Here is a 71,116-nt window from a genome sequence, read left to right on the forward strand (position 1 = left end):
ATTTTTAAGAAGGCCAATGCCATGCAAAATTTTTAAGGAAACCCTTACAAGATTCTTAATGGATAAATATTTAAATGATGGATAAAACTTTAGATATACGCCGTTTTAGATCTGTGACATTTGTATTTCTTATTTTAGCTTTTAATACTTTTTATTTTTACGGAGGACCTCTCTGAAAACCACGTATTTACGTGACGGGCGCTTCCTCCTTAAAGATTGTTTATTATTATTATTATTATTATTATTAGATGTAGTAATTCGTGCCAGTAGCACACAGGAAGTAGGTTTACAGACATTAGTCTTTCTTTGTAAGAGATATTTGTTGAAAAAGGCAAGCAAAGAATGGATTTGGTAGCACGTCTTTGGATACTTTCCAGTTTAGAAATTAGTTCAATGCTTTGGGGCGCCCAGACCTGGGTCGCATAGCCAAGATGAGCACGAACTAGCCCGAGGTATAATGTGCGCCTTACGGAGGTACTGCGAATAAACCTAGAGTTACTCCTAATGAAACCTAACAACTTGTTTGCGTGTGCAGCTTGGTGAGAGACTTGGATGTGCCAAGTCAAGTCACAATCCAAGGAGACGCCAAGGTCACGCTCTACTTCACAGGACTTGATGGTACTGCCATTAACCTCAAGATTATTTTTCAACGGAGTAAAAAGTTAAATTTTTATGCGTTGCAGACTCTATTCTAATTACCTTCGAATTGGAGAGATTTTCTCGCAGAGAGCAACCCCTCGAGTGGGTGAAGATTGATTGAGAAGGAAATCACTGAAACTTCACTTTTGTCCTCAGACTTGTTCACTAAGCTTTGCGTCACCACTAATTTTGCTCCTTCTACCTGTTTCAATCATGCGTTAACAATTATTCAATGGTGAAACAGGCAAAGTCCCTTTATTTAGCCCTATTACGAAAAAAACTGTTAATAATTTTCATCTTATCAATAGAAGAGGGAAAGACAGAGAAAAATAAGCAAGAAGAAAATTTGAAATGGGAAATGAGAACATCGGAGAAAATCCTTCGGAGATCAAAAAGGACTACACTTTGCCTTCCAAAATCCAGATCTTCAGTCGATTATTTTGTTTAGTGTATAGTTAAATAACGGGTTACTTTTTACCTATTTTTAACCTAGCGAGAAGATAAAAGGTAAAGTCTGTTTACGAGTCCGTGGCCCATCGGTGTCCGGTGCTTAACTCCGGTTTCCATAGCATGAAACGACTAGGAGTATTTCTACTCCCCCCTGGATGGGATGCTAGTCCATCGCAGGGTTACCCCCAGCATTAATTGCCGGTACCCATTTAAACACCTGGGTGAAGAGAGGCACTGTGAGAGTAAAGTGTCTTGCCTAAGAACACAACACAATGTCTCTATCGAGAAGATGGTCGGATAAATTCAAATAGATTGTGTATACAAAACAATCAACGATTGCTCAAATTGCTGTCAACATATGTTTTGATGTTGTTTTTCAAGATTTGATACTTTTCATCGGTCCAAGTGTTTTAAATTCGTGGCGCGACGCTCCGAGATTCGTCGACAAAATTTTAAGCTTCAAAAGCCGCACTTTGGCGGAATTCTTAAGGGAAGAGTTAAGATCTCAAGAGCAAAGTTCTGAGGATTTAAAGAGTCAGTTGGACACAAAAGATCAGCAACTGAAACAGTGGCAAGCCCGGATTACTTCTTTGGAGAAAGAATTACGTGCTCGCAAAGAAGGTAAAAGAGATCTGAAATGTCAATGAAGATAAAAGATCAGCAATTGCAACAGAGGCGTGCTGAGCTCATTGAATTAAGAAAACAGTCAGAATTAAACCACTCCGCTTTAGAAGAAGAGTTGACCACTCGAGAACAAAGTATTTCACATCTGCGAAGTGAGCGCGAAAGATCATGAACTGGAACAGACGCACGTTCAACTCACCGAATTGCAGGGTCGTTTGCAACAAAATGAAACACGCACGGAAATTTTACAACAACGCTTAAGTGATCGAGAGCAAGAGATTACAGATCTGCGAGAAAGAGTGGATGAATTGAGAGAGAGCCATCAAATCAAACCGAAAGACACCGAAGTTTTCGCCATTCAAATAAAACTGACATGCGTCCCTGGTTAATAAATCGAAGTGAAATTCAAATGATGGACAATGAGCTAGGAAAGGGTGTGTGGGGAAGGGTAGTGCAGGTGAAATTTTGCCGAACTAATGTTGCGGTGAAAGAAACTCACCAGTTACTTCTGAGTGACGAGAACAGCTATATCAAGGAGTCATTTGAGGTAAAAGTAGGAATAGCTTCAAGGTGTCGCCACCCTTGTTTACTTCAGTTTATTGGAGCAATAATTGATGATAAGGGTCTTTTATTAATCACGGAGCTTATGGACCGTAGTTTGCGATCGCTTTACGAAGAGCAGCCACTTTACAAGAGAGAAGTCTGCATTATTTCGTTGGATGTTACACAAGCTCTTAACTACCTACACAATAGTTTGCCCCATCCTAATATTCACCGCGACATCAGCAGTGCTAATGTGCTGTTGTGGCGATAAAATGACCGATGGAGAGCCGAGGTGTCAGATTATGGAAATGCTAACGATGTTCGTCAGAGTCGAAAAGAAGGTCCTGGATCGGCAGTTTACAGCGCACCGGAGGCCATAGATGATGCAACTAAACAAAATATCAGTTGTAAGGTTAGCAATTCAGCGAGTCTCACATAAATCAGTACTAACACAATATATGAGGTGGATCTTATATCTTCCCAAAATTGAGTTGAATAGTATTTAACTCAATTTCGGGAAGATATAATTTTAAAATAAGTGAGCTCAAGTTAGACATTCACGCCAAGGACGTCGGGAAGAAACGAACATTCCTTTCATTCTCGTAATCTTGAAATCAAAATTTCGTTGAATTGAAAATTTCCAAACATTCGCTTGCACACAGTTTGTGCAAATATGTGAATCTAAGTATAAACCGGCTGAAAGCAGACTGCAGGAACTTCAATTTTGCTACTTCCCGCTTTCATCGTCATGCTTTAACCTCTCTCAAATCATGGCTTGAAAAATTCAGTAATTGTGTCGGCCATTAGCAGCCTTCCCCACATTCAGGGGATTTTTTTTTTTGACCGCGCAAGTTTCTGCTCTTTGTCGCGTTTAATAATCTGGATAGGCAATACGTGCGTATTGTGAGCCCCAAATTTGTTTCTCAGATTTCTCATCGGGTGACCCAAAACGATTTGTCTCGAGCAAAGCTAAACCTTTAAAGATTATGTCAGCCGGAGTTGTATAAAATCATAGTAGAATTCCATCCGTTTTGGAAGACTTAGCTTTTACTACAAGTCTTTAAGTCACTGGGAGAGGCTCTGTGATCTCTCTCCAATCCCTCTAGCATCGCCTGGTTTTGAGTGTACGGACTCAACTGGAAGCCTGTATGCAATTGTTTCAGTCTTATACAGGAGCGGATAAGCAGTTTGTGAACGCAGTTTCGAGTTTAACAATTTGTGCGCCTTTTCCGTTAACGATGAGAGCGGCTGAAGATGTTGTAGTTTGTTTTGTTGGTTTTTAGGTTGACGTCTGCAGTTTTGGTGTGCTCCTCTGCGAAATCTGTATTAGCGAATTTCCTGATCCTGAAAGGCGACAAGAGCAAGTGACCAGGGTTGTAAATAGCAAATTTCAAGATCTTGGTGAACTCCTTATACCGAATTGTCACATAGAAGAATCTGAAGACAGACCGGATATGAAAGAGATAATTAACAGACTGGAGGGATTCCTACGTAATCATAAAATATGATGACATTAACTTTCTTCAACGTCCATGGTATGCTACATGACGATTCACTATGATTTTTTTTTTGAAACTCTATAACCAGTCTTTTAAAGGTCACTTATATCGTGATTTATTATTTATGATTATTATTTGCCATTTTTTAAATGGCAAATCGATTACAGTTATCTCATCTTCGGTTGATCCGTATGGTTTCATTTTGCCATATTTTTGTGCAGGCATTGATCATTCTGATCACGGAATTAGCTACCAAACTGTTTTGTCCTCTTTTGTGTTTAATTGAACAAAGATTTGGGAAAAAAATTACATCCAACTTTTTCCTTTAATAAATTGAAAATTCCATTTAGTCGCAGATCTTTTCGGTAATTCACTAAAAGCATTCTCCTCAGGTGCAGCAAGTTTTTTCTCGTGAGCCAATCCAACTTGACCTGCCTTACCCTGTTCATTCCTAAGTCTCAGAAGACAATAATGTTCCTTGAACATTAGAAACACACTCACCTACCGTTCGTGTGTTAATTTTTGTTGTCTCTACCTTTTGGCTTGATATGTGATCTATAACTGAACAGACACGGGGCAAGATGGAACTATGAGGTAATTGAGTTCATTTTATGTAGAAAAGACAGAAAAAAATAACGCGAACTCCAATGAACGTTTTTTCCGGGAATAATGTATTACTAGTTATTTCTATGCAGACTACAATTCATGAATGGGCAATGAATATGACGCTGGCGACGCGAAAAAAAATTCGTGATATGCAGCCGGCGTTCGCACACCTTGCACAGAAGTGTTTTTATTTTTCCTGATACAAATCGTCATTTTAAGTAAGTAAGTAAGTAAGTATAATTTTATTTATACACGAAACATTGATGAGCAAAAAGATGCTCATTACAAAAATGTACGTGTATACTAACTAATATAGTTAGAAACTATAATATGATAGATGAATTAATAATTTGAGAAAATATATATCAAAAAAAAAAAATACATGCTATATGCCCGAAATATACAAGCTAAAAATATTGCAGATTAAGGGCTAATAAAATCTATTATTGAAATAACGCAGAAGGCGTGAATCAAGCGCAGAAGGTGCATTTGCAATTAACTTCGGTATCTAAATTTAACTTAGTTAACTGATTTTTAAGGATAGTAATGCTTTTGGCATCCCTGGCATCTTGAGGAAGGCTGTTCCACAGCCGACAACCAATATAAGAGAAGGACTGATGCCCAAAACGAGATTTGGGAGCCGGCTGATCCATACGGGATCCACTACCCCTAAGGTTATATCTACACTGTTTGATTTTATAAGAGTTGTTGATATAAATTGGTTCTTCATTATGATATCCCTTGAATATAAAAACTAGGGATTGAGACAATCGTCTCTGGTTGATAGATTCAAGATTAAGCTGACTTAATAACTCAGCATACTCAATTGATTTAGGAAATTTAAATAATTTTCTAATTATATAAAAATGTGTACGTTCAATTTTATCAGATAAGGTGCTTGACAGCCCAACAAAAAGACGAGAACAATAATCAAAATGAGGAAGTAAATAGGCCTTATATATTCTCATAGCAGTTTTACTATCGATAAAGTTGCGTATTCTTCTAAGAGCACAAGCTTTGGCATGTATTTTACTAAGGATATTCTTAATATGAGTAGTATATGATAATTTACTGTCAATTGTCACACCAAACAATTTGAGTTCATCCTTTATTTCGATATTGCTCATTGTCCACTGATAGGTCAAAGTTGTAATTTGACGATCCAAGGACCATGGCTTGTGTCTTGGTTGAGTTGACTTTCAAGTAGTTGCAATTTAGCCATTTAGCAAGTAGAGACAAGTCCTCATTTGTGTATAACTGTAGGACAGTAAGGCAGTTGCTTGGACAGTAGGAGGTGGTGTCATCAGGTGGAGTCTTAGTTGCATGTTTTTGTGATGAAGGTAATATCATTAATACAAATATTAAAGAAGCGGTGTCCAAGCAGGGACCCCTGCGGTACTCCACTTTGTACTGTACGCCATTCAGAGAAGATGTTTTCCACTTTGACACGTTGACGTCGGCCGATGAGATAAGAGCAGATTAACTTGAGAGATGGAGTAGAAACGCCATATTCTTTCAGTTTTCTTAGTAATAGGCGATGGCAGATCGTATCAAAAGCCTTGCTAAGATCGATTGATACTACAGATACGATTTGATTCTCATCCAAAGCTGTTCTCCAATCTTCAGTAATCTTTAATAGGGCTGAACAGGTTGAATCACTTTAAAGGAATCCTGACAGACTATCAGAGAGTAAATGTGGTAGAAAGTAATTATACAGCTGATTATACACAACTCTTTCAAAAGAGTTTCGAAATACTAGGTAAAATTGAGACTGGACGGTGGTTAGATTTATTAGCCTCACTATCCTTCTTAAAAACAGGAGTGATGTTACTTTCTTTCCATTTATCGATCCAGCACGATTGTTCAATGCAGTAGTTTAACAGTCGGGTTAGTGGGGTTGCTAAGGAAGGCGCGGATACTTTTAACAATCTTGGTGGAATATTGTCTGTTCCTAAGGCTTTTGAACTATTTAGATCAATTAACAGTTCTAGGACATACTTGGTAGACACTGGCTGAAAACTAAATAATGTGCTTTCAAGTTTGTTTTCCATCATCATTTTTTTGATTTGATCAATACTATAGTGGTGATCAAAATCACTTTCTATGAGATCAGTTGAGTGGTTGAGACCAGATTCAACAAAATAATTGTTGAAGATCTCAGCAACGTCACTTTGATTGTTGTAAATCTGACCATCGTCCATTAATGTAATCTTGCTCGAGATACACCCATGTGAATTTGGCAAAAGCGGTTTAAGTCTTTTCTAGAATTCGCTGGGACCAGACGATTTGGATTTCTCACTGGCAAAATAGTGACGAAGGGCTTTACGTTTTGGAGATGTTACTCTGTTTCTCTGCTTTTTAAATGCGGTCCAGTTTTCTTCTGTACGATTCTTTAGAGAGATGCGATATAAGCGACCACGAAATGATGTTTCTCGCCTGATTTCGGGGGTTATCCACGGAAGCTGGTCGTCTCGTACACGTTTTCTTTTAACAGGCGCATATAAATCCAATACTTGTTTGTATAAGCATTGCTAGTGGGCCCACACATCATTCACATTCTCATAAACAAATGCACTATCCCAGGGGACATTTTTTAAGTCACGAAGGAACAGATCTTAGTCAAAGTGTTTCATGGATCCATAAGAAATTACTTTTGGCGCGGGTTTAGGCAATTTTTGTCTACGAACTGTAAAAACTAAGTCATGATCACTAATGTCTAAATGGAGTAGGCCACTTTCCAAGAAATGATTAAGGTGACTGGATAAGATTAAATCCAATAAAGTTGCGGTAGCTTCGGTTACTCTTGTTGGTTAATGAATAGAATTACTCAATTGGAATTGATCACAAAATTCCTTGAACTTAATTGTCTCACTGTTGTCAGATAGCAAATCAAAATTTAGGTCACCAATTACGATAAGTTCTTTTCTTGTATTATGCATGAGTTCTAAGGAGTTTGTCATTGAGCTCAGGAAGTCAGTTGGTTTGCATTTGGTTGGTGAACGATAACAAGCACATATGATGAAATAAACACCATTGTTTTCTTTGACATCAAGGCACAGAGATTCCAGATTGGAAGGCTCAAGTCTTCGTCTTCTAAAAGCAATTACGTTTGATCGAACATAAGCTAATATACCTCCACCGTTTCTTGTTCTGTCACGCCGAATGGTACGGTAATTAGGATGTTCAATAAGTGAATTACTTATTGAGTTGCACAGTTTGGTTTCCGAGATAAATAAAATTTCAAAAGCGCATTCGTCGAGTATCAGCTTAATTTCGTCGATCTTGTTAACGAGCGCGTTCACATGTAGATGTGCAATAGTTAAATTGAAATTGAAGTTAGATCTAATATTATCCTTGTACCATTGCCTAGAACCTGCATTGTTAATCGTCGATTCAGTGCTCGAGGAAATGTGTGAGCTATTATAGATATCAGTCGGCTGATCTTGATGGTCGAATAGATCAGTTAAAGACTTATCTCCCAATGAAACAAACGGGAGGAGATTTGATAGACATAAATGGCAATTCCATAAGACAGTTGTAGTCAGAGCCATGTTATTATGCATTTTAGGAGTTACATTCCCACACTTTATATGATATTTGTTATCACATATACTACAACATACCGCTCGATGATTTACAGCAATGGTTCCTTGACATTCAGGACATTTCGCTCGGTTATCACCAGGGTTTCTCTCAATATCACCAGCTATCAGCAGGAGTACGCCATGGACAGCCATAGAATTATTATAATAAGCAAGTTTTCTTAGAAGAAACTTTCTTTCCCAAACACGCTTGGCGATAGCTGTGTCTGTTCTCGTGATAATTCCAAAATGGCCGTCATGTTGTCAGTGACAAATATTGAGAGAACGATTCTTAAACTCTTCTGAAGGGGAAATCGCACCAAATATGTTTCCATAATTATCAGGAGTCAATATAACAGCATTTACACAGTTGTAGGCGGTAGTTGTCGTGAATTTCGATAGAGTTAGGAACAAAATCCAGAGAGCGGCTTTCATGATCCACACCCACCTCATGATCCACACCTATCTTATTTGAAGACAATTTCTTGTTACCAAAAAAGGCCTGCTTTAAGTCTCTTTTCTGACCTGGCTTTCCACCCTGCCATTTTGGTAAAAGGAATGGATACTTTGTGAATAGATAATTAATATGTTTTGCCACAGTTTAGATCTGTTAATAAAAAAGTAATCTTTCTTTTCTGATAACGAAAATTTGGATATATCTAAGTCCCGCGGTGGCAGGTTCCAAATGTTTCTAATTTCCTCAGGTCTTAGTAAGGTCCAGTAAGTACTTGTTCTTTGAATCATGAATACGTCTCTCTCGTGGCATGTGTCACCGCATACTTCATCAGCCTGAATTCTCAAGAAGCTTTTAAGCGTATTGTTTTAAATAATTATGCATTTCTTAATTTCCCTTCTCTGAATCAATGGTGGCAGCTAACCCGTCAACTGCACACAAGGCTTACCTGAACTGATACTTTCACTTGAGCCAAGCAACCGTGTTGCGTACCCAATGCAGCGGACATAGTTGTTGTGCACTGGAGTTCGGGAGGTTTCAACCACAATACAAAATCAGTAAGTTGACTCTACTGCACTCAATATGATCATTAACTCGTCTGATTATTTAACACATGCGATGAAAATTAAAGGGGAAATTTTATTTTGTAATGAAGTTTCTTTTTTTAATGCTCATTACAAATTAGGAAGTTAGAAATGAATGCAGTGTAAGATGGACTCGTAGTGTGCGCACTCCGGTTGCGTTCCATTGTGGTAGCGCTATTTTCAGTATGGCGGTGAAAGCGGCAGAAATCGGCCGATTTTGACTGGATATTCCGTAAAAGTTAGGACACTTCTTTTTCCTTTCAGGATAGACATATGTAATTTGAAATATTCTGAATGTGTAGACGTTTTTGTATGTATTTCTGGCGTATAGGCCTTTTGCAACAAACCGTCACGTGACCGATTTATCCTTGGCAACGCCCTACTGGAGGGCAAGCCATTCAGTCTTTCCTTGACAACCAACAAAGCGCGAGTGGGCGAAGTGGATACAAAGGTAAAGTTAAAGGTCTTTTAAGGCGTTTGTTTGTCGTGATGTCATAAGAAAACAATAAGATAATATCTCTTCAGAATTTTCGCATACAACTGAAATAGTCTTGGACTGAAATCAATCAGTGAAAGCCGGGTTTCAGACTCGTGAAGTTCTAGCACGTACTCGCTTGAGGCGATATCAATGGCAGCGACCTAACCGAAAAATCTCCTTGATTACATTGTAATAATTCGACTTGATCGCTTTTTTCATGTGGAAGTTTGGTTTTAGGGTTTTCTCTGGATTGTTTGAATTTAATTTATGCGAGCAGGTTAAGAACTGACAAGTTTACCTAAAGCAACTTGCAACGGTGGTCACAATGAGTAAATTTCATTACTGTGTTCCTGGTTACAATGCAGATAAGTGCTACGACCGTGAAAATAAGTTACTGTTTCGCAGATTTCTGCCACACTCCAAGAAAGAGCTTAGAGATGGTTACACAGTAGTTTGCTTATTAATGAACTTCCAGGGACCACTGATAATGTCATCAGCAGAAGGATAGATAAAATACATGAGAGATACACAGTTAGCCCACTTTACTTTAAGGTAAACATTGTGGAAAGCCTACAACCATAGTTCTGTCAAAGGTATTAGATAGTGTATAAACAATATTGCTCAATACTGTGATAAATCCAGGCTATGCCTTAGGCTATTAAAGGTCATGCAACAAGAAAAAATTTTTGTTTCACTGAATAACCTTTGGTTAGATATTGACCAATACTTTTAAGGGAGTATAGTTTCAAGAAATTTGCCAAGATGATTTTTATTTCATTGTACAACTGCAAACATGTTTCTTGAAGACACAACAGTTCATTATTAAACATCTATATCTGTAATTGGTGAATTTTATTCAATCCATGCAAAGACTTCAATTGTTTTCATCCCCCTTAAAAACATTAGTGGTAATAAAATCTTCTAAGAGTGTAAATATCTGTCTTCAGTAGTATGTGTTGATGCAGCTTCTTTGTATTGAGAAAACGAAATAAAAGAAAACATCTCAATCAGAGTTCTAAGCATTACAAAACCTTGAGACAGTAATAGATTACTGCAGAATCAAGTCTTGAGGACAATGCACTTAAGCTTGTACATGCCTAACCAACTTGTTGTTCATTTAATTTATTTTAAACTGATTCTGAGTACAAATAAGTTGTTGTTGTAGTTGTAATAATAATACTAGCTAGTATGTACTTGAAACATAAATTATTAGGAGTTTGCACATTTCGAGGTTCCTATTCAAGTAAAAATACAAAAAGAAGGCATCCACATTATCTTTGGCAATCTGAAAAAATTCTGCATCATAAATTCTTTCACAGAAGAAAGTTGTCTCATTGATATAACTGAAAAAGTCATTCCACTGGTAATAGTATTCATGGTTTCTCTTCAGTGACAGCTGCTTGGCAACAGGGTTTTTGTAAATATGAGGTACTCCATCAAAATCAGTTGAGCTTTCCTTGACAACTTTGGTTTTGAAAAGTCAAAGTGGGAGGTAACCATTCCCCCCAGCTGAGCTGTCATACACTTTCCTATCTCGTGAGCAACTAAGCCATGGTGACCAAGGGTTTATTATCACTTTGATGTTACTTTGACCTGGTTAGCAGAATATTGAACTGCAAAAAACGACAAAAAAATTAGCTTAGTAATACTTTTGTCCAGAAAGCACTGCAATAATGTTAACTAAACATAAAAATCTATTTTGTAAACTCTCATCTACTGAAAGCTTAATTAACTAGCATTCATCTTTCTTGGTTGCATGTACTCTATTATCTCAACCACAAATTTAAAAAACAGGCTATTGTTTAACTTAGAACATCAAATATATCCAACTTAATTATATACTTTACCTAATCAAAACAATATTCTTGTTGTTAATTCTGGACAAATTTTCATTTTCAATGTTATGAAATTTTCTTGGTATTTTGATCTTAACCTTATAGCTTTATATAAGCTTAAATACAGTTCAGTTTAGGTGCTGATCACCACTTAAATATAAATATTTTTTATTTTGTAGTCATTTCCTCCAGAGGATTTCCTCCACCTTAATATTAAGAAACACCCGACGACTTTATTTAAGCTGATATCTGCACACAGAAGTTAGGATATCCAAGATTTTACTTACGTTTCTCATCATGAAGGTAGCCAGGTTCAGCGAAAAACTTGTAGGCTTTCCTGGTATGTTTGCATCGCGACGCCTTCTGAGCAAAACTTTCAACTTCTGCGAAAGAAATATCAGGAAACTTGCTTGAATCTCTGGACTCCACACCTGTGAATATAAGAAAAATTATTCGAGTTCACCCTGAACAACGAGACTGCAATCAAATATGCTAGCATTTTTGTTGTGAGCAAGAAGCCTCCCTCCATCAGAAACTCGGTCGTGATTCGGTCGAAAGAGCTTGGCTACCAGCAGTCGCCATATGATGCAAGGCTATTCTCCCTGAAATTCAAACCAAACTATCACTCAATATTTTCATTCTAAAGGCTTAAATATCCGTGTAAGATAGCAATAAAGTCGAATGAATCACGGTGATTTTTCGGTAACGTTGCCGCCATCGCTATCACTTCAAACGAGACTGACCATGCTAAGACTTCACGAGTCTGAAACTCGGCCTCTAGTGACTGATTTCAGTCCGAGACTAGTTCAGTTGTATGTAAAAATTTCAAAGAGATATTTTCCTGTTGTTTTCTTGTGACATCATAACAAACAAACGCCTTAAAAGACCTTTAACCTTACCTTTGTATCCCCTCCGCCAAGTCGCCCTTTGTTGGTTGTCAAGGAAAGACTAAATGGCTTGCCCTCCAGTATAGCGTTGCCAAGGGAAAATCGGTCACGTGACAGTTTGTTGCGAAAGGCCTATTCTTGGGTTTTCGCCGGGACAAACGCAATCACTATTTTTTTTAGTAATTATTTTAAGAACAGTTTTCGAGAAGGTCACATTTTATGGCGTTCCATTTCCGCCAAAATTCAATGTTCTATTTCACATCGTACTTTCCACAATATTTTTTACATTTTGCGTTTGTCATTCGAGTTTGCACTGGCGATTCAACTTTTTTGCATTCAACATTAAACTTTTGTTTATGCAACATTTAAGTTATCGCTTTCGACATTCAACTTTTTAGAGGCAACAGTGTAATTTTCGAATTCGACCCTCCAGTTCAGTGGGATCCACATTCATGTTTTCGCATCCAACATTTAGCATTTGTCCTTTAAGTTTTGGCTTCCGACCTCCGACTTTGGGCATTGTACTTGCAAGTTTTCGCGTTCGATATTCAACTTTACGAATTGGACTTTTAACCGCTGGTCAGTGAGTGAAGGAGATCGTGGACGCAATCACCCTGAGCCACACCTGCTCAAAAGGTGGACGATAAGGACGAGAGAATCCCCAGTCAAGTGGACTCAGGAGACCTTTCTCCACTCCCCACCAGACTAGACTTCGCCAACAGGTCGAAGATGGCCGAGTTCTTTAGTAGGACGCTTGTGACTTGTTTGCATCTGATACAATGAATATATGAAGTTCACATACTTTGAACTGCGGTATCAAATAAGTATGATGGACGATCCTTCGCAGTAGAGAGCGCTATTTATGCAATAGCGAAAATCAGATCTGAAAAAAATCAGGCTTGTACGGGATTCGAACCACTGACCTCTGCGATACTAGTGCAGCGCTCTACCAATTGAGCTAACAAGCCAACTGGGAGCAGGCCATTAAGTTGATTCGTAATAAACCCATGATGATAAATCAGATACAATGAATATATGAAGTTCACATACTTTGAACTGCGGTATCAAATACGTATGATGCACGATCCTTCGCAGCAGAGAGCGCTATTTATGCAATAGCGAAAATCAAACCTGAAAGTCTCAGAATTGATTGGACATGCCTACAGGATGTTGGTAGAAATCGATCAAAGAAATCATATTAACTGTGCATATCAAGCTCCACTACATAACAGAGGGACACGAGGGAGACCTTCCTACGAAATAAGCGAGGAACAGCTTCATTTTTACTTCAGCAAGGGTTTAAAGTATGTGACATTAGTAAAATTCTTGGTATGAGTGTCAGCACCGTTGAGAGGAGACTGAAAATAATCAAAATTAATAATCATTCAGACAGAACCTTCTGAACTGCCAAAAATCTCTGACATAATAATTACGCACCTATACGGGTGATTTACTCTGAGTAAAATAAAAACGAGAAAAATAAACAAACATAAGAGTATTGCAAGCAAAAGCTCTAGGAAAAATATTTAATTCTACGATCGATGCCTTCCAACCTACAGCGCGCATGAAGTTATCAAGATGGAGCTGACGTACACGTACTTGCGTCAGCGCGCGAAGAAACTAACGTCTTCATACTTAACAAAAGGTTGCCCGATTCTCACTTGGAGGTGGTGTTTCTTCCAGACAAGAAAGACGCTCAGCTACCCTCAAAAGGGTGGCTCTCACTTCGCCTAAACTAGCAGATTGTGCGGCAGCATCGATATCTTGCCAACCGGCGGCCATGACGTCCCTCGACGGCTATGGAGTGGAGAAAGGTCTCCCGAGTCCACTCAACAAGGAATTCTCTCGTCTCCATCGTCCACCCTTTGAGCAGGGGTGGCTCAGGGTGATTGCGCCCACGGTCTCCTTCGACCACTGACCAGCGGGTAAAAGTCCAATTCGAAAAGTTGAATAGAGTGCCGAAGTGTGACGTCATGTTACCATGGTAGCATTTTTGCTGGATCTAAACACTATTTGGCGTCTTTCGTTACATCTCATCATAAAATGGGCCAATGCTTCGTTCCCGACTGCAATCATCAGTCAGAAAGTCACAATTGCAGCTTTTACCGTTTCCCCAAAGATCCTGCTCAAAGAAGAAAATGGATTTCTCTAATAAGGTAGGTTGATTTTTGGTACAATGACCACCATGATGCACGGCCACGTGTCGGTTATAGTTACGCGGAAGATGGTTTTATTTAACCACTCAAAAGTGCACTGACCTGTGGATTATACCTTTGAAAGACCTCTAGAGAGAAAAAAAGCTTTTTTTTACGTTATGATTAAAGTTTAAAACCTTCGTTTTCTCTCTCCAGACGAGCTGATCGTGAACCTGGCAAAGGCGCTCGAGTTTGTAGTTGTCATTTCCGAGGAAGTAAAGAAGAAGGCCCCGAGGTCTTTTCCTGGAATAAAGACAAACTATTTGAATCTCGAAATGCTCCAAAAAGGAAAAAGCAAAGAACTGAAGTCCCAGAGACAACGACTATCGAGCAGATCCTTTCAGAATCTTCGACGAAGAGCAACCAGAACGAGCCTTGCGAGCTCAGTTGCGAGGAGATGCAAATGAAATGCACTACTTTGCAGACTGAAAATATCCTGCTACAAGCAGAGCTAGGGACATTAAAGACCCAAGTATCCGAGTTGAAAGAAAAAGAAAGCTACTTAAAAAGAAACTACAGCTCTTTTAACATGGATTCAAAGGTAATCAACATGGAAACTGGCCTCCCAAACAAAGAAATGTTCCACATTGTTGTCGAATATGCCGAAAGATACCGCAACGATATTGTTTACGTGTGTGGCTGGAAAGTAGACAAGATATCTTTTGAAGATCAAATATTGATAACATTGATGAAGATTAGACATAATTATCATAACTTACATTTAGCTGAACTTTTTAGTTGCAGTACTGCTACAATAGCGAATATTGTGACAACATTTATCCATGTTTTGCACCAAATTCTATATGAAGATCAAATGGAGATAGCTGTTCCATCCAGACAAAAAAACAAAACTTCACTTCCAGGCTCATTTAGCTTATTTGGAGACTGTCGTATGGTAATAGATTGCACCGATATCGAGGTTGCTACACCTAAGCTTATGAGTGACCAAAAATTGACATATTCAACGTACAGGGGTATGAATTCTTTTAAGACAATTGTTGGTGTGGCACCCAACGCGGTTATAACTTATGTAAGTAAACTTTTCCCTGGCTCAGTATCAGATAAAGTAACGGTTCAAAAGTCAGGAATATTAAAGCATTTTGTTGCTGGGGATATTATACTTGCGGATAAAGGGTTTTTGATAAATGATATTGTTCCTAATGGTGTATATGTGAACATTCCCCCATTCTTGAACAATGGAAAATTTACAGAAAGTGAAGTTAAGTTAACAAAGAGCATTGCAAAATGTCGTATACACGTAGAACGTGCTAATGCTAGATTGAAGAACTATAAAATTTTAAATTTTGTGCCACCATACTTGCGATCCCTCTCTGGTAAGATTATACAGCTATGTGGTGCTTTAGTTAATTTACAAAACCCATTAATTAAGGAAACCAATGACACTGTTGACTTTGATTAGTCATTTTAATTGAAATATTGATCATCTTACATCAGTTTACTAAGGCCTGGTATACATTGGCATTGTCTGATCATAGTTAATCAATTAACTGTATTCTGATACAAAGAGTGGACAGGTGTTGTGTGATCTGTGAAAAGCTTGTAACCCTATTTTACTTGCTCATGATACAAGGAATCATGATACACAACTTAATGACAAACTATTTATTTCTGATCAGTATTCCTGCCACCACACCCTTATGCTAGTCTTATTATGAATTCAGATAACCAACTGTATTCAAATACGATTACAATGAATCTATCATTTTCTTGTCTCAAGTAGCTAATGTAAAAACCCCAGCAAATGTTGCTGTTTAAAGAAAAACAATTTTAAGATTAACATGAACATTTTTATTTTATATACACCCTTCAGTTACTGCATATTTGTTGTAAAAGTTGCAATGATTTTACCAAATAAAACAATATTTTAAAAAATATTTCTAAAAGTATGTATTATCAAATCCATTACTTTATAAAAAACTACATTAATTTTACAACAAAGTCTTAAAATTTAAAGACCACCATCAACAAGTGCAGGAATCATGTGAATTGTATAAAATTCTTGAAGTGAAAGAAGATTTGGTTCCCATGTGCAGTCTTTCTGGATTGCCAACACAACAGTTTGCATTGTTGTCCAAACCACAAAGTAACAGATTTGCTTCCCAGTTATAAACAGCTGACCCTGGACTTGATGCCAGTAGTGGTGGGATTGTTTTAAACAATAGCCAGCATCTCTCTTTACTAAACAGAACTTAGGGTCTTTAACAGCCTCCTCAATTGTTGAATTGCGATGTGTGTAAGGGCATTTGACTTCAATGATCGCATTGTCATCAACAAGTCCATCTGGTGATGCACCCAAAACACCAGACTTGTGTAGCCAAAGGCCACAATCCTTTACTACTTTCATTGTTAATTTGGTGAAGGCCTTTATTCCTTCTTTCTCGTTAACGACACCCCATCGAACAGCCTGCACTCGAGAGATGTCGTATTCTCCAAGAACACGCTTGATAAGGGAAGGAGTGACTCTTTTTGCTTCAAGAACTGGACCAAAATTGGTAGCAGTCAAACGTCCTTTTCTCACCACATGCCACTCTCCACATTCACGTTGCTCTTTCGTGATCTCACAGACTGATTTCACTTGCTGCTCACTTACTTTCAATTTTTCCAACAAGAAATTTGTATCAAGTCCGCTTTCAACAAACTCTCTCGATAAAATGATTTCTTCGACTGTGGAGATCGGCAGACGATTCTCTTTGTCAGGTTCGGGGCTCAAAAGCCATAACATTCCTGTGAACTCGCCGTATCTCTTCAGCTTGTTCCGTAGCCATTCTCTGTCCTCATCTGTAGTTTTTCGTTTTAGGACTTTAGTTTCTTTGGGTGGATACAGATCTTCTACCGTTTTAACCACCTCGGATGCCTTTTGTTTCTTCCACTGACATTCGATGTCAGTTCTACTTAAGTTGTGGTAGCCATGAAGGAACAGAGCTACAGCGTGACTACACTTTGAACCGCCACGAGGGCACTCGCATTCTGTGGAACGTATTTCGTTTTCTTGAAGATATATCTGCGAAGGAAAGAGAAAAAGAAATATAAGCTTACTTTTCAAGATTTCCTTTAAACGAAGATTCGAAATCACTTAATTTAAATAAGTTTTGGTTTGGCGATGTTAACGGATAGACATCGAGTAATAGAAATTTTACACTTACTGTGACTTTATACGTCGTACTTTTCATGCTCGCTTGCACTGACCCTCTGATAATTCCATCACAATAGCAAAAAGATAGAACGTGTCCAGATTGGTAATGGTTTTCGCCACGGTTTAAAGATTTAGGCTCATCTGAGAAGTATTTTGCGAACGATGTTATCGACAACGCCGCCATGTTAAACACATGTGAGTTTGTTTAGATCCAGCAGAAATGCAACCATGGAAACGTGACGTCAGGGCTTCGGTACTCTATATTGAACGCGAAAACTTGCAAGTACAAAGCCCAAAGTCGGAGGTCGGAAGCCAAAACTTAAAGGACAAATGCTAAACGTTGGACGCGAAAACATGAATGTGGATTCCACTGAACTTGAGAGTCGAATTCGAAAACTACACTGTTGCCTCTAAAAAGTTGAATGTCGAAAGCGATAACAGAAATGTTGCATAAATAAAAGTTTAATGTTGAATGCAAAAAATTTGAATCGCTTGTGCAAACTCGAATGACAAACGCAAAATGTAAAAAATATTGTGGAAAGTACGATGTAAAATAGAACATTGAATTTTGGCGGAAATGGAGCGCCATAAAATTTGATGTATGTCGTAGTTTGAAGCCTTTCAAAGATTTAAATGGCAGCTTTTGTACTTATTCAACTGCTCTGACCAAACGCTCTCCAATGGTACACGTAGTTTATGCATTTTAAGTGATCAGTGATTAAGACTGGTTAGGGCAGCTAAAAGGCCTAGCCTATTGTTGTGTTTAGTGTATTGCGTTACATAGCGTTACTAATGCAAGGACATTTCCTGTATATACTCAATCGTGTTGTTACCTTATCCAATTTTCTAATAAAAGCAAATAAGTTAATCGAAAGTATTGTATGGTAAGTCCTCTATGTTGATCATTGAAAGAATCACAGTTGAATCAGAGCAAAGGAGTCACGTGATATATGAATAACTCTACCTCGCGCAAGGCGGTACGCTGGAGAGCAAAACGCACCTTTAAAGGCCGGTTGGCAGGCCTGTGCGACTTTTAAATCTTCTACCCCCAAAGTTTAGCTCTTATTATGATATATTTTAATGACTTTCCTTTGCGATGTGATATTAGGGGTTAGTTTCTAGGTGTCCCTATCTGCATGTTCTTGACGTTTGACCAAGTCGGATGAGAATGTATTACAAAGGGCAATATTTTCTTCTGTGCGCGCGTTATTTTGTTATACTTTTTATCCCGCAGAAAATAACTCCAGAGATACGTTTCTCAAAACCTTCATGTAGTTATCCCCTATTCGGCGTATTTTGAAACTCTGTAAGATTTTATTAAACGTGGAGCGTGACGAATTCTTTCTGTCTTGAGAGGCGTAAAGCCTCATCTTTTACGAATCCAGTATTTACACTTGGTGGAAAAAAAGTTTTTTCATTCGGTCTCTGTCTCTTTGTGATGCGTTTCCATGTACAGGGTCGATTCCCTGTTAAGTAACTCGCCTCTTGAAATGTAAATTTCTAAATTTGATATTATTCACAGATCAGAGCCCTCGGCTGTGTGTAAAAACTGTCATTCTAAGGCAAGATTGCAATTTCGATTCTTTCTGCAGAATCTCGTCAGTTGCCTCCTAAGAGCGAAGTCACGGAGAAATGACAGCAGTTGCGAAGTCCCGTAATTCTTTCGAAGGAACGGCAACAGACAGCGTATCCCCATTATATTTCACGTATACTCGCGCTAGCTCGCTGCCACCAAAGATATTAGGGAGCTTAAGATACAGACGTTTTCGGGGCGACGGCGACGTGACAAACCAGGTAGACTGGGCCAGAGGTTGCTGTTTTCGTGCCATAATTTAAGTTGTTAAGATTCTGGTGACGGCCGTCCTTTGCGACTTCGTCGAGTTTAATTGTTGCGCTTTATAAATTAAGGCTTTTTTGTCATAGCATGGCTACGTTTGAAGAATTCCGCCATCTCCTCGTCCTTTACTACGACGCTAATCTTATTAGCGATGAAGAGTTCTTGGTTTTGTATGAAATGTTTCCGTCTTAAAACCTCAATTTTCCATATAAAAATGTTCATAGATCTGAGGTGTGCCTTTTCGAGGTGCATCTACGAATTGATAGAGGGAATGGCAGCAAGCAAAAATTCCCTTTTATGTTAAGAATTCAAGTAATGTACGCGTACGTGCCCAAAACTTACCTCGACGATTTGGACTTAACTGTTGCTTCGGTCATTTTAACCAAAAGAGAAAACAAAAGGTCTCTTGAGGTTGCCGAGACATCGTGTGATGATTGGTGCGAAATGTGATAATGCAATCACTTTAATACAAGTGACAAAATTGGCAGTATATTAAAAAAAACAAACAAGATCAACTCACGTTTTCACCACGACGGCAAACTCACTGATCTCACGTCGCCGACCTGAGGGCGACGGCGGGGCCGCATGCACAGTCAATCTCGCCCCAATCTTAATCGGTCTCCACGTCGCCGTCACCCCGAAAACGTCTGTATCTTAAGCTCCCTATTCACTCGACTGCGACAGGGCATATGGTATTTCGTGGACTAAACTGGACTGGACTGGACTGGACTGGACTGGACTAGTAAAACGTGGACTAGTAAAACGCGGACTAGTAAAACGAGGACTAGTAAAGCGCGGACTAGTAAAACGCGGACTAGTAAAACGCAGACTAGTAAAATGCGACTAGTGAAACGCGGACTAGTAAAACGCGGACTAGTAAAACGCGGACTAGTAAAACGCTGACTAGTAAAACGTGTACTAGTAAAACGCGGACTAGTAAAACGCGGACTTAACAACAACAACAAAAAAAAAACAATTTCATACTAAGGCGATCACAAGACTTAATGGCGAGCCAATTTAGTGAGTGACAATCCCTGTTTGACCTTTTAAGCTACAAATGGGTTTACAAATGGTTTTCGCTCCAATTTTCAAGCATCTTCATTCACCAAACAATAGCATCACCAAATTCAGTGCGCCCAAAATTTTTTTCACGTAACATCATGAGAATTACCATTAGAGCTATGTGCCAAAAACGTAATCACCTCACCGAACAAATCCTACATTGCCGCTCTGAACTTTCCAAAATCTGTCCAGCAGTTTTATTACAATCTATCCGCGCCAAATTCAGGAAACTAATTCGAAACGTTTCCATCATTTGAACCAAATTAAGGCCCAAAAGCTTGACCAACTTATCGGTCCCCAAATCGCTAACCACTCATCACCAGAAAACCTCAAAACTGTAGTTACCATTCCACAAAACCTCTCACTTTCCGATCCAGAAAAATCCGTCCTCAGTAAGGGCTTCAATTTCGTTCCCATTTCTAAAACAACGGACGAATTCTCAATTAAACAAGACGTAAAAAAATTCCTTCGCCGCATTCAATTAAAAGCCTTTTTTCACAACAAAGAGGATGATTCTAACACCTCGAACAAAGATGCTTTCGAAACACTTCAGACTCGAAAGTCTAAATGGACTCCCCCAGAGGGCCAATTCGCATCATTAGACTTTTTATCAAAAAATGCCGCCACGATATCAACAAACTCAATTTCAAACGTATTACCAAATTTTCTAATCTCTCTTCTGAAGAGTGGTCGGCTCTAAAAAGTCTTGGAAAACACAAAGATATAGTTATCAAAGTGGCCGATAAGGGCGGCTCAGTCGTTGTTTGGTGCACCGACCTCTACCAAAAAGAAGCTTTGTGGCAACTTTCTGACACCTCTTTTTATCAAAAGGTCGACAAAGACCTCACTGCCAGCAATCAAAACTCCGTCAAGAATACGATCAACCAACTCATAACTAAACAAGAATTGCCGGCCACAGCAAAAAATCTCATCATAACCACTCCTAGAACTTCTCGTATTTACTTTTTACCTAAAATTCACAAACCTAACAACCCGGGTCGGCCCATTGACTCGGCTTACAGTTGCCCTACCGAACTTATCTCCAGGTATCTAGACAAAATTATGGCTCCCATCGTCAAAACTTTACCGTCATATATTAAAGACAGCCAACACGCTCCTCAAATTTTTAGAGACTTTAATTTCCTTGGCCAAAACAAACTTCTTTTCACCATGGATATTACGTCTCTTTACACTGTCATTCCTAATGGCGAAGGCCTTCTGGCCCTTAAACATTTTTTTTGATCAACGTACTGATAAGGAACCTAAATCTGAAACACTACTTCGCTTAGCCGAACTAGTGCTTACACTCAATTGTTTTTCGTTCGGAAACGACTTCTTCAAACAAACCATTGGTGTAGCCATGGGCACCAAAATGGGACCTAGCTATGCCAATCTTTTTGTAGGTTTTGTCGAACATCAATTTTTCAGCCAATACAACGGGTCCAAACCTGAACTCTATATCGACGACTGTATCGGCGCTACCTCCTCTACCAGAGAGGAGCTCACTCAATTCATAACTGCAGTCAATTCTCTTCACCCAGCTCTGAAATATACCTGGGAAATTTCTGACAATTCTTTATCCTTTTCAGACATCAAGTTTCAATTGAAGGTAACGGTTTATGCACTAGTGTGTATTACAAACCTACAGACTCGCATAATTACTCATTATATTCGTCTTCGCATCCATCTCACGTTAAGAATTCCATTCCTTTTTCTCAGTTTCTAAGACTTCGTCGTTTATGTAGTAATGCCTCTGATTTCCCCCACAAATCAGAGTCAAATGTGCCAGTTTTTCTATAAACGTGGTTACCCTGTTTGTGTCGTTCAAGCAGATTTCCACCGCGCCCAACTTATTGATCGACATTCAGCACTACAAACGTCGCATAAGGAAGATTCCGACCGCATTCCATTCACTCTCACGTTTCACCCTCACAACCACTCAGTTAAATCCATCATTCTTAAAAACTCTACATTACTTCAAAACGATACAGAGACAAGTACTATCTTTTCGCAGCCTCTGCTCATTTCATTCAAACGCGACAAAAACATAGGCAATTTTTTGGTCAGAAGTTCTTTTCAGACTAATGACCAACCAGGCACTTTTAAATGCGCTCGTGCACGATGCAAAATGTTTCCTTTCATTCACAACACTGATAAAATATCGGGACCTAAACGATCCATTAAGATCACCGATCACTTCACGTGCACCTCCGCCAATGTAATTTATTGCATAACTTGCACTTATTGCAAAAAGATACACATCGGCGAAACAGGCAGAAGACTAGGTGACCGATTCCGAGAACACCTTCGAGACGTGGAAAGGAATGACAAGGACACATCGAAACCAGTCGCTAGACATTTTAATTTACCTAATCATTCTAAGAAACATATGGCAATCTGCGGTCTTTCCTTGCACTTAGGTAGCACGGAAAGCCGTGAAAATCTTGAACAAAACCTCATCTTTCAAACCGGCAGTCTAAATCCCACAGGGATCAACGAACGCTTTTCATTCCACTAATTTATTCTTGTTTTTCTCGTTGCCATGTTCCCACCAATAACGTAGCTCCATTTTCTGTCTTGAAAGGCCCATTTTCAACCAAGATGCCTTGCGCGCCCAGATCATTTTTCATATATAAAAAATAGGCTATTTTCCTCGAAGTTGCGGCATCGTTTTGATACCTTCTTCCATCTTACTAATTAGGGCTTTCAAAGTTCCATATTGAATCATGTGCGAACAACAAACTATCGTATTATCCATATCAGTAAATAGTTTTTAATTCTTACATGTATGACGGTGAAAAACGTCATTTGAAAAGTTTATGCCGCCGAAGAAGCCGTCTAGAGGAAGGCCGGGTCTGCCCAGCTCGGCAAAGGTTATTCGACTTCGAGAGTCTGTGTATGATTTATGGAGGGCAAGGAAAACAACAATGGGTTTTGGTAACACTACAGACAGCGCTTTTGCAGAAATGTTATTGCATTGTTCTTACGATGGAACTAGAGACTCCGGGGAGATTTTTTAGATTTGAGAATAATTATTTGATTGATTTTTACTTGAGATCCTGAGATATGTATGTAAGCGACCTCATTTGTACAAGTCATTATTCTATAATTGAAATGCGTAAAGTAACTCAGTTTTGGCCAATATTGGTTATTTGTTTATATTTTATTTAATGTTGAAGCCGAACAATTTCCTTCAACATCAAGTAAGCTTTGTACAAGTTTTATACACAGACTCGATTTATGATTTTTCAGTCTCAAATATATAGCTGCAAATTTGTTTACTATGTTCTTCACCAAATCTTTGTTTTTCTTTTTAATAGTGTTTGTGAATGACTATCAGAGTTCGCCATTTAACAATAGCGCGATTCCAAAACAAAAACAAACGACTGCAAAGGATCTCGGATGAAAATCTGTTCCGTTTTAAAATTTCATGTAAAGTCAAATTGTAAGTGAATGCAAATATGTGTTTTGGAGTTGGCAGTCTGCTTGTTTGTTTTCTGTAATGGCGTGTGTAAATCGGTTATTCTTCCACCGAAAAGCTGAAGTCAATGAGACTCTTTCTACCAAGACACAAGGAGATTCAATGCGACTTTTATTCATCGAATTCCTGCGTTTCTGCCGTGAAATTTACGACGAAAGTGTATTTTAGGATTTTGAACTGCTGCTGAATAAAATTCTTTCTTAGCGTAAACTTATAAATTCGTTTGTATCTGGCGCATGTCAAACCCATTTGCAGCTTAAAGGTCAAACAGGGATTGTCACTCACTAAATTGGCTTGCCATTAAGTCTTATTATCGCCTTCGTATGAAATCATTATTTTTGTTGTTGTCGTTTCAGTAGTCCGTGTTTTACTAGTCCGCGTTTTACTAGTCCACGTTTTACTAGTCAGCGTTTTACTAGTCGTCATTTTACAAGTCCGCGTTTTACTAGTCCGCGTTTTACTAGTCCGCGTTTTACTAGTCCGCGTTTTACTAGTCCGCGTTTTACTAGTCCGCGTTTTACTAGTCCGCGTTTTACTAGTCCACGTTTTACTAGTCCGCGTTTTACTAGTCCTCGTTTTACCAGTCCGCGCTTTACTAGTCCCCGTTTTGGTAGTCCAGTCCAGTCTAGTCCAGTCCTCGAAATACCATATGCCATCAGAGTGCGATCACCCCCTGTCCTGGTCTCAAGGGACTACACGTTATTTTTAGGCGTGACATAACAGGCTCGCGTCTTTGAGTGATTCCGGGAGAACAAGCCAAGCGAATGAAGTTCTTATTTGTAGTATACATGAAATAGTACCACTACCTTTCCAAAGATTACCGCAGATCTTAAAATATTCGTATAAAGTTAGTTGTCCATGTGTCTGATATGGACGGACACAGGAGTAAGTACATCCTTCTAAACAATCGTCATGGATGCACAAAGCGACTAAGCAATCGTTATGGAAACTTCTGTCTTACACTCGATGACATTCTCGACACGTTGCCATTACCGACTGAAGCAATTCGAGGTGAGTTATTAGCGAAAGCTGACTACGAGCCTTGTAATCAACATCTTTCAAGAGTTGGAAGAATGGCGCTCGTTGGAATCGATAGAAAGGAACTACATCTTGAATGTGGCAAGGAAGATCTATTTAAACTTTCAGAAGAAGATGCTTCCTTGCTTCTAGCAATTTCTGATCTGAAGTTGAGATGTGAAACGTTTGCAAAGCAAATTCAAAATGTTTCGGGTCGTCTTTCGCTGGGAAGAGCAGTCTCTGTGTTACTATCATCAGGAAGATCGGTACCCGGTGTTGTACGTTACATGGGTGAATTGCCACGTAAGATTGGAACTTGGTTTGGAGTTGAATTGATGGTAAGATATTTTGATGTTGAGGTAATGTAATTTAAATTTGCTACTTGCTATTGAAGTATCGTTCATATGGTTGAGATGCAGTCAATTGAGTCGAAACTGCCTTATTGAGTTCAGTGTTCTGTGTTTTATTGTCGACGCATAATTATACTGATGCGTCATTTGAAAACTTCGAAAGGCATAGAACTACTTCTACGCCGCATTTTTAAATTTGCATCTTCAATGGTCTGAAATTCGCTGGTGCGGTAAATTTCCATGTATCGAGTTCAATTTTACGATTGCAATCGACTTTGTTGACTAGCATAAGAAATATTTTAGAAACTCGTCGCTTTGGACTTTCTATGAGGCGAACCTTTATAGAATACAAGCTAACACACCTTTGAATTCCTGCGCTGTTTTTCTGAACTGGCCGAACGAAGGCTCAACATTCAAATGCCATTCTTCTGTATATGCCGCCAAACTCCACACTAGGTGTTTCTGGTGCAACATAACAGGAGAGTAGCTACGATGATCAGTTTGTTTGGCCGAGTGACAGGGAGACACATGGCGAATTGAAGCTGGCTTTCTAGATCGTCGCATGTAAACACAGACTAAACCAAAGAACAGGCACGATGCCTGTTTACACTTGCGTTTTTGAACAAAAATGCCATTGCAACATTCGAGCCCGGAACAAAACGAACTCACTGCAGGGACATTTAAGCAATTAGAAACCTTTATAAGTGATTCTTTGTTGAAAGAGCCAGCGGGAGGTAAGTCAAGCAATTCAGAAACATTAATTCACAATTATGTTGGGATGTTAACCAACACTTACTTCGAAACCTTGCAGGTTGGATTGATCTTATGCTCTAACGCCGTCTCTGCTTTATTTAAGCCTTTGTTTCGTGACATCTTCGTACTGATCTCACGGGGGGGGGGGGGGGGGAGGATTCTGAGGTACATTTAGAGAACCCACAACATATAAATAAGAAAAAAATCGCGAACGAGTAATAAAAACTGCGAATGGTCATATCTTTTAATTGCACATGGTGTTGCATTTGTGAAAATGCATAGCAGACGTTTTTTTATTTATTTGTTTTTTAATCGCCCTAATTGCGGCTTTGAAACTTGCGTAGGCACTCCCCGCCGAATACTGCCGGCCACGCAGACTAGTTATCACAGACTCATCATCACAACCTCACATGAAAAATTGCCTATTTATCCCACAAGAAATCCCCAAGGAAGCATAGGCGTCCCAAGTTCACATCTCGAGAAAGACGAAAGGTTATTAATTCTCGGACTGACGTACGTGGAGGCGTCACGCTTTGTGTTACGCGGTGTTAGGCTACGCGAGGAACCGTTAATAATTTGAACCCGTTAATGTATTAAAAGGAATAGCAGGTGAAACGAAACATGGTCGATTTACAACGCTCAATATTCGGAAATGTGAACATGTTACATTCCGTGTATGTCTGTTGCGGTTTCTGGTCATCTCTGCAGTTTTGGGCTTGCTTTGTCATCACTGTTATTCCTATCATACTCCGTCTTAGCCTCCTCCGCAGGCAAACTTTCTCTCCCTGTCTCACCGAACGCGAAGGGCGAGAGGACTGGACCGAGCGCAAAGCGCGAGGGGGACTTAGGCGAGCGCAAAGCGCGAAGAGCGATTTCCAAGCTTTCATTGCTAAGAGGACGTTAAAGTTGGTGTTTTAACGTTTTGTTTCTTTATAGGAAGCTGGCTGGGAAGTTAACATAGTTTAATAACACACGTGTTTTGCTTTTGAGCTTTTTGCCATGAACGGGGACGCCGGCTAGGCGGTTTACCTGAATGTTGAGACGTTTACATGGCTAAATGTCACCCCGGCTGACATGACTACCCTACTTAGCAGACTGGAAACCCGCCTAGGCGGGTCATCCCATCTATCACGTAAATGTTATCAAGATAAATTAAGAAATTGTATGGACAGGCGGGTTACCTCACCTACCTTGGGGTCCCCTACTTCCATGTAAACGGGCCCTAAATCACAATTACCATGTAAAGCTCTTGCAAAGACAACAACAATGGCAATAAGAATGCGAATAATAATGACAATAATATTAATAATAATAATGATAATAATAATAATAGTAATAATGAAACATTATTAATCACATTGATGATAATGATGATAATGTCATTTCAAACTCTGACCTTTGCACGGGCGTCATTCAGTGATTCATTTTTCTTGGTGAAGTATATTTTAAGACATTATTGAATATAGTATGAAAATGTAATTGGAAAGTTGACCGCGTTTTGAGTTCCAAAATGTGACCTAATCTTTCGAAAACTGTCTTTCAGCAAATCTGCAAAACATTCCTCATTTACTTTCACTCTTAAAAATGTTGAGATTACGATAAACTCATTCTGCAAACGTGCATGCGGGTTGCTTAAAATGCAAGTCTTGGCGTTGTGTTAATAACTAAATTTTAAATATCGTTTTTAGGGTGATCCCAAATATCCAAGACAAGGATCATGTGATGGCACATACGGCGAAGGAAGAAGATATTTCATATGTGAAGAAGACTCGGGTGTTTTTGTGAATTTGGCTGAACTGGTACCTCTGAAAGGAATAAATGGCACTTTCATTAGCATTGACCAAAGGGTCGTGTATAGCCAAGCCAAAGGAACGCTACGCTACATCGGAGAAGAAAGATACTCAAATAGTAACGTGCGAACTATTGCTGGCTTGGAAATGGTAAGGTGTAAATGAGTTTGCGTTTTCTTATAACTGTTCGTAAACATGTTTCATCGCTCTAGTCACTTCTAAAGCTGTTTCGATCGTGGCGGATTCAAAATAACAAACCTCGCTTTGTACATCAACAAAGACATTTGCAATTGACCTTCCAAGCTGTCGCACATTTCCTTGTCAGTAAGTTAAAAGAATTTGGAGTAATCAAAATAACACCCGCTCCTCATATCGCTCAGTTGTGTTTTTGTCTCAATAGCTTTTTGTTGAATAGCGCGATAGAATCGTGTGGAAAAGTTACTCGTTAACCACGACCATATACTGGTAAAGAATTATTCCTAGTTGAAAAGCTATGCTCTTCTCAAAAGCGGGGAAAGTCAGCAGTTTGTCTTCTTCAATTTCTCATATCCTATAAGCAAGAACATGTTAGTTGAAGTCCTCCTTCTAAGGGCTATTCCTTTCAATGATAACCGATTCACACGCAGTTGAAGCGAATCATGCAGTGCTTTCCTTTGTCTAACACACACGAGAGCTCAGGTTTTAGGTTTATTCTAATTCAGTTAGTTCTATGCTCGTCATGAATAAATGGTAAAAGAACTCTGTCAAATTTCTCCATCAGCTTGTGGTTATGGTTCTTGTCTGACTGAGCACATGGAGCACAAATCACAGCTGCATATAATAAATTTGAACTATGTAATATAGGTTTTGATTGATATGGACCATTAAGTGCGCAATACTAGGTGATTGAAACTGTTATTCTTTTTAGGATGAAAAAATTGGAATGGGAAACGGTAGAAAGAATGGATTTCAACGCTTTGTTTGTCGGAAAGATCATGCAATCTTTGTTACTATAGATAAATTTCTACCATTAAACTCCATTGATGAGAAGCCTAGCGAGGCGCTAAAAAACGAACCGTCAAGGAAACAAGGTCCAAAGAAGGAGGTGGAAGAGCAGATTGACGATGGTGGTCTATGTGCAAGATCACTACCGAGCCATGCTGATGATCAAGCTTATGGAACATCCATAAGTAGGTGCAGATGTATCAGAGATAGACCGTCAATTTTTAACTTCCATCACACACAATTTAATTTTAATTTCCCCAGCTGTATTTTGACTTGATAACGTGACTGGTTTCAGATTACCATCAGGATAAAGCAATTTTCAATTGAGTGCTGAGGGTAAGCAAAGATTATCTCGGTTTGCGTTACTTCACCCTGTAGCCAAAAATGTTCTAGAAACCACGCGCCGCCCTCTCAACTAGTTGTAGTAACAATGTGACGATTTAAGTGGCACTTGAATCTAATTATCATGTTGTTTATTAGGCTCCCCCTGTGGTTTAGTGCCGGCGCACATGTCAGCGGAATTGTTAGTCCGCACGTGTCAGTGGACTTGTTTTGTTTTGGTTAGGCCGCCATGTTTATGTTGTTCAGTATCTAAGCACGAGGTTTTGCTGAATGAAGCCTCAATTGTGCAAAGTTGAACTCTCTTTCATTACACCAGTCACATGCAAAATTTCAACCAATCGTGACATGATCACTCTCATTTTACGCTCTTCAGGAAATTTTCTTGATTTTACAGTGAGCTTTCATACCGATTCCTTTGTTCTGATTGACCATTACGATTACTTTGGTCCTAGTTTTAAGACACGCAATGGAAAAGTGCTTCGGGATGAAGGTCGACTATTTATGTTGCTATTAGAGAGATTTAGCCCCGCGTTTATGTGAAATGGCAAACGTCAGCCTGCTCTTTGACGTCTTAGATAAAGTAGCACGAACCTTGCTGCTTTAGCATCTTGCGCGTGAGCTCAGTGATGGTAGATTTGAAGATGCCCTTGTGTGACTTAAAAGGAATAGTTTTAGTCCCCTTCTTCCATCAATTATTTTCTACTTTGATGGAGAAAAAGTTAAGAAAAACTTATGTACACGGCGAACGCGAAACAGGCTACTCTCACGTAGAAAAGGCAAAGCGCGACCGTGGCCACCCTTGTCGTTCACGTTTCACGTAAAAGTGCTGCTAAATCTGTATTTATTTCCGCGCAAGGTCGGCGTCAGAATGCACACAAAGCTAGCACTGTTGTTACGTTGCGGAAATCATACACCAGCAGTGTTTTTAAACTGTCTCTTTTATTGTAAGACTTTCTGAATGGAATTGTGGGACAATCATTGTAAAAAGTCGTTTAAAGTGCATTTATAGCAGAGGTCACTTAATTAAACAGAAAAATGGTACGTGTATATCTATGCCTATAGTCACAGGTACATGATTTTTTTCTATAACAGGAGAAACCAGGAGAAATGGAGATAGTAGTCGTTCACTTGACTCTTCAGATATCATTATGGCTGCTGGAGAATCCTCCGAAACTGAGGTTGAAACATTCATTGAAAGACAAAGACAGATGCTTAGCGAGTTCAAGCCCGCAAAACTGCCCAACGTAGGAAAGCAAGAGAGCAGAGAGCCAAGTAACAACTTACAAAGACAGTTATCAAGAACAGTACAACAACTGACGGAGAAAACTGAAAGAGAGGAGAATTTGCTGAGGCGCCTGAGAGCAATGGAGCAGTCAATGACACGACTTGAAACACAACTGCGAGAGAAAGAATCACTAGAAGTCAGCCTTAGTGACCAACTCTTAGAAAAAGACCAACAAATTGAAAATTTGCTGACACAATTGAATGAAAAAGAGCAGCGCCTCGCAGTTGTGCAAGGGGCATTGTGGGAGAAAGAGGCACTGGAGGCTAATATGCAGGAACAACTGGAGAGAAAAGAGCAACAACTAGTTGACTCAGTAGAACAGTTAGCAGATAGGGACCAGCAACTGAGAAATCTTCAAGTTCAAACAAGAGAGAAAAACAATACAACTGCTATCTTGCAAGAAAGACTAAGAGTTATGGTACAACAGGTTCATGCCCGTGAAGAACAGCTAAGAACTAAAGACCAAGAGAAAAATGAGCTTGAGAGAACTCTTGAAACAGTTCGGCAAGAATTACGGGTACAACAGGCTCAAAAAACACCAGACTGGGTAATTCCCCGAAATCAAATCCATCTGACAGAGAAGTTACGAGGCAGAGGTGGCTGGGGAATGGTTGTCGAAGGGAAGTATTGTGGTTGTTCCGTTGCCGTAAAAACAATGTACGACATTATTCTCTCTCCTCACAACCGCAGACTCTTTGAGCGAGAAATGGACATTGCTTCAAAATGCCGCCACCCTTGTTTGCTACAGTTCATTGGAGCAACAAACGAAGAAGGTAGTCCTTTGTTTGTTACAGAGCTCATGGATAAAAGCCTACGAAAACTCTTAGAGCAGCAGTCTCTCTCCCAGACAGAAATATCCGTCATTGCTCTGGATGTGGCTCGAGCTTTAAACTATCTCCACCAGAAGCACCCCACTCCTATTCTTCATCGTGACATCAGCAGTGCAAATGTGTTGCTATGGCGACAAGGTGAACAATGGCGAGCTAAAGTGTCAGATTACGGAACAGCTAAATTCAAGCAACAGACCATGACTGTTGCTCCAGGGGCAGCAATTTACAGTGCACCTGAAGCACAGGCTTCAAATCAAACAGTCAAGGTAATTTTTAATATAATTTTTCTTCATACGTATCCTCTAACTGTTCATGGCCACTTGAATATCGATCTATTAGTCATACATTTTAAAAGGAAAATAGTAATAAGCCTCAGTATTATCTAACGACGGATTTACTTCTTTAAGGTAGCCACGTATTAACTACAATTCTGGAATTAAATCTTTCTAAGCTACGAGTCAAGATATCGCCGCGAAATGATTAGAAGTATTCACAATCCGTGTACCTTAGTGTTAACCGATTTTCAGTTGCATAGAAAAGTAAAACTTCGATTTTAACCTTGCTTTTCGTTTTTCACTGCGCTTTAAAAACGAAATCCGACTCCATTTTCGGTTTTCATTTCTTTTCCCGTAGGAAAGGAAGCGGCCTTCGAATTCACCCATTTTCACCTCTAACGAAAATCACGGGTACTCACAAATGGAATTAAACCTGGCCACAAGTACAATTTACCTCTGTATTTTTAAGTCGTTGTACGCCTATTAAGATATTCACGTTGCTGTAAGATAAAAAGAATGAGATGATTATTGGAGAAACAGCCTGCGCCCGCCTAACAGCCTGCGCCTAACTAACCAGAGAATCGAAAGTATTAGGAGGATAAGAGAGGACATTTATTACAAAGAGGGCTAAAATCGAACATTCCTGTATCTGCATTCACGGTTAAAGGAGGTTGTTCAGTAGATCGTTACTTTAATTTCCATCGCTAAAGTACCCTTCGCTCCGTTTACTAACCAATGAAAAGCCTTTAAAAGCTAATAACATTGTAATCTGTCGCGTTGAAAGCAACTAGCAAGCAAAGTGTTGCATCTCAATTTGCTCCTTTTATTTATTTCTTCATTTTCTGCGGTCAGGTTGATGTCTACAGTTTCGGAGTACTTCTTTGTGAGATGTGCATCCGGGACTTACCAGATCCTGAAAGGCGAGAACAACAAGTTGCAATGGTGACAAACAGTGTCCTTCGAGCTCTTATCCGAGGATGTTTGGAAACAAACGCTGAGGCGAGACCAAGTATGGAAGACATAATTGATGAAATTGAACAGGAAGGGCAAGATACAACTCGATAGAGTTTGTATCAACTTCTAACAGAGTGTTATTGCTTTGCTAATTGAGGAATATTTGCCTATTGTAACTTACGCAAGAATCTGAATGAACAAGGAGAGAGAAATAGTTGATATCAGAGGCGGATCTAGACCTTGAGCTAAAAAGGGACGGGGAAGGGGCGTTTTTTTATTTGTGTGTGTTCACCTGCCGGCTTATCTTCCCTCAGCGTTTACTATTCGAACCAAAATAAGGGGGGAGCCGGGCCGCCTGTGCCCCTCCCCTATATCCGCCACTGGATATTACTGATGCTCTAGCTGGTAGAATATGACGTCAGTTTGATGACTGTTATTTTGCATTTACTCATTTTAATCTCTTTAGGTGATTTCAAGTTCAATTTAAGAAATGAAAACGTGCTGGAAGTGCTGTAGTTTGCATCCGCAATGGGTTTTTCTCTTGTCCATTGTTATGGATCATTTTGTCGGGATACACTTTATTTCACGGCTTTTTCAAGTAATAGGCTCCCCGCTCCTTTTTTACAGTACAAGGATCATGTGTACCTCAAGCATCTGTCGGTCGATTTTTCGGCCGATACTCTTTCGACATGTCGACTGATAGTCGACTGAGTGTCAGTCAGTACTTGGTCGCTATGTCGGTCGTCACTCGGCCGACACCTCGTAGATGTTACGTTGCGATTAACAGTCAGTAGCATATGAGTTGAGTGTCGGTAGTGTATTATGGACTGTTGATGGTATATGTGCATTGGTAACCACTTTTTTTCTAACCATTGTTTTATTATCGGTCGGCATGTCCACCGATAGTACCAACCGATACTCGACCGACAGATGCCTCAAGTACGCATGATCCTACAAAAATTGAGCAATCTACAGGCGGTGAAAAAAAAAATAGCTATTTGTTAGCTGAGAAGATCGTCTAGTATTTACTAATTCATTACATAGGTAAGGCTACTTGTTACATTGATTGGCAGTATACGAACACAAAAGTTTTCTATAATTTACTCTATTGCTGCGACGTAAGATTATAAATATCGAAGACCATGGAAAGAAAATTTCTCAATACAACCACAGCGCAAGGCATGATTCTGGAAACCATGTGGACCTTTTTTCGCCGCATCAGCACACTGATATTTGGGTCAGATCAGGTCTACTCTAGCACAGCTCTGAGGCATGATTCCGTCCCTTGGTATTTATACCGAGCTTAATCGATGGATTTTGATGAGAGTGCTAGATTGAATTGATACTGGTATACGTTCAGCTACAGCTGTAGGAGAGAAAGCTAAGCCTGATACCATCGTAAATAAGTCATCAGGACACCATTCTGAAGCACGTGCTTTAATTGTTAAAAGCACGTCCTAACAACTATCGGTGCAATCTGCCTCAGCCTTGCCATGCAGTATACATGATCAATCCTGGTTTAAAGACAGAAGAAAAATAAACATACCTTGATACTCCCATAGCTATAAATAACATTTTTCAGACTTGTTTACCGTTGGTTAATGTATCAACACAATATCTCATCGTTTTAATGTTCATTTAAAAAATCTAAGTTAGCTGATAAACATATTACCAAACTTTGGTTAGTTTTTTGGTTTAGTGGAACGCTGGATGCATTCATTTTATTGCCATCATATTAGAGATATGCTTGTTCAACAGGGTGATCCTCTAGGTGGGAGTATTTCTGAAAAGGACAGTTTTTGGTGGCAATGATTGACGTTTCGACAACCTGAGAGGAAGACCTCGATGATGACCTCTGTTCAAGTTATATCGAACACCAATCGCTGCTACCGACAATGGTCTTTTTTGTCTCACTCGCGCGATCACACTACATGAAAAACGTCTGTTAGTTGCGCATCGATATTTTCCAGCGTAGAACCTGTAATAAAACGGGGAAATGAGCAATGATTTCTCTATTCTGTATTTTAATTTACCTAAACTTTGAGCGAAAACCCTGTTCAGATGCAGAAAAATGGTTATCATGGCATTACTCATTTAATAACGTCCTGTTCCAAGCAATCAAATCATCGTTTCCGGCGGCACACAATTGATTTGCAAGAATATCTAGACAGCCGGGTTTGCTTTGCACATCGTGGAGACTTTGAAGAAATAGATTCTTATTTGAAGAGAGAGCATTTAACCATTTTATTCAGCACTAATGCCCTAAAGAGCCGCCAAATTTGCGAAGCGAGCAAGGTTCGGTATACGACACTTTGAGTTAAAGAGGATGATCCTATTGGATGGATTGATGGAATGCGGGAATGGCGGAATATCCTAGAACGCGGAAAATCTCGTCCCGCATCTCGCTCCCGCATACTCTAAATTACCGGATCCCGACCTTAGATAAGCCCAATCCCGGATCCCGAAAAACTTATTAGGGACCCCTCTATTTTCGCTTTGGATGATGTGATGATTGCGTGACGAGAGTAAAGAGGCTCCTCTGGACATTCATCTATACTGTGGAAGCGTGTACTGTTTTAACAAGACGCCATCTTTCAAAAGCATTTGATGCGTAGAAAGTACTTCGCCTTACATCCTTGTTGATTCTGTGGGATGATCGACATTTTCACAGCCCATTCTCTCTGCTTCTAGTCTCCCTCGCAGCCGTTTTTAGTCTCGTCACGCAACGCTTCTCCCCAATTAAGGTGGCACTGTTTGTTAGTTTGGCAGGTGTCAAGATAGTGGATGAAAATACTCAAGTAAGTGTGCATATTGCTAATGTTATTTGGCCAGGGTAATTAAGTTTACATAATTATAGCGATAAAATATGAAATTAGCTATAACTTTTAAATCTCAGCCATTAAAATATTACTAGTGGGGAGGAGCGTTGCGTGACGAGACTAAAAACGGCTGCGAGGGAGACTACTCTGCTTCCAGCCGAGCGACTTTTCCAGAAACAGGAAGTTGAAATGAATGACGTCACAGATTAATTCGCTTTCCAGCCAACAGTCTATGGGTAAACAATTTGCTGCACAGCAATTTGGAGGTAAGATGTTGGGTCATATAGTTAGTTTTGTTTATACAGCTAATGAGTTATTTTCAGCGACGCAATTTTCAATTGAACAGCTAAAATTTATTATGACTATATCTTATATAAATAGTCTCTATCTGTTTCTCGAATGCAGCTTGAACACTGCGAGTGTTAATATTTCCACGCTATGATCGTTTTGGATTGGGAATAGCGGTGCTTCTTATCCTTCCTCTCTTTGTTCTGAAGGGATCACTCCTGATGCCAAGAATCCAACAGAAACTGAAGCCTTCCATTGACTTTGGTGGCTGTAGTTGAATTTACCGGTTTGTCATAACATTTTGAATGTTTATGTACTACGCCAATGAAAGAATAATAGGAAGTTGCGTTCAAAGGATTTATTCGGTAGGGGCGAGGAAGAACCAAAATAGTGCTTCAAAGCATCTTTTTTTTATGTATGAGAAGGTACATTAACTGAAATATAATGATAACAGAAACTGAAATGACATGCGATAAACAACGATTCCAAAAAAATTTAAAGATTTGTACGTTCCCCCTATTTATAGAACAAAATTTCTATCTTAACAAACATAATTGTCAAATAAACTCGTAATTGTCGATCGTTTCTTGAATTTACTGAAAACCTAATAATCATACGTTAGCTCCCTTTGACTCTAAAGGGGAACAGGATCGAAGGCATTAAGTACGGGCAGATTATTTTAAGTTGAGGATTTTACCTAGGTTGACCTGACATGTGTAGTTCTGTATGCTCATTGTTGTTGAATCCATAGTCAACTGATAAACAGTGGCTTTTACTTAAATGAATTACTAATCTTTTCCCAACTTATAAGGGGCTTCTGGTATGAGAGTATCATATTGGACCAATTGTGAACTTACCGAGAGAAACTTGAAACATATATGCATTGCATGTTGTGTCATTATAAGTCTAACAGTTTGCTCTTGACTCCTTTGAGTTGTTTTATGCATGGGAACAACAGCATTTTTGTCTAATAGTGCCTTTAATTATTTGATTTTTTTTTTCTCTTCCTTTTAATTATATTAAGGACATGGGAAGTTCTTATTTTTATGACCAGACATTTGGAGGAGAAGGAACCAAATTTAATTGCAAGGTCTGATCCATATAGTCATATAGCCTTAATAGTTTTTCTGGTTTTTCTCTTGGAGTCAAATTACCCTATTTGACCATAATTTTTCAGCAAGATGTCCATCTAAGGTTTGATATTAGTAGTCATAACTGTTGCACAGAAATACATGGTTAAAGGCAGCACGAGTGACTAGATTCTGTTACCTCCCCACATTTGTGTTTCAGTTTCACCTTAAATTATTTACGGTATGCACCTAATTTAAAATTTTAACAAAAATTCACAATTAGTTTTAGGTTAAACTCACTTCATCTCCCCTCCCTCACATGAAAAAAATCCCATGATATACTTTGAATTATATGACTGTTGGAAACACAAGAGGGAGAAATTAATGTCCTGTATCTGAGAAACAATTTATATAGTCAGGATGAGAGAGCTGAGCTTCATGTTCAACTTCTGTACAAGGTAAAATTGAAATTTGCTTGACACTGTATTATTTGCTGTTAATTCAAAGCTTGTAGGCATAACAGATGTTGTTTGTCACGAGGGTGGGGATATGTGTGCTGAGGCTTTTAAGCAATTAAAGGTACCTGAGTAGCTGATACATTGATCAAAACTATACTTTTTTAATAATTTGTTAATTTTAGGAGGAATTTTTGGTTGTTTATGTGTCTTTCCATGAAAATTTTGAATGATGATATCCCAATTATTTTAATTGTCTGATAATTATTGTTACAAAAGATCCCAACTTAAACTTTTGACAACTGCTTTATAATTACTTTGAAGGTTAAGCTAAAATTTCATTACAGTCTTGATGGCAGTTGCAATATTAAATTATAAAATTTCTTGACTGTTATATCAATTCTATTTATTGTATCTGAAATCTCTCAGAATACTTTTATGAGGCTAATGTATGAGAAATTGTTACAAATGTGAGTGAAGTATTGTCTTAAAAATTAGTGCCTGTTATTTTGGGAGATTTGATGGATATAAAAGCCTTGGTAGCTGAATAATTACTACCTTCTCAGTCCATTGATGATAGTATCAGTTTTCTCTAGAGTTCGCCACCTATTTGGCTTTTGCAAATGTTTTCAGGTGAACCAACTTATTAATACCTCATAAACAGTCTGAGATTTTTTAGTACCTCATAAACAGTCTGAGATTTTTTAGTACACTACAACTACTTAATTTGCATCTTTTTGCTGAAATTAGGTGCAGGCAAAGAAAAAGAGAGAGCATAAACAGAAGGTGGCACTGTTTGTTAGTTTGGCAGGTGTCAGGATAGTGGATGAAAATACCCAAGTATGTGTGCATAAATGCTAATAATATTTGGCCAAGGTAATTAAGTTTACATAATTATAGTGATGAAATATGAAATTAGCTATAACTTTTAAATCTCACCCACTAAAATATTACTTTCACTTTTTCCTGAAACAAATGTTGAGAATCTACAAGAGCTATTGTACTAGCATTAAATGCTTTTTGCATCTTACCAAATCATTTGTTAAGTTACCCTTGAAGCATGGTCACAGGCTTATCCATCCAATAAAATACTGTTTATTCATTCATCTATCCATCCAAGTCACAAATTGCTTGGGAGTTAACTGATGGAGGAAGGATTCGACAGAAGCCAAAGGGAAATTAGAGACAGTGAATGGTCCCTTCTATCTCTACTTATTGAAATTATAAGTATATATTGTTTTGCGTGTGTTTCAATAGGTTTTAACTGATTTATTCATTTTCTAATTAACCAGAAAGTGCAGTATGTACATCCTGTCAAGATAATATCATATGTCACTCTTGACCACGATGAGAGCAAAATATTTGGCTATGTATGCAGCCAGCCCAATTGCCCCACTGGATATCAGTTTTATGCTTTGAAGTCAGAAGAAAATGTAAGAGCAGGAGCCAAAAAATTTGCTTTATTAACTAATTTAACTGGAACTGCATGTGGTAGACACTGTGGCTTGATGCTTTGGTCCGGGATAGAGACCTGAGTATAGTTGAGTCACTAATGGTAAAGATGAGTCTCAGTACTCACAGTCAAGCCTCAACCCTGCACCTGGGGGTAGGAAGAGGTTATTAGAACTGTTAATAATTACAGCTTCCCAATTGCTGCAGGGGCCAACTGTGATGTCCTAGCATTCAACTAGGGTAAGAAGCCGTGCAAACGGTTGAAAATGGGATGAGCTCTAGCAGTAAGAGCCAAAGGCTTGACAGTAGACTTAACATGTAGATTAACTGATAATACTAAGATCCTTATTTACGTGTTCAAAGATATACAGGAGGAATCGATGTATTTCATGTCAAATTTTGAATCTCAGATCTTATAGACACATTCATTAGTCCTGAGACAATACCCCAACAATTGTTTCAGTTTATCATATTATGTATGTTTTTGTGCTTTTCTGGGGGTAAGATTTCTCACTGAAAAGAAATCATCGAGGTGAAAAACTTCAATCGGGAACCATGAAAATTATAACTTGATCAATTAATTGGAAAAAAACGCTTACAATCTACTGTACATGCACTTTGAAGTTAAGGCTCAGTGGAGAGACTCTCCTCAATTTTTGATAAGATGGAATGCATCTGAATATAATCTTTCAAAACATTTAATCCTAAAAATTGCCTAGTAGATATTTGCCCACGCATTAAAATATTCTATGCTTGTGCTATTTTTTCTTTCAGGCACAGGTCATCGTTGATGCCATGGTTGAACTTTTTCAAGTATCCTTCAGTCGTAGACAAGATCATGCAAGATCAACAAAGGAGCCGGTCCCCCACAGTTCACATCATGTGTTAAATGGTATTTGTTACAGAGAACGATTGACTTTCTTGAATTATGATAGTTATTGTAAAAAACTGTTCCAGAAAAATTATGCACGGGTCATCTCTATAAATTCTCATTGGGCTACGGTGGTATCATAATTAGTAGAGGGGACCCTCTACTAACTATGGTGGTATCCATCGCTTTGTAAACCCTCTTATAAATATCAAAGAGGTTGTTTCATTATACTCCATATTGAAATCCTATACTACAAATTCAGAAATCATGAGTGAAAAGGACGCTTAATGATTAACACTCACCGACAAGTTTTTATTCCTCCTTAAATCACAGGCAGGGTGGTACTTATCGTCTGTTCATTCATACGTTTGTCCACTAAGGTTCTGTTGAGTTTATTGCTCAGCTTCAGCAGATGAAACCCGATGCAAGCAAAGTCAATGACAAGAGAGACCTAAAACTTGAGTTGAAGAAAATTGCTTCGGACAAGGGCTTCAGAATTGTTGACAATGAAGGATCTGGAAATTGCATGTTCTATGCTTTGTCAGATCAACTGGAAATTGCTATGAGAATCAAAATCGAGCATGATGAATTAAGACAAATATTGGTCCAGTACCTCAGAGAAAACCCTAAACTAGTAAGTTGATATCTTACACCCTATGTTAACCAGGCGCGTAGCGTGGTCATTTTTCAAGTACGCACGTACAAGTACATATGATCTAGAAACCTAAGTAAACTGAGCGAAAAATACTGCGTTCTTTATTTCTTGTTTGAAATAGTCGTGTGAATACAAGCAAAGAACAAAGCGTCTTGCCCTTATTTTCAGCAAACTTGGCACAAACACAACATTGTTTTCAAATTTTTCTGGTCACATCAAGTACGCACGTGAGTATATGCGTAGAGGACGCTACGCGCCTGTTAACCACTGTTACTTTAGGAGCACCATAAAGGTTAGATCTACATTGTCATGTATTACATGATGTAGTGAGCGTAGATAAGCTTCGCGTAGGTTTACATCAAGTATAGGAGAATAAAGGAGCACATGGTCGACTAGTGTGCTAACATCGTTCATGCGGACTTAAAGACGAGTAACCCTCAAATTTATGTATCAGGAGGACACAACTTTGGCGACGAGGATAGTTTTGTGAGACACACGATGTCTTCGAGCGAAAATGGCGCTTCCAATACGATTCGTAAGTTCGATTGTCACTAGGAACCTGCCTCGTTGGGACCACGCTGGACGCGATGGTTAACATCTTTTGAATTGTTTGCGGATGGCAAGGGCCTAATCATCACTGAAAGTACAAATGCAACAACGAGGCAACGAAGAAGAGCTATGCTACTCCATTTAGCGGGACAACATGTACAAGAAATCTTCTCTACTCTCGCGGACACCGGCGATGCAACGGACTACGCCGCAGCTGCAACAGCACTGAATGACTATTTTCGTACCAAAGTCAACTCCGCTTTTGCTCGCCAAAACTTTCACCGACTCCAACACCAGCCAGGTGAGACTGTCTTGCAGTTTGCAACCTGACTGAGAAAAGAAGGGAAAGACAAATTTTGGGGCAGACTTTGATAACCAGATAAGAGATGCGATCTTATGCAAATGTAGGTCAGATTGTGTTAAACGTAAATTACTTGAAGAAAGAGAAAAACTTACCCTCGCACGCACCTTAGAACTTGCAGAACAGTGTGAAAGTGTAGAACACCAAATGTCTCAGCTCAGTACGAGTGAACAGACTAAAGAAGCACACAGGGTCTATGAAAAACGTAGGAGATGAAAAGGTCAACAAAGAAATTCAGAAAACAAGATGGAGTGGTCACCTGGGTGGAGATCCAAAATGCCCTTCCAAAGGTCAAACATGTAAAAAATGCAAAAAGAAAGGTCACTTTGCTAGTGTTTGCAAAACCAAACCAAAACCAGGAGTCAACCAGCAGGTTTAAGAAGAACAATTCAATGGGGAGCAAGTTGATTATGCATTCAGGATCACCAATGAAGCTCAGTCAAATATGCCCAAATTATCTGTGGGAGGAGTAGAATTAGGAATGTTGGTGGATTCTGGGGCCACCAACAACATTGTTGATGAATGTACATGGGAAGATCTGAAAGCTAAGAAGATCAAGTGTAAATCTCAAGCCGCTCCTGTCGACAGAAAATTGTATGCCTATGCATCCAGCAATCCCCTCCCAGTAAAAGGTCGCTTCACGTGTGAAGTACTAGTGGGTAAAGGAAGAGTCCAGACCGAATTCCTAGTTATCAGAGGAAAGAGAATACCTCTCCTCAGCAAAGACACCGCAATGAGGCTAGGGGTGCTGAAGATAGGTGTTGACATCGCCACAATCGCTGAAAGCAAACAGACACTGCAACAGAAATTCCCTGAGGTGTTTAGTGGGATCGGAAAGTTGAAGTCCAAGAAAGTAACATTGCATATAGATCAGGCAGTGAAACCAGTAGCCTGACCCCAGAGGCGAATCCCCTTCAATTTGCAAGAGAAGGAAGAAAAAAGGTTCAGGAGTTGTTGAATTGTGATACTATAGAGGAAGTAGACGGGCCTACACCATGGGTAAACCAAGTAGTGATCATACCAAAGGCAGATGGTGACATACGACTCTGCATTGACATGAGGCAAGCGAACAAGGCTATAGTACGTGGTAGATACCCAATACCAACTGGAGATGAACTGCTACACAACATGAATGGTTCAAAAGTCTTTAACAAGTTAGACCTAAAGTGGGGATATCACCAATTAGAACTAAATCCAGAATCGCGACAGATCACCACCTTTGTGAAGCACAAAGGCTTATACAGGTACAAACGTCTATTGTTTGGCGTGAGTTCGGCGAGTGAGCAATACCAACACGAGATATCCACAGCTTTAGCCGGAATAGAAGGAGTGGAGAATATCTCTGACGACATTATAGTACACGGTCCGGATCAGGAAACTCACGACCAGCGCTTGCATAAGACAATGGAACGTCTCAAGCAACATGGCCTAACCCTCAATGCTGACAAATGCCTGTTCAATGTCAACAGAGTGATTTTTATGGGTATCGTTCTGTCTGAAAAAGGAATCGGCCCAACAGAAGAAAGAGTCAGAGCCTTACAAGAAACGAGGGAGCCTGCCACTGTCAGCGAAGAAAGAAGTTTTTCGGGATTGGTCAATTATAGCAGCAGATTCATTCCTCATTTTGCCATCATCACTGAACCATTAAGGAGCTTAACCAGAAAGGACGTTCCATTTCACTGTGGACCCGAGCAGAAAACTGCTTTTAAGACCTTGAAACAGAGCATGGCTGACGCGGAAGCACTAGCTTATTGTTACAAAGGTGCACCAACTAAAATCATAGCTGATGCCAGTCCAGTCGGCCTTGGAGCTGTGTTAGTGCAGAATCAGAATGAAGCATGGGTGCCGATTTTCTATGCCAGCCCCAGCTTGACAGAGTGCGAGCGCAAATACTCCCAGATCGAAAAGGAAGCCCTTGCACTCGTTTGGGCATGTGAGAGGTATCATGCATACATTTATGGCATGAAATTTGATCTAGTGACTGACCACAGACCATTGGAGGTCATCTATGGGCCGCGTTCCAAGCCCTTTGCCCGCTTGAACGCTGGATAATACGCCAACAACCCTGTGACTTTCGAATTGTGTATACTCCAGGGCAGAGTAATATAGCTGACCCTCTTTCCCGCCTGCTCAAGCAAGATAAAGTAGAGAGTCATCCTCATGGAGCAGAAGAATACATCCGATTCGCAGCCATCAGTGCCACTTCCCGGGCATTAACTACAAGAGAGGTCGAAGAAACATCTGCAGCAGACGAAGAGTTAGAAGTCCTGAGAGAAGCGATTAAAACAGGCCGATATGAGAAATGCAAAAAGTATGCACCAGCCGCAGGAGAATTGTTGGAGAGCTGGTCTTAAGAGGTACTCGTATTGTATTACCAAACACATTCAGATCTCAGGCAATCAGCTTAGCCCATGAGGGACACCTGGGAATCGTCGATACAAAGCAAAATTTAAGAAGGAAAGTGTGGTGGCTTCGTATGGAGAAGGCGGCAGAGAAATTCTGCAAGTCCTGTCACGGATGTCAACTCGTATCTCGCTCAGACCCACCCGAGCCATTGAGATCCACTACACTACCGGAAGGGCCTTGGCATGACCTAGCCATAGATCTTCTAGGACCACTTCCATCTAGACACTCAATTCTCGTTGTTGTGGACTACTACAGCCGTTATTATCAGTATACAATCATGACGTCAACCGTCACAGAGAAAGTAATCGACAACCTGGAGGAAATCTTCAGCCGCTATGGCCTACCTCTGGCCATCAAGTCAGATAATGGTCCACAATTCTGCTCAGAAGAATTTCGGGAATATTGTAAGCAGAATGGAATTGTTCACATTAAGACCACACCAAAATGGCCTCAAGCCAACGAGGAGGTGGAGAGACAAAATGCATCCCTGATGAAGAGGATTCGCATTGCCCAAGCTGAAGGGCTAGACTGGGTGAAGGAGCTAAGAAGATATGTGACTAAATACAGAGGTATTGATCATGCGACAACCAGTAAGAGCCCTGCCAAATTATTGTTTAACAGGAAGATGAGAGGAAAGCTACCAGAGTTACATGCTGACTATCACTTGGACCTGGAAATTCGCGACAAAGATGCAGAGGTGAAAGCAAAGACCAAAGCGTATGCTGATAAATTCACGAATGCAAAACCATCAGATGTTCAAGTTGGTGATCAAGTCCTGGTGAGACAAGAGAAAAGAAACAAATTTTCCACACCATTTAATCCAGTATCATTCCAAGTGGTTAATAAGACCGGTAACAGTATAGTTGTGGAAACTCCAAGTGGTACGCACGACTCAAGGAATACTTCCCATGTTAAGAAGTTTGTGAGCCCTGACGATCTTATAGAACCACCTGCTAGTACTGATGTAGTTACAGTGCCTGAACCTACCGCGGTACCAAATCAAGCGATAAGTGGATCTACACCAGCAGTGCCTACAACACTTCCGAGTGGACCTCTGACTCGTATCACACCTTAAGCACAAGCAAGTGCAGGAAACGAATATGAGTCAACCCCTGCCAGCAAGAATGCGGTAGTTGATCAAGCAACAGTACCTAGCATGCCAACAACACCAAAAGGTGGAAGACCTCAGAGACAGAGAAGACCCCCTGAGAGATATAAAGACTTTGTTCTGAAATGTTGAACTTTGTTTGAAACAGTGAACTTTAATTTGAAATGTTAAACTTCGTTCTTTTACTAGGATTGTTTCGAACTGGTGAACCTCGTGTTGAAATTAAGTGAATTAGTTATTACCAGTTTTCCATTCAGTTCTCAGCTTTGCATGTTTTGTTTCGGATTAAATTTTAAGGTCTATTGTTCTCTGTCTTCTTCAAGAAAAGGAGTGAGGTCATGTATTACATGACGTAGTGAGCGCAGATAAGTTTCGTGTAGGTTTACATCAAGTATAGGAGAATAAAGGAGCACATGGTCGACTAGTGTGTTAACTTCGTTCATGCGGACTTAAAGACGAGTAACCCTCCAATTTACGTATAAGGAGGACACAACATACATGTGGGCCAACCAGCCTACACATGACCACTCCTCCTGTAGGGGATAATAAGGATCATAAATATTCTGAAATCAGCGTTTAGTTTAAACCACACTGCGCGCTCATTGGTAAGTGAATGGCAAGTGCTATTCATCCCCTTCTGGTACATACGTAAATAATTTTCTACCTCAAGTGTTGGTGAAAGGGGTGGATAATTACCTTGCCTCTTTGCCTCGGTAAATACTCATTCCTTTTCACCTTTATTTCGGAGAATGTCTGTTTAATAATTCTGGATTGCTTGTAAAAACACGCTGTGTTGCTCAAGTGTTTTAGTAGAGACCATGTCCGGGTCACGGATGAATTCAGACCTCCATGTGAAAATTAGAGGGCTTTGTCTTGTGGAGAAAGCGGCCAACCCAAGATTTTTTAAAAGTACTTTGCACTTGAATCTCCCCCAGACTATATAATCTTAATTGGATTAGCTTGACTTTGGATAAGGTAGACCCTAGATATTCTATGTTTCAGAAGGGATAATTCAGGAGTTAAGACTGCTACATCCAATGTAGATCCTTGTGTTCATTACTCTGATTGGTTATTATCCGTTCGTACTGTTGTTTAGTATCTCTGTTATTTTCTCATTCGATGACTCCTTCCAACGTACTCAACATGATCCAGTGTACCATTAACTTTACACTCTAAGTTTCGTTCTCTATTTTACTATTCTCACAGCTGAATGGAACAAATCTGTTTCACTTCGTCCATGGACATCAGTCATGGGCTGATTACTTAACGTACATGGAGCAAGATGGCGCTTGGGGTGACCATGTTATTCTGTGTGCCGCAACAAACTGCTATGAAACTTGCATTCGTGTGGTCAGCAGTCTTAACGCTGCTCACGATGTTATCTTACGGCCACAATGTCCTGTTGACAAGAGCAGTACACTTGTTTTGGGACACATCCATGAAGTACACTATGTCAGCCTTCATTCCACACAAGGTATAATTCTTGACATTACACCCAGTAAATGAAGTGTGAGTTTAAAGTCATATTTTTTGTAATTATCTACATCACCCAGGAGGGAGGGGGTGGCTCCATCGTTCTCTGGTATAAGCCGCCGTCAAATGATCTCTGCCAATATGACGTCACATAGCAATTTTAGAAGTGCTTTGCTAAATTTTCTCAGTCGAGCTTGAGGAAAGTAATAGGAGCGAACAAAGAAAATGCCTTTACAGGCTCCTATTGGGTTATTATTGACTAATTTTCCGTGAGTGTACAAGCTTTGTCATTTATGTATAGGAGCACGATCCTTCGCAGTAAAGCACTATTTAAGCAATAGTGAAAATCAGACCTGAAAAAAATTTCAGGCCTGTACGGGATTCGAACCACTGACCTCTGCGATCACTAATGCAGCGCTCTACCAATTGAGCTAACAAGCCAACTTGGGAGCGGGCCATCAAATTAATTCGATATAAACCCGTAGATGATAAATCAAACAACAACAAACATATGAAACATATGTGTGAACTGCGGTTATGAGACGTATATGAGCACGATCCTTCGCAGTAAAGCACTATTTAAGCAATAGTGAAAATCAGACCTGAAAAAAATTTCAGGCCTGTACGGGATTCGAACCACTGACCTCTGCGATACTAGTGAGCGCTGCACTAGTATCGCAGAGGTCAGTGGTTCGAATCCCGTACATGCCTGAAATTTTTTTCAGGTCTGATTTTCACTATTGCTTAAATAGTGCTTTACTGCGAAGGATCGTGCTCATATACGTCTCATAACCGCAGTTCACACATATGTTTCATATGTTTGTTGTTGTTTGTCATTTATATTGTGAATTTAACAATTTCACTATCTACAATTCGGGACGAGTGCAACTGACCGCCTGTTTTACTTCAGCGCGTAGCAAACTAAAACGTACGCCATTTTTCTGTAAGCTTTGAACAAATCGACCTCATAAAAGGAGGTTTTATTCCTTATTTATGTAGGTTTATACCTATAGCTATTTGGGGCGGATCTAGCGGGTCATTTTTCTCCTCAATCCTTTTAAGTTCGAAGTTGTCGTTGTATTAAATGGGGGTGAGCCACGATTACATAATTGTCTTGTCTGCTAGTGTTGTAAAGACCTTGCTAAGAGCCAAAGATTCTAGTTAATTAGCTTACTTGCTTTTGCTTATCTTTTTTGCTTGTGGCGCTTTATTTTATAACGCTCTCACTATTCTTGCGATTAGTTTTTTCGGGCTTGTATTGTAAACTGCTATTATTGCCAGATTATTGACCTGTGTCCTAATCCTGTAAGAAGAAATGTGGCCAAAAACAGTACATTTTCGAAATAACGTGGCAACATCCAAAAAATCGATTCGGCTTACTTTTTGAAGTTAGGTGGGCCTTACAGGGAAACAAACCTCTGCATACTTCGTTTGGCTGAATATCGATTTATTTTAAAGAAAATTGATAATAACTGAATCCTGCCAAAATGCCGCTTTAGAAGCTCAAAATTTCAGACAAATCTCGGAGCGTCGCGCCTCGAATTGAAAACACTTGGAGCGATACAAAGTACCAAATCTTGAAAAACAACATCAAAATGAAGGTTATTGATTGTTTGTATAAACAATCTAATTGACTTTATCCCACCGTCTTCTAACTACATTAAAAATAGGTCAAAAGTAACCCGTTATTCAACTATGTGCTAAACAAAATATTCGACTGAAAATCTTGCTTTTGGAAAGCAAAGTGTAGTTCTTTTAAACAATCATTATCAGAAGGTGTTAACTATCCTTCCAAGTTATATCGCTACTGTGAGAGCGATCGATGCAACATTTTCAGGACTGAAATCCTCTATTGTGATACATCAACATGGAGGGTAAGTAGATATTATGTTGAAAAAGCTGTAGTTTCGATTTAAAATGCGAAACAATCATGTTTGCGTGTGGATGCGCACATTTTCGACTAACTGATGGCATTGTCAAATCAGCGCATTTTATCCAACTTAAAAATTTGATTAAATCGCACTGAGTCATTTCCCCACAAAATTCTTCGGAGATCGAAAAGAACTACACTTTGCCTTCCAAAATCCAGATTTTCAGTCGATTATTTTGTTTAGTGAATAGTTAAATAACGGGTTACTTTTTACCTATTTTTAATCTAGCTAGAAGATGGTCGGATAAATTCAAATAGATTGTGTATACAAAACAATCAACAATTGCTCAAGTTGCTGTCAACATATGTTTTGATGTTGTTTTTCAAGATTTGGTACTTTTCATCGGTCCAAGTGTTTTCAATTCGTGGCGCGACGCTCCGAGATTCGTCGACAAAATTTTGAGCTTCAAAAGCCGCATTTTGGCGGAATTCAGTCGTTATCGATTTTCTCGAAAATAAATCGATATTCAGCTAAACGAAGTATGCAGTGATTTACTTCTCATTGAAACCTACCCAACTCTGGAATATGGGCGAAATTGACTTTTTAGCTGTTGCCACTTAATGTGTGACCACTGGTAACATTCGCTCTTAAGTCGGACGTCCCAGTTTGAATTTTTTTTGGATGCGCCACAATGAATTCAGTACATTTGCTATTCTAAAAAAAAAATTAGTTTTTTCTTCCTTCTGTCAGCAAAAGAAGAGAATTTGTACCTAATAAGACTGCGAGCAGTGGAAGAGCAGTTGGCGCATTGTCAAGGACAACTGAAGGAAAAAGAATTAGAACAGGCCAACCTTTTGAGGGAAAAAGAACAACAACACAATACCTTGCACGAGAAGCTGACAAACTTACAAGGTCAATTACGAGAGAAAGAGTTGCTGAAGAACAGTATGCAAGAGCAACTGAACAGTAAGGTGCAACAGGTCGGTAACCTAGAAGAACAGCTGAAAACAAAAGATCGAGAAAGGATTGAAATTGAAAGAAGTCTGTCAGCAGCTCAATCCGCATTACGGGTAAATCGGGCTCAAGTTGTTACCTTGGAGAGACAGCTGATAACGAAAGACCAGGAAAAACATGAACTTGAAAGAACGCTTGCAGAAGCTCAGCAGGTTTTACGTGCGGAAAATCAGGCACAAAACTTACCTGACTGGGCGATTCCCCGCAATCAAATTCAACTAACAGAGAAAAGTCTTGGGCGTGGTGCCTGGGGAGAAGTTGTGGAAGGGAATTATTGCGGTTATGCCGTTGCTGTGAAAAGAATTCATAATATTATTATCTCCCCTCATAACCGCCGACTGTTTGAGCGAGAAATGGATATTGCCTCAAGATGCCGTCACCCTTGTTTGTTGCAGTTCATTGGAACAACAAACATCGAAGGTAGACCTATGATTGTAACTGAGCTCATGGAAACGAGTTTACGAGCTCTATTGGAGCGACGATCTCTCTCAGAGACAGAGGTTTCTGTTATTTCTCTAGATGTAGCTCGAGCACTATCCTACCTCCATCAAAAGTGGCCCTTTCCCATTCTTCATCGTGACATCAGCAGTGCTAACGTGTTGTTGTGTCGCCAAGGAAATCAATGGCGAGCGAAAGTGTCAGATTATGGCACTGCTAATTTCAAGCAACAGACCATGACAGTCGCTCCAGGGACCCCGATTTACAGTGCACCCGAAGCACACACCCCAAATCAAACACCCAAGGTTAGCTCACGTTCATTGTGGCTTGGTTTTTGTCAAATCCGCTGTGTAGGACTCCCTATCTTTGTTTCTCCTTATTCGTTATATTTCTGTCTGATCCAGGGTCTACCAATCAAATAACTTGAAATTGCAGTCCATTTAATTAAAATAGAATCGCTCGAAAATTACATTTTTACTGCAGAGTTAAATTATGCCCAACCGGGGCCCTTCTCTATTATGAATAACTGTGGTTTTCATTATCAGAAACAACTACAAATTCTAAGTGCTTTTTATGAGAGATTATCACTTCCATCCGATAAGTAGTGCTATAAAAACACCCCCATAGAGCTGGTCAGGAAGAAAGTTACAAAAAAATCGCCCTCACTTTTGTCATTTACTGATCTTTTTTGTGCTCAGCTTGATGTGTACAGTTTTGGTGTTCTTCTTTGTGAGATCTGCATTCGGGAACTGCCAGATCCTGAAAGACGTGAACAACAAGTCGCACTGGTGACGCAGAACGTTCTGCGTGCACTCATCCGAAGATGTCTGCAACCAGTGCCCGAGGCGAGACCGAGTATGCAAGAAATCATTGATGAACTCGAACAGTCGTCGTAAGCAGATAGCTCATGATTCAATATTCTTTGCAAATAGTTGACCTATATGATTATGATAGTGCTGTTTTACTACCCAATGACCCATTGATCGAAGTTTGCGATTTTTGCACATCGATGACCCATAATGATAGAATGTGTATGCATCATTGATTTTGAAAAGTGAAAAATCGTAAAAGTTTTGGGGATGTGGGTGACTAACAAATGTAGTTTTGGGCAGTCTACACGAGGAAAAATTACTAAAACTACTTTTGGCAAGTTAAACTAAAAAAAAGCTTTTTAAAACGTGGGAGCTTGTCGAAATAATTGTTTTATGTAAATTTGTAAAATGGCTAGAGTTTGCACTATAGCAAACTTTAAATGGACTTTGGTCCTCAAGCCGATGTTTTATGGTTTAAAAAGTTTGGATTGTGAAATCATTTCAAGAAGACAGGTTATTTATGAAGTATTGATGGAACTGACCCAATTTTCCCAAAAGAGAATACGGAGCACGAAGTTTCCATGTAGCATAATATTCTATTCACTATTCCTTATTGGTATAACTGTTCCGTGATTATAGAGATTCTTGAACTCGGATCGATCGAGGATTGCGTTACATCTTGTCATAACCACTTTCCGCAAGGTGAATTTAGCATTAGCGCTAAATTTCGAATGGCTGCCTTGCGTTTTGTCAATGTTACCAAGGAAATGATGAACACATTTGAAGAAAATTCAGTTCCAAAGAGCGCAAAAGATGCCACTAAGTTTGGAGTAACTCTATTAAAAGAAAGATATTAACTTTTGCTGATTGAATTGAATAAACGTGATAAGTATCTCAATACGAGTAATCAAAACAGTTGCGCGGCAACAGAATGGTTTACACAAAATTTACAACAGAATTCGAGATTTCTTCATTTACTGAAGAAAATACAAACAGAAACACGTCAACGCGCCAATTCCGTTTCGCTCCACGCACTCTTCGTAAAAAATCCGCGGAATTCGCCCGCGCTGAAATAACAGTTTGGCGTGTTGGATAATAAATTACTTATTAGTCGTGTTTTTGTGTAGTATCACTGAGTATTTTTACTCTTTATTTGTATTTTGACCCGCCCTACGGCACAACTCGTAAAAATATTCAGCGATACTACACAACAAAACGTCTAAAAAGATATATCTATATATTCACTTAATCCGAATAATTGTTTCAAAACATTTTCGCGCCGAATACATGTAGGGTAATTTTTATTTATTAGTTATGAATACATTTCAGGTTTCCCTTGAGTGTCCCTTTCTAAGCTTTCTTAACTTTTTAGCTTATCAAATCAGTGAAGAATATACCACCATATATCTTAGGTTGATTTTGACTTTTGCATGTTTTTTGCGACAATTTTTTTTTTACAAAAAAAGTAATAACTGTTTTATTATCAAAGCGTGATGTTAGCCATCTGAGCTGACGTTAATCGTCTCACCGACCCCTTAGAGGCATCTAGAGCATTAGTGTTGCAGTCAATCATTTATAAGTACTCGAAGTATTGTACATGTTATTGAATTTTGAATTGTCAGTTTGTGTAAAATAAACATACCTTTCTGTGGTTTTTTTCCAATCCTTTACATTGATAAAGACGTCATGTAGCTTAGGGTTTTCTGTGAATTTTGAGAGAAACGTTCTTAAAGTGCAGTGGCAGATAGCTGCTTCTAAGCTTAGGAAATGTATCTCATCTGGCCACGATTGCTAAACCGCAGCCAGCAGCTACTGTATAGATATCTTGGTTCAGATATCTTTGTACCGCCGCCTGGTTAGCTCAATTGGGAGAGCGCCGGACTGCTGTGCGGGAGGTCGAGAGTTCAATACCGGCCGGACCAACACTCAGGGTCTTAAAATTAACTGAGAAGAATATGCTTCCTTTCTTTAACATCAAGAAATGGTTAGATATTGTAGTCTTCTCGGATAGGGACGAATAAATGGAGGTCCCGTCTCCTGCAGGGTTGGGGTAGGAGACGTTAATTTCCCACGCACGAGATTACTGTGTGATGGATGTCCTGCCTGGGGTGGGTTGGGTGGGTAGTTACAGGGCCGTTCTGAAAACCACTTCTGTGAGAACGCACCCTGTCTAAAGATTATTATCTATCTAGAAACATATTTTGTTCCTTTCTTGTAGTGTCATACAAGTTAATTGTCGGACTCTTTTGCCTGTTCAACTATAAAAGTGAGAATTAACAGCTTGAATGGATTATATATATTCCCTTAGCTCCGGTTGGAGCATAGGCCATTAACCACTTCCGTCCTCCATCGGGTTCTGTCCTGGGCAAATCTTCCTAAAGTGGCCCAAGTGTGGCCCCAGTTTCTCATTTGGGACTCTACACCTCTTCTCCAGGAGTTCCTGGGACGACCCCTCTTTCTCTTGCCCTGAGGGTTCCAACGTAGTGCCTGCCGGGTGATGTTGTTAGCCGGTTTCCTTAGGATGTGACCTATCCATCTCCACTTTCTCTTTGAGATCTGAGTTATGATTGGTTCCTCGCCTGCTAATTCCCACAGCATCTCGTTCGTTACCCTGTCAGTCCAACTGATTTTTAAAATTCGCCTAAGGCACTTATTGACGAAGGTCTGCAATTTCTGGGACGTTTGGTTAGTTGTTCTCCACGTTTCAGAGCCATAGAGGAGGACTGCTTTGACATTGGTGTTAAAAATTCTAAATTTGGTTCTCCGTGAGATGACATGGGAGGACCACACTTTCCTCAGCATATTGAAAGCTACTCTGGCTTTGTTTATCCTGACCTTGATATCTTCATCGGAACCTCCGTCAATGCTGACTACACTGCCTAGGTAGACAAAAGATGTTACTTCCTCCAAGATGGTATCCCTCACTTTAACTGGTCTGTTGTTGGTGCAGTTGACCTTCATAACCTTGGTCTTACTCACATTCGGATGCAGGCCTAACTTGATGGAATTAGCTGTTAGCCGTGCTGTTTTGTCCTGCATTTGTTGGTTGTTACTTGACACCAGGGCGATATCATCAGCAAACTCTAGATCTTCAAGTTGCTCCAATAAGTTCCACTGGATCCCATTTCGCTGTTCTCTAGTTGTTTCCTTCATGATCCAGTCCATAGCAAGTAGAAACAAAAACGGTGCCATCAAACAACCCTGCTTGACCCCAGTGTTGACCGCGAAGCTATCTGACAATCCACTAGCATGAAGGACTCTGCAAGTCATCTTATCATAGGAATTTTTGATGATTCGAATGAATTTCCCTGGTATGCCATAGTGTCTCATAAGGCACCAAAGAACACTTCTATCGAGGCTATCAAAAGCCTTTTCAAAGTCGATGAAATTAACGTAAAGAGAAGTGTTCCATTCAATTGACTGCTCAATGATTATCCTAAGTGTGGCTATTTGGTCGATACAGGAATGGTCCTTCCTGAAGCCAGCCTGCTGATCTCTTAGTGTAGCATCCACAGCCCCCTGAAGACGAAGCAAGATAATTCTGTTCAGCACCTTGCCTGCCGTTGACATCAAGGATATACCTCTGTAATTCTTGCACTCCCGGCGGTCACCTTTCTTTGGCAGTTTTACAATGTAGCTCTCGTTCCAGTCCTGGGGCATCTCCTCCTCTTCCCATATCTTTCCAAGCAAGCCATAGAGGATATCTGCTGATAGGTCGGGGTCAGCTTTCAGGGACTCTGGAGGTATGTTATCTGGGCCAGCTGCTTTCCCTGACTTAAGCATCTTGATAGAGCGCACAATCTCTAATTTGGATGGCTTCCCGCAGTTCACATTCAGCTCAGCTGAAGCCTCCGGTATTATTGGAAGTTCTGGCGGGGGAGGACGATTGAGGAGATCATTGAAGTATTGTGCCCACCGCTTAAGCTGCTCATCTTCCCTAGTCAAGATATTACCTTCTTTGTCCTTTACTTGGCTGCTAGTCTGTTGAAATTTACCCGCCAACTTCCTGGTGGTATCATAGAGGTCCCCCATATTGCCATGTGCTGCAGCCTCTTCTGCCTTCGTCGCTAGGGTATCATAATATTCCCTTTTATCTTGTTTGATCTTACGCTTTACTTCACTGTTTTCTGCCTCATACCTCTTGTGTGCCTCTGCCTTTTCTCTCCTTGTCCTGCTTCTGTTGTACTCTTCCTTCAGATGTTTTCTTTTGCTGATAGACCCCATGGTTCCTGGTGTAATCCATTCCTTGTGCTCAGCTGTCTTAGTCCCTAATACTTCTACACATGTTCTGTTAATACTCTCTTTGATGTCACTCCATTCATCCTCTATATTCAGATCTTGTAGGGGCTGAAATCTGTTAGACAACGACAACCGGAAGCTCTGTACTGTATCACTATCCATGAGGTAGTGCACATTGTACTTTATCCTTGGATTTCGTGGTTGATAGTTACGCTTCAGCTTTAATCTGACTCTGGCAACTAGGAGGTGATGGTCTGATGCAGCGTCTGCACCTCTCTTGACGCGTGTATCCAATAAAGATCGCCTGAACTTCTGTGAGATGCATATATGGTCTATTTGATTTTCTGTTACGTGGTCAGGCGATACCCATGTTGCCTTGTGTGCTGTTTTGTGCGGGAACAAGCTTCCTCCGATGACAAGGTTGCAGTCTGCGCAAAAGTCTGCGAAACGTTCACCATTTTCATTTATTGTCCCCAGACCATGTTTACCCATAATCTGCTCGTATCCTCTGTTATTCTCTCCTATCTTTGCGTTAAAGTCACCCATTATCATTACAAGATCTCTTTCCTTCGCTTTGTCAACTATTTCAGTAAGCACACCATAGAAATCATCCTTGTCCTCCTTAGTTGAATCATTTGTTGGAGCATAGCACTGGATAATATGTGCGGTTATCTTCTTATGTTTGGTCCTGAACCTGGCAGTGATAATTCTAGAATTTATAGGTTCCCATGAGATCATGGCTCTACGAGATTCTGATGTTAACATGAATGCGACACCCTCAGTGTGTGGTGCTCCGTCGTCCTGATGGCCTGAATATATGATAGTTGTGCCATCTGCCAGTTTCATCTCTCCTGATGAGGTCCAGCGTGTTTCGCTCAGTCCGAGGATTGATAACTTGTACCTCTTCATCTCATGCGCTATGATGGTAGCACGGCCTGGTTGGAACATAGTTCTCACGTTCCACGTGCCTAATAGGGATGCTGACTTAGGAGAAAGAAGAGCAATCGGCTGTGTAGGATCCTGACGGCTTTCCCTACGCTGCGTCATATGCTGTCTGTGTGACGACCCCCTATTCCCCAAGTCGATGGTTAAGTTAAAATTGATCAATGATTCTGTAATCCGTTACATCCACTGCACGGGGGATTAGCCTATGCAGCTTCACCAGAGCCCTGTTAGCCAGCATTACCTGTTTCCACCTCTCACGACGAGGACGTAGGGTTGGACTTTGCCTGTTCAACTATAAAAGTGAGAATTAACAGCTTGAATGGATTGCTGAGGTGTTAGTCGTTGGGGTTGTGAAAAATCAGGAAGTGGACTAACTCTCTGATATTATAGGTGATACTGAAAATCCCACTGATGTGCGTAGCCTTTTCTTGAACAATGTGTGTGTACGAGAATAAACGTCCTGAAAGAATAGGAGGATTAACAGTAATTATTCAGAACCTGACCAGAGATGTCGTTCTACTAAACTCTAAGAGTTGCATGAGGGGACACTGGAGCTAAGAATAGCTCAACTCCCAAAAGCCACCGAGAGTATTGCTCCAAAGACCTGAAAAGTAGGAAAGTGAATGACAAAACCAGCGTCTCTCGTAGCGTCTAGAGTGCTTTTCCAAATCGAGAGGAAAAAAGGATAAATCCAAAAAGCACACTGAATACTTGCGGAAAAAACGGAAATGGCATAGACACGATGGGGTCATTGAGACAACAAAAGAAGTAATTCAAGTCCATACCGACAACCCAAGCCAAAAGCCCTTAATTAAAAAAACACAATGACCACTTTGAATACCTAAATGAAAACAAACTAGTATAAAAATGGTCAGAAAATGAAAATTTTCTGATTTCTAAGAGGTTAGAAAAGAAAATGCTTTAGATCGCCATTGAATCCAACAGCTTCAACCTTCAAGAGAAGAGCATTCTGAAGTTTTGGCGCCCCACTTGAGATATGAAGTTACCAGAGGTGACTCGTGGGGGAACCAGACAGATTTCTTTGTTAATATACGTTAATAAATGTTAAATAGCATTCCAATTATTTTGGACAGACTGACAAATGGAAACTTGCATCAGTTTATTTGGTCACATTGTGTAAACACCCACAAAAAAAAAAAGATTGTGTACGGTTAGGGTACTCTCAAAATATATTGTAGCACCGTTGGCTCTACTAAAGATGTAATGGCCAAGGATAAATGAAAGAGAGGCTGTCATAAGAGCTACTTGAGTGATTCCATCCTATAGATAAATGTAAAAACTACTACCAGCCGAATCAGCTGTTTATAAAGGATGGCCAGCTGAAAACCGCCGTTTCGATTGAGTCGATTTTTTTAATAATCTCATCTCTCATGACAGTGAAAGTCACCTTTGTGTGTAGGTTCTTGGACGATTTCAGGGGTTTTAACAATGCTTTTGCTCTACTGTGTCTAGAGTGTTTTCCTAGTTAAAAAGTAATTTACGCGTTGGGTCATCAATTTAGTTCTCGTCACCAACTTGGCTCTGTGGGAAGTGATCAGCTAGTTTCTTGGTCCCGAAGATTTTAGACGTGGTCTGGTAGTCTAAGAAATCAATCAGCTGTTGCTACAGTAGTATCTGTAGTCTGGCAAGCGCCATGCTAGTTTAAAATCCGTTCGATTGGCACTACCGTCATAATTGTTTCCTGGATATCCAACAATGTATACGTACGCTCGCTGTTTCTGGAAAAGAAATGTTTACCCAAGCACAAGTATGTCTGAAGCAAAAATTTTTATGCGATGTTATTTTAAGATGTTACGGTTAAGTAAAGTCCTCGCCGTTGGCGATCACAGAACGGAAAAAAAAAACTTTGCTGCATGAGCAAATTTCGCACTGGTACATCTAGAACAAAGGAAACTTCCATGAACTCGATCGGTTTCTGGATGTGCAAGATGTAAATTTGCCCACCAGCGAGGTGTTTTTTTTAAATATATTATTTGATCGTTAATTCCTGCTGATCTTACTTGGGTGCATTTTCCTAAATAGGTTCAGTTCTTAAATAAATTAGTTGCTTGCTGCTGTAAGGAAATCAACTGTCGAAAGATAGACTAAAAGTTAGTAAACTTGAACTATATTTGTGAACGTCAATTATTTACAGAGCAAAACACAGCTTATCTCTAGTTTTGACCCCAGATAAGATGAGACAATGGAAACTCACATTCCCTTGTTTCCAGGAATAGCACATGAACAGCGAGGCAGTAAAAGGAGTACATCTGTAATGTTGACAAATAAATGTTCCAACGAGAGGAAGGTGTAGTGCGTGTGTTTATCCAGTTACAGCATGGAAAGACGCAATTTTACTTATATCCTCCTTAATAATTGCGATGGAAACACACTTGAATACCTTCAGCATCCAATCGATCAGACATCGTTTCGTCCAAAGAAAGTTCTACGAGGTGAGCTTCTAAGGGTTGATGCACGAACTCAGCAACCGACAAGTCCCGAGAGAATTGCCCTAACTGGAATAGCAAGGAATGAAATGCGTCTGGAGTGTCGCACGAATGATGTATTTGAGCTTTCAAACGATGATGCTAACCTCCTTCGAGCGATTCCTCCCTTGGAGTTGAGATATGAAACGTTTATAAATAAACTTCAAAATGTATGGGAACGAATTTCCCGCGGAAGCACAGTGTTTGTTTCAATAAAAGAAATACCTTCAAGTGAGCTTCTTGGCATCGTACGTTACAAGGGTGAATTGATGACTCTCCCTGGAACTTGGTTTGGAGTTGAATTGATAGTAAGTTACTACTATGCTATTTGTTTTACGACTTATGATAAGTTGAACGTACTCCTATCTTAATATTTTATAAAGGCCAGTAAACACTGCCAAATGAGGGATGTATTCGAGTGTTTTCATGGAAAATCTTTGGAAACAGATGAAGAAGGCAAAATATCGTTGTCTATGTTCTGCAATTCCTGCGGAGAACATCACTTCAGAAACTAGTTTGTCACCTTGCTTTCTCAGAAAATTCGTGACTCGACTCATTGACCGGTGATATGCGTTACCAGTTCGTAAAAGTGCACTCAGATGCCTTAACGTTTACCCTTACAGTTCTAATCGCCATTTGCAAAGTGTTTATTTAACCAGCAAAATATATGACTCACCTCACTTTCCTTACAATTAGCATTTTTTAAAGTTTTAAAGGCTATTACAGCTGTTTCTAAATTAATCCCAGAAATCAGATCAAACTGGTCTTTATTCTCATAGCGCGTCTTCGTCAGGAACTGTTTTTAAAATCGTGTCCGATTGTAATAAGCTCAGTTTACTTGGCAACGCAAACATGCTTACCAGTAGTTTTGCTCAATATGAGTTGGAATCTGGGAGTTGGTCCTCATGGCTCCTTAAGATTTCTCCACTTGCTATTTAAGCTCAACTCGGAAAGGTTCCGTGATAGTTAGCCGGCCACCCTTAGGAAAAAACTCCTCAAAGCTCTCCCTCGTGAGATTCCAAGAAACACGGGGTAATTATATATTCAGCTGTAGTAGATATTTCACTCAAAAAAAAACAACGTTACACCATCTATCAGTTCCTCGTCAATGCATAAGAATCAACATTTGTTCGCTACTTTGTAGCATGTTCCGAAAGGAAGCTCTCAGCTATTTGGTAGGGTACGGTGAGGACTAAGGAATTGAATATCGCAAAATGAAAAAATATTCCATTTAGATCGACGTTTACATTACATGAAAGATTGTTGAGGAATAGCAAATGCTCAGCAACTCAACATTTTTAGATAAGATACTCAAAAAGTGACGGAAGGGAGGCCTCATGGCGAATTGACGTTACAATTTTTGTTAAGGAACTGCTAAAAAGTTGCTGTCAGTCGGTGTTAGATATAGAATAACACCACAGACGACAATAAAATAGCAGAACGGTAACAGCACGTTCATATTTTTCAGAAAAATAAAGGCCTTGGGACATGTGATGGAACATACGAAGGCAAGAGGTACTTTGAGAGTGCACCAAACTCAGGTGTTTTTGTCACCCTAGACAAATTGATTCCTGTAGATTTGGACCAAACATCTTCGAAACAAGTCGAAAGAGATCAAGCTGATGTTAAATCAAGACTTTGTTCTAGGCAAAAGGCGCGGCTGCGATGGGAAGGAACGGATGGTATTGTTAAAATTGGCCAACGAGTGGGGTCTCTCAGGGATCCCACTGTAAGAGGGACCGTACGTTACATTGGCCAAGAGAGAGATTCAGGAGGAAAGATGCAGACATTCGTTGGTATGCTATTTCTCTGGATATGGCTCGAGCTTTAAATTACCTTCACCAAAAGAAACCTCCAATACTCCATCGCGACGTAAAAAGTACAAATGTGTTGCTATGGCGGCAAGGAAACCTATGGAGGGGTAAAGTTTCAGATTACGGTAGTGCCAAATTAGCTGAAAAAAACGTCGTCTGGTCTATCGCTCCTGGATGTATTGCTTACAGTGCGCCTGAAACTTCTACGCGCGAACAAACAGCGAAGGTTAGAAATTCTTTCTGGTAAATAACTGTGATTAAATAAGCATATTCTTATGGAGCCCTTATGACATAATGCTTTTTTCCAGGTCTAAACAGTCTGTTCAAATAATAGTCAATGGATGAGGTAGAGAATAAAGTGTTGTTGGCAGAGTGACTCTCATCAGTATTCAACCTATTTGACTTGCATGAGCAAACGTTTATTGAAGATAAAGAGCATGCCATCTTATTTTAGCGCCAAATTTCTGGGGTAGAATAGTTTTGATTTTAAGCCGGAATTTCAAAATGTGTCTAGAATACGCTGAATTATTTACTGTTGCGCAATGGTTACAGCTGCGGTAAGTGTATCATCTTAAATTTTTATTCGAAATTTGATTTGTTAGAGCTCTGTCATTGCAGATTGATGTCTACAGTTTTGGTGTTCTTCTCTGTGAAATGTGCATCAGGAGTTTTCTAGATCCTCAAAAGCGAACAGAGCAAGTCGCTATGGTGACAGATAACCAGCTGCGAGACCTTGTGTGCCGATGTCTACAATTAGATCCCAAGGAAAGACCAGACATGAAAGCGATTACAAACGAACTGGGACAGTTCCCTGAAACGTTGTAAGTTTTGTGGCATGTTTAATCCACGTCATGTGATCTTCTACATGAAGTTTGCTGCACGTTATTGGTTATCTACAACGAGTAGATATTCAGCCAACGAAAAAAAGTCGAAGCCATCAGCCAGCTGTTGAGCTACAGCAGGTAGTCTTAATGCATCAGTTGTACAAGACCACAGCTCAGCACGATCTTTTCTACTCATATATCACTATTTTAAGACTTCTAGGAAGAGTATAAAGGAATATTATTGTACCTATTGCTTACTTTTAAAAACGTTAACGAGTAATATCGTCTTCGTTATCGATCCTTCTAGTCCAGAAAATTGATTGATATTGATCAGGCGCAGTGTTTGCGTTTGTATTAGGAGTCTCAGGGATATACCGAGAAAAATGCGTTAAAATGCATGTGCATAGATAAAATTAACATTTAGATTAGGCGTGGCCAATTGCAGTATATGCAACTTCCTCTAAAAAAAACAGAAGTCCCTCAATATACATTATTGACCGAGCCTGTTCCTTCAAGAAGGCTTGTGCGTTTGTTCGTCTTCTGAACTGTCCCCCTTTTTCCGTATTTTCCTCATCAAATAATTTCTAATTAGTTGGAATGTGGCTTTGAACGCAGTGAAAATGGTTCCGAATCCGAAAACCATACCTTCTCCTTTTATTTAGAATAGTTGTAACAACACAAATGTATTAGAGGGCTGGAAGATGCTTCCGCGTTAGATTAACATAGCACTTCATGCCAAGAAACTGTAATGCAATTATACTACTGTGGTGATCTTGCGCGATCGAGAAACAAAACGCTTTCTTAATCTCTGGTCTGGGTTGGGAAGACAAAAATCGATCGCGCTTCTGTAATCTTTGGCATGATTAATTGTTCTTCATAATCACATTAAACACATACGGTAGAGGCCAGTCATATCTTTATGATATCAAACTATACTGCACTACTTTGTGCTTGTTGCCCTTCCTTATTCGAGCTTCGTTATCCGCGAAAAAAACTACTCTTCATCGTCCTCTGTGCTTCTCTTCTGACTGAAGAATTATGTAAGGTTGTAGTTTATCTGAAATACCTTTAGTCTATCCATAGGGTAGGGTTTAACTTTCTTCACATAATAATGGAAACTAAAATCTAATTAGTCTATCTAAACAAGGACGTAAGATTGTGGTTTATTTGAAACACTTTTAATCTATCAATAGGGCAGGGGTTAAATTTCTCCACGTAATAACCGAAACTAGAATAATCTTTATTTCTGAAGGTGAAGCTTGAAATATTTATTTCCACGGTAGCTGATACAGCTATCAGGGTGCGCATACGACCAAAGGCCTAGAACAGAAATCTCGAACCTGCTTCCGTAATAAGGAATAATTAAACTAAGTGTGTCGGTAATAAAATAACTTAATCCATCACAGCAGCTTCACAGTAATTATCTCCATTTCTTTTCCTTAACTATTTCGAACTTGCTTTTCGTTTTAACGTCTCATTTCCGAATTGGTACGTTTCAGTAACTTCCAAGTTGTCAGTTTCTTTCTTAGTCGGGCACAGGCAGGCCAAGCTCACTACTAGAAAAGCGGACGTGACTCTTACCGTATTGCGCAACGTTTTATATTTATAAAGGTTTGTGTGGGATGTTATCGGTTTGCCTTAAAAGAGAGAAAAAATGACTTGTTTTGAAATAAAATGGGCTTACCTTATTGCCTTGTTGTTTCCTTTGTTGACTACTAGTGTCCCAGGCCACTTTGAACCGTTTTCGTCGAGTTAGCGCTATGTTGGTGTTCAACATGCTTTAAATGCTTATTGAAAACTTATCTTTTCAAAAATTAAGCCACCAGATTTTTTTTGATATCGTACGTTGTCAAATATATGTATAACACGTAATAATTCATTAGTTTAGATAGAGTAGCGAAAATTACATGTATAGGATTTTTATTGAAATTTTGTTAATTGTAATTGTAAAGCGCATAGAGTTCAATTTTAATGCGCTATATAAGAACTTTTTATTAAATTAAATTAAATTAAATATAAAACGTTGCGCAACACGGTAAGAGTCACGTCCGCTTTTCTGGTAGTGAGCTTGGGCTGCCTGTGATTCGGGTTTTAGCATTCTGCATAATAATGAACTCAGAAGATTGTTTGTCTTGTCGCAACCGGTGGCTCTTCAACTTTGACCAGCAGTTTGGCATTTTCTTTTTTCTTTTAGCATTTAGAAGGCCACATCCACTTTTTTCCGAGTTTATCTCTCGCCAGAAATATCAATACAGCGTCGCTTTATTGTCTAGCTTTGGTTTCCAAACCGTACCTAGCAACATTTTGTAGTTTTGAGGTTACTTGCGACTGCTGAAATTTATCTTTATTGGTCAGTGCACAACTGACCTGTTAGAAACAATTAATAGATACCGTTTCAGGTCCCTCTGCGATCAAAAGGGCCGCACGACGAGGAATCATTGCTTCCTTCTTTTAAAGGAATCGCACACTGTACTTGAGGAATCGGTGACTGTCGTGTAACGAGGTTCGAGCTACTGATAACCTAAAAACCTGTATCTAACAACTTCATAGGTGGATACGCGTTTAGAGTAACGGGATGATATGAAGGTAAAGGAGGTAAGTTCATTTGTGCGTATGTCGCGCGCAATCATTCAGATATTATTCTATACTCGATTGCCAATTGAAAACTCCTCCGAAGGATTAAACCACCTCTCATCGCGGTTTTCTAATCTTGCTTCTTATCGTCGGTGACTATATTTGTAATTAATCCGAAGTCTTGAATGTCCTCCGTTCAATTTGACTCCGGACTCACGGAATGCTCAATTAGTCTTTTTCCTCTTACGGGAATATAGGGATTTTGTGAAACAGTTAGCTCACGAGGTGGAAATAATCTCTTGAAACGATTGTTGGGAACGTCTCAATTTCACTCTTAAAACAAACTAAAACTCGCGTGGGGGGCACCATTTTGACTCGACTCGGCAGAGCGGATGACAAACATCACTTTCTTTATCTATTCAGTCTCTGCCGAATTTGCATCCCCTTTTAACTGTTGATGTTTCTGATGCGGCATTTTAGGCACGAAGTATATAATTCATCGCTAATTTCTCTATATTCTTGTAGCATTTTAATGCTGCAGACGTCGTATAGGCTCGAGCAAAAAGTATGTACATGCTAATAGCGTTGTTTGTCACACATTTCACCTTCTCAGTATCTCCTGTTGAATTCGACACCGGGAGGCGCCCCTTGGGCAGGTCACGAAATGTTTGCGGAAATTTTGTCTACTTAGCTATGCAAGTGCAATATTTCGAATGCGCTTTGAAACCACTGCACCGTTTACCAAGCGAATGGTTACTTTTTGAGAATCTAGGATCCTAGAAAAAGTACCGCTTATTTCCATACTCATCTAGGTAGCCTGTGTACAACTACCCCCCTCCCTTCCCCCTGGGGTGGCTGTATCAACAGGAAAGTCCCTAAAAATAACATGGATTCATTGTCATAATAATGGTCGGACACAGTTCGTTGCGTATCTGCTGTCACTGATATTTTCTACTCAAGGACTTAAGGATGTAGCCGTCAGAAGAGCGTCGGTAAAAACACTTCGTAAGGATAGTACGTGACAACAACCGCCGCGCCTCGACTAACGCTGAAAAAGCCCCATACAGTTCCTTATGATAAAATTATATGGAATTATATGGAGTTCTCCTGGATACTTGTAGTGTAAGCCCCGTGTGTCTTCTCGTTTTGGTCTAGCTTTTGATTTCCAAACCGCACCTAGCAACAGTTTGTAGTTTTGAGGTTACTCACCGTTGCGACTGCTGAAATTTATCTTTATTGGTCAGTACACAACTGACCTATCAGAAACAAATAATAGATACCGTTTCAGGTCCCTCTGCGATCAAAAGGGCCGCACGACGAGGAATTATTGCTTCCTTCTTTTAAAGGAATCGCACACTTTACTTGAGGAATCGATGACTGTCGTGTAACGAGGTTCGAGCTACTGACAACCTTAAAACCTGTATCTAACAACTTCATAGGTGGATACGCGTTTAGACTGCAACGGGAAAATACGAAAGTAGAGGAGGTAAGTTCATTTGTGCGTATTTCGCGCGCAATCATTCAGATAATATTCTACTCGATTGAAAACTCCTCCGAAGGATTAAACCACCTCGCATCGCGGTTTTCTAATCTCGCTTCTTATCATCGGCGACTATATTTGTAATTAATCTAAAGTTTTGAATGTCCTCCGTTCAATTCGACTCCGGACCCTCGGAATGCTCAATTAGTCTCTTTATCTCTTACGGGAATATGGGGATTTTGTTAAACAGTTAGCTCACGTGGTGGAAATAATCTCTTGAAACGATTGTTGGGAACGTCTTGATTTCACTTTTAAAATAAACTAAAACTCGCGTAGAGCACCATTTTAACTCGACTCGGCAAAGCGGATGACAAACATCAACGCTCCTTAATCCCTTTCTTTATCTATTCAGTCTCTGCCGAATTTGAATCCCCTTTTACCTGTTGATGTTCCTGATGCGGCATTTTAGGCACGAAGTATATAATTCATTTAATGCTGCAGACATCGTATAGGCTCGATCAAAAAGTATGTACATGCTAATAGCGTTTTTTGAGACACATTTCACCTTCTCAGTATTTCCTGTTGAATTCGACACTAGGGGGCGCGCTAAGGCAGGTCACGAAATGTTTGCGGAAATTTTGTCTACTTAGTTATGCAAGTGCAAGATTTCGAGTGCGCTTCGAAACCACTGCACCATTTACCAAGCAAATGGTTACTTTTTGAGAACCTAGGATTATAGAAAAAGTACCGCTTATTGCTATGCTCATCTACGATAGCTTGTGTACAATTGGCCCCTCTGGGGTGGCGGTATACAGGCTAATCGACGGGAAAGTTCCAAAAAATAATATGGATTCATGGTCATAATAATGGTCGGATACAGTTCGTTGCGTATCTGCTCTCACTGATAATTTCTAGTCAAGGACGTAAGGATACAGCCGACCGTAAAGAACTCTGCCTTGAACGTAATGTGAAGGTTTCGTCACTGAGATCTCGATATATATATTGAGTCATTTGAGCATTCTGGATAGACAACGACAGGCAAGATATATCAGATACAAGAAAATACCTTGGGTTTTCTGACTGATAAAATAAACCGCTTCTGAATTAAGGAACTATAGTGTTGTTTCGAGTGGTTGAAAAATGTCGCTAAATGGATCAAAACAGTTTGAATGATGGCTCGTCAGGTCCTATCCGCACTAGTAGACAAAACTAGAATTGTGCGGACAAAATCAAAGGACAAATTTTTGTGCGGATAGGCCCTTAACCAAAGGGATTAAACCAAGGACTAAAAGGATTACTGAAGGATACACACGAGCTTCAAAGAGAGAAATTTCAAAAATAATCGCTGAAGTTATCTAAAAACCACGGCGGAGATCCTTCCTTTATTATTATGGTACGGCCGTTCTTACAAGTTATAAGGACTGACAAACCGTATCTATGCAATCTCGGGTGCATTGCGTGACTTAGAAAGATAGACCTTTTTAGCTTCATACGTCTTAGATTAGCTACGTGGTCTGAAATGGGTGAACAACAGTCGCGGCTACAGTTAAGCGTAGGGAGAAATTTATTTCCGTTGCGTCTCTAAATGGCGCAATATTTCCACAAATTCGGATTTTTCTTTTCATAAGTACCCTGACGATTCTTAGCTTCAGAATTTAAGTATCCATGCTATGTTTCTTCAACTTGTGGTTGCACGCATGTGTGTTTAATCTGCGCGCACGCTTAGATGGTCAGAAACCCGGAAAAATAATTTAGTCAAGCCTCTATTTCTAAATGTCATGGTTGTAAGATAAATGTCAATTTCTTTTAAACAAGTATAACTTCGAGGAATAAAATAAGATCAAAATAAGGAAATAATAGTAACATCCGGTACCAAAGTGTGCTCTCAACATTTCAACGCAGACTTTAAGTACTATGGGATCAAAAGGTGATGGCGCTTGTCCTTCATTGTTTTTTCTAATCAACAAGAAGCTATTTCAAATAGGAAAAGGAGTGTTGCAGAAGAAAAATGGCAACTTGGCAGGCTGAGCAAAACGATGCTGACAGTGAAGTTCGTGTTTCGGCGTGACCAAATTTACTTGCTTGAATTATGAAATACAATTTTCCATAAATGTTCAATTTTTGAAGCGCCTGAAACAAGTTTTAATAACAACCGTTTCAGAGCGTGAAGTGACGCGCGTGCCATAGAAACATTTATTATATGGCTGTGTCTCAAAAGGACTGGGAACTACCGAATTCTCGAATTTGATTGGCTGAGATCAATATTAAAAGCGGTCTAGATTTTCCCATCTAGATCGGCATTTAGACCGGTCTAGAAAAAAAAGGTACAAAGAATATAAAAAATTGGCATATAAGACACAGCCATATAATAAACATCTTATTAACCGAGCTAGGTCGGTCTGTGTGGGAGAATCTTGACCTCGGTCGTTGGTGCAGACCTCACTGCGTTCGGTCTGTACTGACGACCTCGGTCAAGATTTTCCCATACAGACCTCTCGCTCGATTAATAAGAACTAATTATTATATGGCTTTGGCTCGTGGCCGATCTAACGCGTGCTCTGATTGGCTAAGGGTGAGATCAGAGCTGGGCATTTTTTGTTACAAACGTGCCGTGGTTTTTACTCCCAAATGCGTGTATTTTAATCCGTCTCTTGTCAATCATTGCACATATTTAGGTGTACTTTTTTACGCGAATGCTATCGCTGCGGAAATTTGTATTAGACCCTAAGTAATGACTCTTCAATGCGCTCCAGTGATGGAAAAAAAGCAAAGTTGGCATGATAATTCAAACATTATTCGCTTCAACAATCTGCCCTTCAGTTAACTCTACCTTCGGGCTAGTAATTCGTACCCCTTATGAAACAAATTTAATGCCGCATATCAGAAAATTAAAATACTAAGTTGTGTTATCGTTCTAGAAAACCAACTACTGTAGTCGAAATGCACGGAGGAACAGGAAACAGAACTCAACAAACTGATTTACGTTGCGCGCGACATTCTGAGACGATTGACTTTGTTATTTACATTTTTTATCGCGCGCAAGTAGGTGCAATGACGCGCAGTTTACGTATTGCGTGCGTGCAGTATCTGGGATTTGCACGCGTGTCAAGCGCGTGTAATGTTGCAGTACATATGAGCGGTATTTATTTGTCACGCTACGCCTTCTTGTCTCTAAGAACAAATCCGACGCGCTGTGCGTCTAAAAAAAACGTACAGAGTTACAAAATATGCATAAAGAAGGAAGTAGAGGATACCTGACGAAGTTCTGGAGAAGTACATGTGTAGAGGTATCTGCTCCGGTGGAGATATGTTTTATTTCCTTTTTCTTAAGTGACCCCTACTTATACATATATACATACTTTATTAACGTGGCTGATACTTAACTATATAAAGCTAGTTTGCAGGTCAGTTGCGAAAGAAAAGATTAATAAATAAACCTAGAAGCTATGTAAAAATGTTTAAAATTATGTAGTATTATGGAACTACATAAAATTATTGAATTATTAAACTTATAAAAAACTAGGTTAAATTTCGAATGAGGTCTATAAACTTGCAACTATATAAAAGTGCTTAAAATGATATAGTATATGGAGCTACATAAAACTAAGTTAAATTGCAAATAAGGGACTATAAACTTGCAAGGTCGAGCCTCTGGAGTCCACGTTTAAAACTGCGGTAGCCATCGATATTTCTTAAATTATTAGGAATAGTGTTCCATAGTCGGACAGCCTGATATCTCCATGACTTGATCCCGCACATTGTAGAATTCACTTTAGGTCATTTTAAAATAGCATTTAGAATTCCGTGCCGTCAATAACTCGGTAATACTTGTAGGTGCGTTTCCATTCCCAATTATTCCAAACTTTGTATGTAACATTTTTCAAGTCTTTGATTTGCTAATAGGCTATATCCATTTTTAACAAGTAGTGTCTCATGCGTAGAGATTTTGTCCTGATAAACGAAGCGGAGTGCCCGCTCGTTCAGTTTTTCCAGTTTTTCTGTTGAGCGATTACTACAAAAATGCCAAGACTCGGCACTGTAAATTAAAATGTGAAGCAAAAAATGCTCTATAAAGCTTTTCTCGCAGCTTTAACGGAAGCAACTTTTTCATGCTTTTCAAAACGGCGATCTGCTGGCTCACTTTTCGACACATTTTCTTAATTTGACTTTCAAACTTCAATTTATTATCGACCGTTACACCCAGAAGCTCTATTACCTCCTCCATCAGAGGGATGTCTGTGCCTTCACACTAGAAAGCTGCAGGGTCTCGTGACGTCTTCCCCATTATCATTGCTCTATATTTATCGTGATTCCTTCTCATTTCATTTTCCTCATACCATTTATGAGGAATGTGGCTTGTTCTACATCTGTCACATTGTCCCAAGTATAGAAGATCTGTGTATCATCTGCATAAGTGGGCAGTATAGTAAAATCAATGACACGAGGAAGATCGTTTATAAATATACTAAACAATAAAGGCCCCAAGATTGATCCCTGGGGAATTCCTCTCTTGACTGGTAACCAAGGGGAAAATGTGCCTGCAAGTTTTACATATTGCTTGCGATCTCTTAAACAATCCTTAATTAAACTAACTGTGTTGTCGTCTGCACCGTATTTAGCCAGTTTCTGGATAATTAGACTGAGTGGTAACATGTCGATTGCTTTAGATAAATCCATAGACACCAGCCCAAAACGTTTTCGGTTATCCAATTCTTTCCTCTACTGCCCCGGTAAATTGAAGAGGGTACGGTACAAGTATTGGTCAAAAATTCTGATGTACGATTGCCTGAAAACTGAAACATCTTCTCGTCCTGTAAAATAGTGTACTACTTTCTTAGATCCACACAAGTTACTGCAGGTTAGGTAGGCTTTGCGTTACATTTTATCAAAATTTTCTGCGCTTCATTTCATAGGACCCGTACGATCAATGATAGTCTTAACATGACGTCAACCACGGATGTTGAAGAAATTTTACGTTCAACGAATGGAAAGGAACATTTTCAGCGGTTAACACGACTTCTCATGTGTGGAGGTGTTAATGTCCTCAGGGAAACGTTCGACAAAATTCATCCACCTAAGGATCTTTCAACGACGCTCAAAGACGTAAACGTACAGACGCAACTAAAGAAAGCAAAGCTTACTGTGGACGAGAAGAACTGCCTTAACCAGTCTGCTGTTAAGTCCACTGACTTCGATATTACTTTGACTTTCAGATTGTTAAGAACAATATGCAATCTCAAACCTCCTGCTACCGGATGGGACAAAAAGCCAGATGATGCAAATCACAGTCTTGAAGCAGACCTAGCTCGGATAAAATACTATCGTAACTCAGTTTATGGTCATAATCAGAAAATGGAAATCTCAGACTGCGACTTTTGTTATCTGTGGAAGGAGATAAGCGAGGCTATCCTGCGAATTATCACAAAAGTTGATATAACAAAGAAAGATGAATGGGAGAAAGCCATTGAGAAATTGTTGAACGACCCCCTGACGTCAGAGGCACAGAAATGCATAGAGGAACTTAAGCAATGGTACGAGAAAGAAGAGGATGTTAAGGACATTCTGCACCAGGTTGATACAAGTGTCAAAGATGTCAAAGAGGGGTTGCAACATGTTAGTGAAGAGCTAAAGCAGCAGGGTGAAGATGTCAAGGATGTCAAGACTGGAATACAGCAGGTTCTTGAAAGTGTCAAGACTGAATGTGTTAAGAATGAGTTACGCCAGGCTGCTGAAGATTTCAAGAAGGAGCTATGCCAGACTGCTGAAAACGTTAAGAATCAGATGCTTAAAGACGTCCAAGAAATTCTTCAGGGGATCACTGACGACAAAGGTAACTTACAAGATAGGTACGAAAAATTGTTGATTACGACGAGAAGAATTTTGTCGCACTAGGAACAAGGAGGGCTATTAAAAATCTTTCTCGTCGAATTATCATTGATTTTCTAACCCTAGATTTTTTCACAGCCTTGGGTTAAGCCCCGTTCACACGGTCATGATAATTAACAATTATTCCACGAGCGCGCGTTGGGTATGAGATGATAGATAGCCAATAATTTATTGGCTTTTTATCCAATAAAAAGTCTTGAATTACATTATCCAATGATCCAGTTTTTAATAATTGATGATAGTGGATGAAAGTTGACAAATTCACGCCATGAAGTCGCGTAGTTGTGTACAAATAAGGTGTGCGCTGAGGTCAGCAATTCCGGTGGCATTTGAAATTATTCCGTCGAGAGGTTGCGAGTTAAAGATACAGAAGCCGACCAGGAGATGGTGACTGAATGAACTGCAAGACATTCTGCGAAATTTTGAAGGCTTACCCGTTTTTGGAAAAACTGCTGACCGAAAAACTAATATCGATATCTTTCGCTCGTTCAAACAGCAAAAACTACCAATTAACTATCATGTTGAATTTCAACAAGTCCAAATTACATGACATTTGATGATAGTGGATAAAAGTAGGTGATAGTGCATGATAGTTATAATTACCATCACCTTTTAATGACCGTTCAAACGGGACTTTGGTATTGAATTCAGATTTAAAAACTTTTAATAATGACCTTTTTAAATCAAAAGGAACGGGTAAAAATCTCATTTGCTGTTTTTTGCAATCTTGATGCTTT

General features: G+C 39.6%; 6 protein-coding genes across 13 annotated transcripts in view; 5 read left to right on the plus strand and 1 right to left on the minus strand.

Annotated features, from left to right (window-relative positions):
• Positions 1–14,124: 14,124 nt before the first annotated feature.
• On the plus strand, positions 14,125–16,270 carry LOC111340278 (uncharacterized). Its single transcript, XM_088755546.1, has 2 exons — positions 14,125–14,336; positions 14,532–16,270. Exons 1-2 carry the CDS (start codon positions 14,224–14,226, stop codon positions 15,793–15,795), a joined length of 1,377 nt encoding a protein of 458 aa, XP_088611672.1. The 5' UTR covers positions 14,125–14,223; the 3' UTR covers positions 15,796–16,270.
• On the minus strand, positions 15,787–17,785 carry LOC111340285 (uncharacterized). The gene is made up of 2 exons (XM_088755550.1): positions 17,540–17,785; positions 15,787–17,397 (listed from the first exon to the last, which is right to left on the minus strand). The coding sequence occupies exons 1-2, from the start codon at positions 17,711–17,713 to the stop codon at positions 16,345–16,347; spliced, it is 1,227 nt and encodes a 408-aa protein (XP_088611676.1). The 5' UTR covers positions 17,714–17,785; the 3' UTR covers positions 15,787–16,344.
• Positions 17,786–24,633: 6,848 nt separating this feature from the next.
• LOC148734588 (uncharacterized) lies at positions 24,634–34,496 on the plus strand. 2 transcript variants are annotated; one of them, XM_088755510.1, is made up of 5 exons: positions 24,634–25,264; positions 27,718–27,969; positions 28,727–28,988; positions 30,238–31,526; positions 31,894–32,328. In XM_088755510.1, the coding sequence occupies exons 1-5, from the start codon at positions 24,779–24,781 to the stop codon at positions 32,020–32,022; spliced, it is 2,418 nt and encodes an 805-aa protein (XP_088611636.1). In that variant the 5' UTR covers positions 24,634–24,778; the 3' UTR covers positions 32,023–32,328. The 2 variants fall into 2 exon arrangements, with proteins under 2 accessions (XP_088611636.1, XP_088611635.1); XM_088755509.1 differs by lacking the exon at positions 31,894–32,328 and adding an exon at positions 32,388–34,496 and having other exon boundaries at positions 24,635–25,264.
• Positions 34,497–35,438: 942 nt separating this feature from the next.
• On the plus strand, positions 35,439–51,782 carry LOC111340283 (uncharacterized). 6 transcript variants are annotated; one of them, XM_088755528.1, is made up of 11 exons: positions 35,439–35,574; positions 35,806–35,961; positions 36,621–36,686; positions 37,174–37,245; positions 37,872–37,961; positions 38,414–38,554; positions 39,348–39,465; positions 39,825–40,078; positions 45,730–45,997; positions 48,618–49,624; positions 50,018–51,782. In XM_088755528.1, exons 2-11 carry the CDS (start codon positions 35,902–35,904, stop codon positions 50,213–50,215), a joined length of 2,274 nt encoding a protein of 757 aa, XP_088611654.1. In that variant the 5' UTR covers positions 35,439–35,574; positions 35,806–35,901; the 3' UTR covers positions 50,216–51,782. The 6 variants fall into 6 exon arrangements, with proteins under 6 accessions (XP_088611654.1, XP_088611655.1, XP_088611653.1 ...); XM_088755529.1 differs by having other exon boundaries at positions 35,440–35,574; positions 35,806–35,882; XM_088755527.1 differs by having other exon boundaries at positions 35,465–35,574; positions 35,714–35,961.
• A 7,822-nt stretch (positions 51,783–59,604) lies between these two features.
• On the plus strand, positions 59,605–61,355 carry LOC111335860 (uncharacterized). The gene is made up of 2 exons (XM_022941859.2): positions 59,605–59,841; positions 60,234–61,355. Exons 1-2 carry the CDS (start codon positions 59,617–59,619, stop codon positions 60,438–60,440), a joined length of 432 nt encoding a protein of 143 aa, XP_022797594.2. The 5' UTR covers positions 59,605–59,616; the 3' UTR covers positions 60,441–61,355.
• A 2,603-nt stretch (positions 61,356–63,958) lies between these two features.
• The window catches only part of LOC111335871 (uncharacterized), a 15,506-nt gene continuing 8,348 nt past the window's right edge, over positions 63,959–71,116 (plus strand). Inside the window, exons 1-2 of one of the 2 annotated variants that reach the window (XM_088755515.1) lie at positions 63,959–64,499; positions 69,407–70,323. In XM_088755515.1, the coding sequence (XP_088611641.1) occupies positions 69,435–70,323 (889 nt within the window). In that variant the 5' untranslated portion in view covers positions 63,959–64,499; positions 69,407–69,434. The remainder of the gene's footprint in view (positions 64,500–69,406; positions 70,324–71,116) is intronic. The other variant, XM_088755514.1, reaches the window with a different exon arrangement.

The sequence above is a fragment of the Stylophora pistillata genome, chromosome 3, assembly GCF_964205215.1.
Source record: "Stylophora pistillata chromosome 3, jaStyPist1.2, whole genome shotgun sequence".
NCBI classification, from domain to species: domain Eukaryota; kingdom Metazoa; phylum Cnidaria; class Anthozoa; order Scleractinia; family Pocilloporidae; genus Stylophora; species Stylophora pistillata.

Coding starts and splice junctions, on each gene's coding strand:
- LOC111340283 (XM_088755528.1), top strand. CDS start 35,902: ATGTTTATGTACTACGCCAATGAAAGAATAATAGGAAGTTGCGTTCAA. Junction 35,962..36,620: donor GCGTTCAAAGGATTTATTCG/GTAGGGGCGAGG, acceptor AATTATATTAAG/GACATGGGAAGTTCTTATTT. Junction 38,555..39,347: donor CTTTGAAGTCAGAAGAAAAT/GTAAGAGCAGGA, acceptor TTTTTCTTTCAG/GCACAGGTCATCGTTGATGC.
- LOC148734588 (XM_088755509.1), top strand. CDS start 24,779: ATGGACGGACACAGGAGTAAGTACATCCTTCTAAACAATCGTCATGGA. Junction 25,265..27,717: donor GGTTTGGAGTTGAATTGATG/GTAAGATATTTT, acceptor TATCGTTTTTAG/GGTGATCCCAAATATCCAAG. Junction 27,970..28,726: donor CTATTGCTGGCTTGGAAATG/GTAAGGTGTAAA, acceptor TATTCTTTTTAG/GATGAAAAAATTGGAATGGG.
- LOC111340285 (XM_088755550.1), bottom strand. CDS start 17,713: ATGGCGGCGTTGTCGATAACATCGTTCGCAAAATACTTCTCAGATGAG. Junction 17,398..17,539: donor GTACGACGTATAAAGTCACA/GTAAGTGTAAAA, acceptor TTTCCTTCGCAG/ATATATCTTCAAGAAAACGA.
- LOC111335860 (XM_022941859.2), top strand. CDS start 59,617: ATGGCTCGAGCTTTAAATTACCTTCACCAAAAGAAACCTCCAATACTC. Junction 59,842..60,233: donor CGCGCGAACAAACAGCGAAG/GTTAGAAATTCT, acceptor CTGTCATTGCAG/ATTGATGTCTACAGTTTTGG.
- LOC111340278 (XM_088755546.1), top strand. CDS start 14,224: ATGGGCCAATGCTTCGTTCCCGACTGCAATCATCAGTCAGAAAGTCAC. Junction 14,337..14,531: donor AAATGGATTTCTCTAATAAG/GTAGGTTGATTT, acceptor TTCTCTCTCCAG/ACGAGCTGATCGTGAACCTG.